The sequence below is a fragment of the Psammomys obesus genome, unplaced genomic scaffold (genome assembly GCF_907164565.1).
Source record: "Psammomys obesus unplaced genomic scaffold, mPsaObe1.curated_primary_1811, whole genome shotgun sequence".
Taxonomy (NCBI): Eukaryota; Metazoa; Chordata; class Mammalia; order Rodentia; family Muridae; genus Psammomys; species Psammomys obesus.
Genome location: NW_026596085.1, coordinates 1,648,177 through 1,718,233, shown reverse-complemented (window position 1 = coordinate 1,718,233; position 70,057 = coordinate 1,648,177). Strand labels below are relative to the sequence as shown.

Here is a 70,057-nt window from a genome sequence, read left to right as displayed (position 1 = left end):
ACGCCAGCCGGGCTCGGAGCTCCAAAGAGAGCGGCAGCCCGGCTCTGCACCCCGGAACGCGTGTCCGAGGCTCTGTCTCCTCAGGGTGCCCCTGGCCTCTCTTTCGGGTGGGGCTGGGAAGCTGTCTCTCCTCGGCTCTGCCTCCTCCTCAGAGGCTCTGTGTGTCTGCGATCCACGGCCTTGTCATTCAGCACTGGCTGGCAGTGTTCCTCACGGTAGAAAGTTCTTCCCTCTGCAGACCTTCATGTCCGCCTCCTCTCGGGCCCTCGGGTCTGTGTTCTGGGGAGGATGACTTGTTCCCCGGGGCCTGGGCTCACCCCAACCCTGTCTTCACAGGTCTTCTGGGTAGGGCCCATCGTTGGGGCCATCCTGGCTGCCATCCTCTATTTCTACTTGCTCTTCCCCTCCTCCCTGAGCCTCAGTGACCGAGTGGCTGTCGTCAAAGGCACGTACGAGCCGGAGGAGGACTGGGAAGAGCATCATCATGAGGAGCGGAAAAAGACCATAGAGCTGACAGCGCACTGACCGGCTCCGGCAGGGGCCGGGCCCTCAGCGCCTCAACCACTGCAGCCGGCGAAGAGAGACAGACCTCCACAAAAACGGTCCTCTCGCCTGCGGAAGAGGCGCCGGACCCCCGTGCTGCAGTAGGAATGGGAACAGAAGCCTGTGAGAGGACACTCGGGGGTAGGCCGGAGCCTCTTTGGGATTAGGCGGAATGTCTGCCGCAGGCCAGACTTCAGAGACTGTGGACGCCGGCTCAGGCTGCCCGGGGCCACGTCAGAGGGAGGCGGCCTATCTCACCCAGCTAACCTCTCAAGTGCCAAAGCCAGCCCCCAGGTGGGCAGGGGACATTCCCCAGAGCTCCTCAGCAGAGAGATGGTTCAGTGGATGCCATCTTAGCTATTTCTGGCGAAGGGTGGGGGTGGGGGCGCTGCTGGTATTTGCACTGGGTGTTTCCCAATAAACCACCCAACTTCATATTCTGCCTTCATCTCCCTCCAGAAGCCTCTTGGGACAGTGGCCTATCAGGGACCCCCTTTGTAATGCCCACCCTCACACATGTGCACAAGAGGGTACTAAAAAGGCCACGAGGCAAGTCCTCTGAAAAGAAAGGGAAACTGAGGCTAGAGGAGGCTGAGAGGACCAGAGAGCTGCAGTGGGGTGAGGGGGAGACCAAATGCAGAAACAGAAGGGGACCAGGAGAGGGCTGAGGGCCAAGAAGAAGGTCTAGATCCAAGTCACGTGTCCCCCATCCCCTCAGCGAGGTCAAGCCCCTGCCACTTGAGGGCCTGCGTGTGCCAGCAGGGTGGGGAGTGGACCAGCCCCAGCCCCTTTAGATTCCAAAGGGATGACGGCCAGGTTCAGTCCTGAGAGTCCTCGCCTGGAGCTGGCTCCCTGGGTCTCCCAGGCTGTGTTGGGAGCCTGTGCTGAGAGGGTACCGCGCCGTTCATCTGCTCACCCAGCTCCGCCTTCCCAGGCCTTCTCTCCTCTGCCCTTGTGATGCCCCCTGGTCACACGCATCACTCCTGTCCTGTCCTTGTTTTGCTTGTCCAGTCGCCCACGACACTCAGGAAACTTCTGAGCCTCCACTGCTAACCTGTAAAATGGGTCACACCCTTTCTCCTCACGGGGGAATGAGGAACCGGATGAGCTGAGGGGGAGAGTGCTGGTACCCACTGCTTCTCCATGAGGAACAGGGTAAAGACACGAGCAGCTCAGGACCCAGCCCAGAGGCATGGTTAAGGAGTCCAGAGTGGAAACTGGCCACCGGCATCCAATTTATTTTATTTCATTTTTATTATTATGATTTTTTTACTTTTCTGGTTTTCCGACACAAGGGTTCTCTGTGTAGCCCCAGCTGTGCTGCAACGTGCTCTGTAGATTGGGCTGGCCTCGAAACTCAGGTCTGCCTGCTTCTGCCTCCCAAGTGCTGAGAGACTAAAGGCTGCACCACCATCGCCCGGCCCCACGTGCCCCATGTGCCCCACGTCCCCCACGTCCGAGTCTTGCTGCAACTGCAGTGATGAATCCTTCAGTTGGGATGTATTTAGCCGCCATACAGGCTGCCCTGAGGAGAGAATGTGATCACCACTGAGGGTTAGAGGCCAGGAAGGACAGCACCTCTGAGAGGTGAGCAAGGAGCTCTGCTCTGTAGCTGCTGCCAGGCTCTCCCTCGCTCCTCAGCTTTGCCTCAGAAGAGCGTCAGGCAACAAGAACAGGAAGAAGCTACAGACCCAGACCGGGGCCAGGCCACCCAGGCCCCCTCCCGAACAGCGGGGGTCGGAGGGCAGTGAGGACTGCTGGACCCACGCCTACCTGCCCACCCACAGGCTTCCACTCAACACCAAGCAGAGAGACGGGAGGAGGACACCTGTCCCGCTGGTGCCAGCTCTGGCCAGCAGGGGGCAGACTTGCCCAGCAAATCATAGTCGCCACTTGTCAGGCACTGCGCTCTGGCCAGGCGGGATCAAGAGCACAAAAGGTGTCTCAGGCTTAGGTCCCTGAGGCCACGGGGAGCAGCCTCTCAGTAGCCCACACACCTCACTGGCCAGGAGGAGATTCACGAGAGAACAGCCTCACTCCTTCCAGATTTACACCCCTCTCTCTAACGGACCCCAAGGGGTGTGTGACAGGATGCACAGGGGCCCTGCGAGGGGCACAGCTTCAGCACAGGTGGAACATGAGCCACAGGGATTTACATACAGGTCGGCAGCTTCCTGCAGGCGACATCTTCCCTGGCATCTGGTGAGGACGCCACAAGAGCTTTGGACTGGTTGCTGTGGTTGGGCTGTTTGGCCAGCAGGGGGCACTGTGGACCTGCAAGTGATGGTCCGTGGCCTGACAAAGACCAAAGCCAGCACACATACATGTACGCACACTCTAATCCTGCACACCTCTGGGGCTCCCAGCCCTGGCAGTGGCTGTTAGCTGTGCTAAAAGGGGTTATATCTCCCCTGTGTGTCCCCCTCTCCCGGCGTGGACGCACTCATTCCAGAGGTGTGGAGCCGCGGCCTTGCCGCCCCCACCCCCCGCCCCCGGCCACCGCACACCTTCAAGGATCCAGGCTCCCCGTATTCTCCAGAACACCTCTGTGAAGTCACACCCAGGCACACACACACCCTGTCAGCTCCCTGACACACTCCTCTGCCAGAAGACGGAATGCGAGAAGAGCCGGGGTCCTCCATTTGAAGGCTGTCCACCCTCCGCCACCTGTTTCCTCCCTCCAGAAGCTGCCAGTCTCCATGGGGGGGAGGGGGAGACGAGGTGCTGTGATGGAGGAGACAGGGTAGAGCTGAAAGCGGACAGTGGTGGGCAGGGTGGATGGGAAGGAGGAAGGATGTGGGGGGGATCTGATCGTAAGGCCTGTCCCCCTCCCCGGTCAAGGGTGAACAAGCCCATCTTCTCGACCTGGCTGCCTGCCAGTGTTCCGTCGGAGTCAGGGGGTGGGGGGAGGTGGCACAGAAAGTGTCTCGAACCCCTTCCTTCCGGTTATGCTGTTGTGTCTTGCTGGCCTTGCCTCCCCAGGGCTGAGAAGGCTTCAGTGGAGAACCCTTCTAGAAAGAGCAGCAGGCATCCAGCTGTGGGGCCTGGGTCAAAAGACTTCTGAGCATGAGTGAGCTCAAAGCTGTCCAGGCCCAGGACGTGCTGGCTGGGGCAGGAAAAACAGGAACCGGGCAATGCCTGCCTGCCCTCAGGGCCTGAAAGACCTTGTCCCAGGCTGAGCAGGGTCCTGCCAGAGAGGCTCTGTTCTCCATGATCTTGGGGATGAAACCCTCAGCACACTCAGTGCCCTTTGGCTTCCAAAACTGGAGCAGGGCCACAGGCGGGCTTTAGTCCCAACCTGCCAGAGAGGTCAAGACCCTTCTCACTGCAGCTAATCTCCACTGCCGCCATGTCCCGGAGGCCAGTGAGTGCCATCTAACAGCCTTTCTGACTAGACACACTTCTGAGGTGTCTGCAGTCACTTCTCCCCGGCACGTGGGGACACAGCTGATTACAGGCAGGGTGCTGAGGTCCCAGAAGCCAAGAGGTTGGTGAGGAGCAATGGGCACGTAGGCACAGCCAAGGCACTCCTCTTCCCTTACCCAAAGCTCTCCGAGCAGGCACTGCTGCTGTTGGTACTCGTCCCAAGCCAGGCTAGGTTAGATACGGGGGCTGGTAAAGCCCATCCTACCAGGCCCACCCAGGAGAGGGCTCAGAAGCTCATTAAAGGACACTGGATGTTGTGAAAAGGACAGGACATGGGGGAGGGGGAGGCAGGAGGAAGCAATTCCTCCTTGCAGGTGGCCTGGCTTTCTGGGTAGGATGGGGGGATCCCCAGTTCCAGGAAGACAGAGAGAACGAGGAGCTAGTGCAGGGAGGGCTGAAGAATGGGAGAGATAGACAGGGGGCAGCTCCGTGAGAAAGACATCTGTGCCCAGCCTGATGGCCTGAGTTCAAGGCCTAGGACCTATGTGGTAGGAAAGAACGGGCTCCTGAAAGCTGTCCTCTGAATGCTGTTACATGTACATAGGCATACACACAATAAAATGAGAACGTAAAATAATAATAATTTCTAAGAATGGGAGAGAGTGGCCGGGTGGTGGCAGCACACACCTTTAATCCCAGCACTCAGGAGGTAAAGGCAAAAGTTCAAGGCCAGCCTGGTCTACAGAGTAAATTCAAGAAGAGCCAGGGCTACACAGAGAAACCCTGTCTTGAAAAAAACAAAGAAAGAAGGAGAGAACCTTCTGGGCCAGTGGACCAGCGGAAGGGTCACTTAGCAGGGCTTTGGTTCCTGATGAGGCCAGGGGGAGCATGGCACGCCTGGCCTGGCATGGTCAGCCCAGGCCAGGTCAAAGCTATGCTGTCTAGCATATAAGAGACTGGAACTGACTCCAGGCTGGCCTTTCCCAACAATCCTCATCATCCGGCTGATACTATGGAGGTAAGGAGCTGGGGGAAGTGGGAATGAGAGGCTCCGACGAGACACAGGCATCCCATGATGGCTGTGCCCACATGGTACCCTGTCCCACCAGCCTGGCAACGCAGAGCAGGCAGCGAGGTGTGGATGAGAATGAGAGGGGAGCATCGGAAAGGATGGGGACCAGAGGCGGGCATCGGCAAGAGTATGCTGTGCCCAGTGAGAAAGCAGGTTCCTTGAGGAGAGAAAGGGAAAGCCAGGACAGCTGAAAGAACAGAGTGGGGGGGGGGAGGGAAGGGATTTGACTGGGACTGAGACAAGGGAGGGTAGAGCCTGAGGGACGGGAGGGCAGCCATGTGGTCCGAAGACTGCAGCCACCAGGACAGCCACCGCTGTCCCTATTGGGTACCTAGCATAGCCCGCCTCCATGAAAGATGCTGGCTGTGGGGTGAGCAGAATGTGATTCCTTCTCCGAGGGCTCACCAGCTGGAGGGGAGACACATTAATGCCATGGTGACATGGCATGCTGACTCGCCTGTGGAAATGCCTGGCTATGGTGACGACACAGAGATTTCCGTATCCAGGACAGAAGTAGGTGACACTGGACGCTGTCCTCAGGGTTGGGTTAGGAGGTGCCCAGGCACAGAGAGCGGTGAGGACTCTCCAAGAAGAGGAAGGAGGGTCTGGAGATGGCAGAGTGCTCATCCCGGGACACCGAGGGAGGCTGGACGAAAGGGACCCCAGAGGACCTTGTCCTTCGGGCCTGCAGCTCCAAAGAGCACAGCCTAGCAGAGGCTCGGGCAGTGCATTTTTGAAATGTCATTCAGACTGCAGTGTGGAGAACTGACCAGGGCAAAGTGAGGGCACAGGCTGGCTGACGGCTGCGGGTGGCAGGAGGACGGTGCAGCCCCGATGGCCGCAGGATTCAGAACCAGCGGGGCTAGATGCCTTTCCTGGGGTAAGGAGTCAAGGCACTTCCTAGGGGCGGTGCTGGAGAAGAGAGGAGTGGGAGGAGGGTAGGCTGCGCTTGAGGCAGACTCTGAGGAGCCTGTGGACAGAGGGGGCATGGTGGGCATCCGTGGGCAGGCAGGGTGGGCGGGCATGGGTATTGTTTGGACAGCTTCACAGAGGGAACACCCCTTGAGAAAAGCCTCCTCGTGTTGCGAGGGGACAGTGGGATAAAGTCTAGGCACGGGTTTAGGACGAACATAGCCACAAAGCTAGATAAGCCATCTGATTTAATAAATCACAGGATGGGGGGGTCCCGAGAGGTAGGCAGACGGAGAGTCAGGGCTGTGAAGGCGGCGAGAGAAGGCCCAGAGGCTGGAAGTGAGGAAGAATCTCGGGAAATGCCCACCGGCGGATAGGTCAGGGCTTCTTTTCAGGGCCTCGTGCTGCAGCTGGCACAGTTTGAATGACTATTCGGCCAAGCTTCTCGTCCCCTTCCACACAGCCAGGGCCAGGTCCTCAGGAAGGCTGACACCTGAGACCCGGCAGTGACGTTTTTAGGTGGGAAAGGTGGAAAGAACTTATTTTTACACCTGGGCTGCTGGGGAACGAAATACACTCCACCTCTTGAGGCCAGGCTTTTAGGTCGCAACGCCCCGAAGCAGGCTTGGGGTTCTCAGCGATCTTGCTGTCTCTAGGCTGACGTTAGGGACCTGGCGAGTGTCCAGCTCTCAGTGGACAGTGCTTGGCTGTCCCGGGAGGCTCCAGCTCAGTGCCCAGCACTGCCCCCTGACCGGTCTGGGCCCCTCCCGTCAGGTGAGCCCAAACTGGAGCAGGCACGTGAGCACCCTCCCACCCCCAGACACCCATAATCCCATCGGCGGGCTCCCCACCAGTCTGAGCAACTTGCTTCTCGGGACAGCAGGGTGCTGGGGGCGCCCTAGCTGGGCTACCGAGCCACCACAGAAAGGGAGGACAGCAGAGAAGGTGCCAACCTGAAGGAGAGGGAGGCATGGAGGCAGTGCTGTGCAGCAGGGCCAAGCTGCTGGCCGGCAGGCTCTGGACGGCCATCAGCAAGGCTCTGTTTGCCGAGTTCCTGGCCACGGGGCTGTACGTGTTCTTTGGTGTGGGCTCCGTCCTGCCCTGGCCCGTGGCGCTCCCGTCTGTGCTGCAGATTGCCATCACCTTCAACCTGGCCACGGCCACGGCCGTGCAGATCTCCTGGAAGACCAGCGGCGCCCACGCCAACCCTGCTGTCACCCTGGCCTACCTCGTGGGCTCCTACATCTCTCTGCCCCGAGCCGTGGCCTATGTGGCCGCTCAGCTGGCGGGGGCCACCGTCGGTGCAGCTCTCCTCTACGGGGTGACTCCGGGAGGTGTCCGAGAGACCCTGGGGGTCAACGTGGTAGGTTCAAAGGGGCTCGGGCATGCGGCAGGCCACAGGGCACCTGAGAGAGTCAGGGGGTCGGGGTGGGAGGCCAGACAGGAGGAGAGGTGGCAGAGAGGGGGAAGCCGTGAGGCCACGCAGGCGCAGGGCCCCAGAGGAGTGGCCCTCAGCATTTGCCTAGGCCGGGCAGAAGTGGAAACGTGGTATAATGAACACTTGGGACAGGAAAAGGCTTTACAAAGCGTGTGTGTGTTGTGTGTGTGTGTGGGGGGGGATCAGAAGGTCCGGGCAGCTAAGGGTTGACATAGCCGAGTGGGGCCGGGTTGGGGCAGAGGCCCTATGCGCTCCGGTTTTACTTGGCGTGGCCTGCCCTGCCATTTTCCCAGTGTCCTAGGGCCTGCTTCACTCCCCTCAATCATCTTTGCTCCACCTGCCTCTACCCCCTCCCACGGGCCTCCCGAATTCTACCCTCACGCTTTGTCATTCCTTTACCTTGGTGTCAAGCCCTGAACCACAGGCCTCACTGTGTAGGGGGGTGGGGAGGGGCAGGGGCTTCCACGGGGAGCAGCCTTCTGCGTGTGACATGAGCCGGCTGCACAGACCTTCTGAGCTTCTGACCCTTCACACCCGAGGAGACGAGGCCCAGGAGCCTCGCCGTCCCGTGCTCGGAGCCCGTGGTCACTCCCGTGTAACCCTCTCCGCCAAGGTTCACAACAGCACGTCAACCGGCCAGGCGGTGGCTGTGGAGCTGGTCCTAACGCTGCAGCTCGTGCTCTGTGTCTTTGCTTCCATGGACAGTCGGCAGACCTTGGGGTCCCCAGCCGCCATGATTGGGACGTCTGTGGCACTGGGCCACCTCATTGGGGTAAGGGACAAACCAGGACACTGTACTGGTGCCATCCCTGGGGAAGCTGCAGCACCCCAAAGGTCAGGAAGTGTCTCTCCCCGGGGCCCTCATGCCCCATGACTGAGGACGCACCCTGGAATACGGGGCGAGAGGGGGGTGTCTGAGCTAGAGCTGGGTGTCCTCCCCAGACTGCTTCAAACCTCCTCATACTCCCCCCACCCCTTCCTCCCCAGATCTACTTCACCGGCTGCTCAATGAACCCAGCTCGCTCCTTTGGTCCTGCCGTCATTGTTGGCAAGTTCGCGGTCCACTGGGTGAGGACCGCCACGGGTATAGCCTAGGGTTGTGGGGATGGCCTGGGGTTATGGGGATGGCCTGGGGTTGTGGGGGACCTAGCAGACTGGATAGAGATATTAGGTTTTCTCGTCAGGAATCCAAGCGAGTTAGATAAACCAGTTCCTGCCTCCAGGCTAGTCAGGCCACCCAGGAGGGCAGATTTCCCCACTTTCAAAAAGCCAAGGTGAGCTCCCAGTGCCTGCCAGCTCTTCTCAGCTCCAACATCCTGCAGAACCCAGGCACTCAAATGGGCCAGGGCAGGAGCTGCAGCCTTGGCCCAGGCTTCAGGTTCCGGCTGTTTCCGTCTTCACTTTCTCCAGCTGGACCAATTTTCAAACTTGAATAAAGAAAAAGACAAACAGAAATAGACCACACAGAGGCAGAGACAGAAACAGCAATAGTCACAGCTAAAACAGGAGAGGTGAGAGGGGAGAGGCAGGAGTGGGTGAGCAGACTGGAGCCCCGGCTCTGCCCGCACCCTCCAGGCGCCCCTGCAAGGAAGGGGAGTTTCCTCGCCCTTCCTCACAGCACCCAGGTTCCTGCCCTGTAGGCATTTGTGAATCCCTGGGGCCAGGTTGGGGGCGGGGAACAGGCAGGGTTCTGAACCCACCCTGTGCTACTGAGAGCTCACACCTAGCCTGTCTCCTCAGATCTTCTGGGTGGGACCCCTCACAGGGGCCGTCCTGGCTTCGCTTATCTACAACTTCATCCTGTTCCCTGACACCAAGACTGTATCGCAGCGACTGGCCATCCTCGTGGGCACCACAAAGGCGGAGAAAGTGGTAGGTGTGGAGCCACAGAAGAAAGAATCCCAGACAAACTCAGAGGACACAGAAGTGTGCGTGTGACACACAGCTCCTGGCCCCTCAGGCTTCCAGGGCAGCAGGCCTTGTATGAGGCGTCCCTGGTGTGGGGGGGAGCAGGAGGCCTGGTCACGTGTTCTAACAGTGGGTACCAATCTCTATCCCTGATGGAACACTTGGCTCTTTTTTTTTTTTTTTTTTTTTTCCTTTTTCCTCTCTTGAGATCCATGGAGCAGGCTGACCTCATAGTCACAATCTCCCCGCTTTGGCCTGTGGGATAGCTGGGACATAGGCACTCCACCATGACTGGCTTCTGCATCCGTACACAGAAAGAATCCAGGCTTATGGTGTTTTCCTTTTTCTTTCTTTCAGTGTTTGAATTTTTACACACAAAGTAATGTGCTTCGTGGGTCCTTTTCATTCTTACTTTGCTTTTGTCCATCTTCTCCTTGGCTCCCCTCCCTTGCCTATGGGACATGTTTAGCTCCTCCCCTCCTCCCTGTGGGTCCTCCACTTCTGCTTCGTGTCACATGTATTCTATTGGCCTCTTCCTACTCCTCCAGCCCCCTCCCCCAGCCCCCGTCCCCACAGCACCTTCTTCTCCCTCTCGTGGTTCTGTTTCTAGATTCATGACCTGTTTCCACTTTGTAAAAGTAGGCGGACACACAGCAGGAGTCCAGTGGGCATCCTGGGCCTCTGGAGCCCCGTCTTGGGGAAAGGGGAATTGGTGCCCAAATAGCCATTGTGCTTGGACTCTGACAAGGAAACTTCAGAACCCCAAACTTTCCCAATGAGGAGAGGGAAACACTGGTCCTGGGGCAGTCTGAGCATCTCGCAGGGTTTCCCTCATCTAGGTGTGGTTGGGGCTCTATCAGACCGGGGTTCCCAAGGACAGAGATGGCTCTTCCAAAGGGGCTTCATTCTACCTCCCGAATGCTCAGGAAAGTCCCTCCCTGACAAGCTGACACAGAGGAACCTTCTAAGGGTTAGGAAGGTAGAGCTGGCCAGATGGCCCTGCCCCAGGCTAGTCACCCGAAGCCTCTACCTGCTGCGCTCAGCCTACTTCCTGGGCCGGAAGCCCCTGAAGTCTGATCTCAGCGTTCTGGGTCCCAGAGAAGCTGTTAAGTCCTGTTAGATGACGAGACCAAGGGATGGCCCAGAAAATGGAGAGTAGATGTTCGGCGCCTCTGAAAGGCACTGGGAGTTGATTTGTTTTTGCTAAATGTTGAAGGCTGCTGTACTACTCTGCCTAGGACAGAAGGTCGGTGGGGGGGGAGAAGGGGGTGTTGGGGACCCTGTCTGGATTTTGTCTTACCTGATGTAAAATGGGCACACTCCTCCCACTGGGGGTGCTGTGGTAACAATGAGTTAGAAAATGCTTTGGGAAGTTAAATGCTGGTGGAACGACTCCAATAAATGATGATGATTGTTGCGGTCATTGTAATTATTGGGTTTGAATACAATTGCTGTTGGTAATGGGAGGGGGAGGGGAAAGGGTTGAGAGGAAAGGGAGCGGAAGCAGGTTCTGCTGTCTCTCACTGGGTCAGCTTACCCAGAACCCTTCCTTCTTCTCTCTGAGCTCTACTGACCTGGGAGCTTTGTGAGGGTGGGGCTCTGGGAGGGACTCTGGAATGAGGAGATAAGCCAACTCAAGTCAGTTCTCATCTCTATGGCATCCATCACCATGGCACCCTGAGATGCAGCAGCCAAATCCATTAAAAAAAAAGAGACGAGTGATGAGTCCTTTCCACATCCTCCAGGGGGCCAGGATGAGGGAGGGGGCTGCCCAAGTCTTTCAAGAGCAGGCTGATGGACTCAACCTGTGACCGCCACAGTGGCCACGGTGGCTGTGGCCCAGCACCTGTGTCCTGCATTCTGTGGTATCACTGAGGCCGAGTGCTAGCCGAGCCTCTCCAAGCTGAGAGACTTCTTGCTTCTCGTGCCCTTTTATAAGCAGGGACAGCATTGTGCACATGCTTGTGTGTGTGTGTGTGTGTGTGTGTGTGTGTGTGTGTGTCCATCTGTGTACAAGTGTGTGAACAGAGGACATGACTGACTTGCCAAAGGTCACTGGAATCCATTGCCTAGAGCCCTAAGGTCTCGCTAGCTTCAGATAAGAACTTTCTGAAATAGAGCTCCATGGGTCTCGCCATGCTGCAGCCGGGGAAGAAGGAGGCAGGGGCTAGGGGCTCATGGCAGGAGCTTCTGCAGCAGGCTTTTAAGCTTCTTGACAAATTATGTCTGTGCCCCCAGAGCCAAGCACACCCTGGGTGCTCAATACAGGTTTGATGAATTGACTGACTGAGGCTGGGTGGCTGGGGAGGGAGAGGAGGCAGGAACTGATCAAGAAAGAGGAAAATTCAGAACTTGAGGCTCCAAATGAACCAAAATGACAGCAGCTAAGAGGCTTCTGCTTCCTTGAAGGGCTGGGAAGAGGGCGGTAGCCAGCATGCGTGCCCACCCCTCTCCCACCAAGCAGCATTGGCAATCCAAGAATTTCCCGTGTGAAGCAGGAAAGTCACTGTGCTCACAGATAAGCCCCAGGGGAACCAGGAGTGCTAAACACACAGGCCTGTTCCTTCAAAGAGGTGGATGCAGCTGGCTGGTGGCTCTAATCCCAGCACTGAGGAGGCAGAGGCAGGCAGCCCTCTGAGTTCAAGGCCAGCCTGGTGTCCAGAGTAGCCAGGGGTACACAGAGAAACCCTGTCTTGAAAATTGAAAGACCAAAAAGAAGAAGAAGAAAAGGAGGGATGTATAACCTGCTATTGGCCAGAAGCCTGGGAGTGGAAATGGATAACAGCCTCGTGATCTTTGAACTATTTTGAACTTCTCTGTGCAGCAGGCCAGACCACACCAGATCTTCCCCCAGATCCTATCACAAACTTGTTAGCCTTCAGAGCCCATCTTTATGGAGTGTGTCAGACTCCTGTGGTATGAGCCAACACCAGCTCCTGTGGAACGGAACTGCCTTCCTGCCTCCCACAGGTGGTTATGCTGCTGGCCAGGGTGGTCACAGAGATCACCAAAGTGACCAAAAAGAGCAAAGGGGTGGCTCTCGGGAGAGCTGGGAACCATTTTCATGGACAGTCCTTCAGCAGCCCTTCTGCAGAGAGGGTCTGGAGCAAGGGAGGGTCTTACCGAGAAATGAGGAACCGGAATCGGGTTATGGCTGAAGAGTCGGAATAAGTGAGCAAAGGTCACGGTCTCCTCTGCAGACTCTGCTAGGACACAGGCCATCTGGTGAGGGAAGAGCTGGCCTTCGGCGCTCCAGATCTCAGCCGCTCCAGCTGGAGAAGTAGGCCTCACCGCCACAGTCCCTAGGGCTGGCTGGGGACAAAAGGTCTGGGAAGGACAGAGGCCCACTAGGCAGGCCTTCAGTGTGCAGCCCATGTCTCTCATTTGTCAGGGGAAGTTTTTAATTAATGGTGTGTAATCTGATCTGGCCCTTCTTCCCGCTGAGTACCGCTTTCAATCAGCAGAGCCATCTGCAGTGGCAATTCATAATTCTCTCGCAGGGGAGGGGCACGGGGGATGGGTGCCTTGGTGATTAATACAATTAGCCTTTTATGTTCATGATTGTCTTAGCAGGAGCAGATGATGTGAGCCCAGAGCCCAAGCAGTTACTTCCGATTGGCTGGCAGGAAGCCCCTTCCCCCCCACTCCCCGTTGGTCTTTAACCCACCGCTTCAGGTATAAGGAGGACAGGCCTCACCTGGGACCATGCTTTGCAAGGTGGGAAAGCACAGAGATGGGCCAGGCTCCAGTCCCCTTGTCTGAGGGAAGAGACTCGCTTTCCAGAAAAGTCACTTTGGCTTAAGAGATTCTTGTGTCGAAGCTGAAGCAAAGAAGGCTGAGCGCTTGCCTCGTGTGAAAGTCCAGGGTTTGACGTCCCGCACCACATAAATGTGACTTGGTGGCATATGTCTGTAACCTTAGCACCCAGGAGACAGGGACTGGAGGGCCAGAGGTTGGTTTGAGACAGGGTCTTACTCCGTAACCTGATCTGGCCTCGAACTTGAGACAAGTCCTGTCTCAGCTTCCCAGGGGATTGTCAGCACTTGAGCTTTTGGGTCACACACTCATTTCCTCAGCAGGGAAGAGGCAACTGGGAGAGCTACAGGAGCTCTGTTCTTCCACAGGTGACACAGATCTCACAGCCCCTGTCACCACCGTGGCAGATGCCATTTCACCACGTGAGCACGGCTGCTTCCGGTGTGGTTCCAGGGAAAGCCAGGGCTGTTGCTAAGGAAGACACTGCCTCCTTTCCACACCCTGGGTTTAGCCAAGCTCTCTCTCTCTCTCTCTCTCTCTCTCTCTCTCTCTCTCTCTCTGTGTGTGTGTGTGTGTGTGTGTGTGTGTGTGTGTGTGTGTGTGTGTGTGTTCCTGGAAGTGAAATAGGCTCCAAAGGTGAAAAGTCACCCACAAGAGGAGAAATAAAGCAATAGTGGCCTTCTCCGAGCACTGGAGAGATGGTGGCTGGGAGAGCTGGCGTGGGCGAGCTTCGAGAATGAAGAAGGCTGGGCGAAACAGTGACAAGGAGGGCTCGGAGGATGTGAACTTCACGTGAAAGCAGACAAAGGACTCGGATGTGGTGCGGCACAGCTGTAGTCCTAATACTCCAGGGACTGAGGCAGGAGGATATTCATGAGCTCCAGGCCAACCTGAGCAATTGTAGTCGTGTCTCAACTACATCAAGCCTCACACTCGTTAAAAAAAATAAAAGAGAGAGCCTCTGGGTGCCGCTGAGCTGGACTTGCTATTGGTGGCGACCTGGAGGACTGAGAGGTAAAGTGGAAAGCGCCGAACATGCAGCGGGAGGAGGGCTGGCTGCGCCATGGATGCCGCCAGCGCAGCGCCCACATACGCCTGCCATATGGAACCCCAGCCCTGCGTGTGCACCGGCAAGACCCAGACCCCAGACACCGAGAGCTCTTAGAGCCGACCTCTCGCCTCCCCGGGGAGGAGCGGCCTGTGACACAGCTCTGAGCCCACAGGAGCCCCACCTGACCCCAGAGCCTGGCCCTCTGCACCCCACAGGACGCCGTACACTCCCTTGCAGTCCGAGCTTTTCCCGTCTGCAGCGGGCCTGAGCCAGTTTCCAGGATAGCCCAACCTCTGGATCTGCATCACCTAGGGTTGAAGCCAGCTTGGGGGCCTCAGGAGAAAGTCAAGCCGCTCAGTCCTGGGCTCCTGCCCCTCCCCCCCATGACTCCCACTCCTTAAAACGGCCTCAGTCTTCTGGGTTTCTAACTTTGTAAGGTGTGACATTTGCAGAAGACTTGAAGAGTAGTTCTGAGAGGATCCCACTTCTAGTCCGTGTTCTCACAGGACCCTCTCCCAGGAGCCCAGGCCACGGCTGTTGGTGTCAGAGAACCGGCCCAGGTGAGTCGGCCGAGCGTGGCCAAGCATGTGTTCTAGTCGATGGAACACAGGCAAACGGTGGCAAGGAAGGCCCGACTCTCCCCGTGATGGCTGTGGGAGGACCACATACATCAGGACAGCATGAGACCAGCCGTGAAAAGGCACACAAGCAGCCCCTGAGGTCTAGTTCCTTCCATTGCCCCATTGTATGACCTCACTCTATTTTCAGGGGGAGTTACAGGAAGAGACGGCACAGAATTGAATAGTTAATGAATGAAGCATCAGTAGTGAGAGAGGACAGAGGCAGAGAGAGACAGAGAGCACCAATATCAGATCAGAGGTTTAGGGTATAGCATAGACCAGTAACCCTGCCATCTGTAACAGGCTCCAATGATGACAAGTTGATCAAGATACTTGCTAATGACCTTGAACTCCTGATGGAAGACTCCCCCGGGTTCGGGGAGATGAGAACCTACAAGGCTACTCCCATGGGCTGTTCTGCAGGCCTCGGACCAGTCACAGGGAAGAGGCCCAGAGAAAAAGAGCTTCATAGATTCTTTTTTAAACCTACAGCTTAGGGCTGCTGCGGTGGTGTCAGAGACAAAGGCAGCTAGGAAGTTAAGAGCTAATCAAGATGAAGCTTTCCAGCCACAAACGTGGCTGCTCTGGGCAGCCATGGCAGGGGGTCGGCAGAGCCGAGATCCGCAATCACTTCTCTCACTTCTCAGGGAGAGCTACATGAGGCAGAGTCACGTTCAGCAAAACTGAGGAGGCCAGGCACTGCTAGTGGGGGGGACGGGTTACAGGAGTCTGATGGCATTAATTAATAGGCTGGAGGTAGTGGACAGAAAAAAAGAGAGGGAGAAACGGAAAATGGTATTTCAGAGCTCTGATTAGGGCAGATGACGAAGTAAGGAGTCTTAGAGGAGAAGGCAGGAGTCAGGGAGTAACTCCCTGTAACTCCCGCCCTAACCCTGTGAACATAAACAGTGCCCTGACAGGCCAGAGTCCTGCCCAGGAACCTATGATGTCTGAGTCTAGAGCTGGGCTGAATGTTCTCCCCTGGGAACAGCTTCCAGGCCCCTCACCAGCTGGATTTTTCCCTGAATTCCAGCCCTTCATCATGACTGCTGAGCTTGTCAGCTTCCGGCTCACCCTCCCCTGCTCCCACACACTCTACCCTGATTCTGCCCTGGCACTGAACACCTCTCTTCAAAACTATCTGAGCACCTGTCACAGAAAGGCCTTTAAAAAGAAAATTATATTTTTAATCTACCAGTTTCAGGTCAAGTTTCCCTGGCTTTAGGGTCATGTGTCCCACGCTAGAGGATTCGCTGTTTTCCCCCATCAGTTTCCCAAGTCATAACTTCCCCTCTCCCTCTCTTTGGTCTCATTTTCCGGTGGCATGTAATTATGTAGCCCAGCCAGCTCTCAAACTTGGTTGGGTTATTTTGTTTGTTTGTTTAGTTTGGTTTTGTTTTTCTTTTGTTTTTTGGAGACAGGGTTTCTCTGTGTAGCCTTGGCTGTCCTGGGCTCTCTTTGTAGACAGAGATCCACCTGCCTCTGCCTCCCCGAGTGCTGGGATTACAGGCTTGTGCCACCGAGCCTGGCGTTCTCAAACTTGTAATAATCCTGCTGTGGCTGGAGTGGTTAAGATCACTGGCTGCTCTTCCAGAGGTTCTGAGTTCAATTCCCAGAAATGGTGGCTCACAACCATCTATAATGATATCTGGTGCCCTCTTCTGGCCTGCAGGTGTTCATGCAGACATAGTGCTCACACACATAAAATAAATACTCCTCCTGCCCCGGCCTCCGAAGTGATGTTACTACCGGTTGAGTCATCATGATCTGTCAGTGTAAGGAAGACCTTCCTTGGATATTGTGATCGTGGTGAGTAAACTGGACAAGGATCCTAAGAGATAGTCTCGATGCCTGCTCTGAGAGAATCCCTTACACCCATGACTGCTCTGTGACAATGTACCCCACTGCCATCACTCACGACCCTCTGACAGCATCTCTCCCTTCTTGGTTCTTCACTCCACTCCGGGGGTGACGGCAGAATAGACTTTGACCCAGCATTACCAGCTGCCTGTGCTTCTTTGTGCTAGGAGATTGCATAGATTCTCAGTGTCTCTGCTTTCCCTGGAGCAGCTATGCTCAGACGAGGGGTGCCCTGGGGCTTTGCTTGTTAGTTGGAACTAGGGACTGAGCCCCTGGGTTCAATCCCCACACCTCCATCCTTAGAGTGTGCTATCTCACTGTGTCTTAGCTGCTTTCCTATTGCTGTGAAGAGACACCAAGACCGAAACAACCTACAAAAGAAAGCATTTGCTGTGTGGGTTCAGTTCCAGGGACTTAGAGTCCATTATCACCAGGGAGGGAAGCAGGGCAGCAGGGGGGCAGGCACCGCGCTAGAGTGGAAGCTAACAACTGGGAGGCAGAGGTCGTTAGAGCTTGGCTGGGATTGTGCGGGCTTCTCAAGTCTTGGAGTCCAACCCCAGTGCCACGCCCCTCCAACAAGGCCACACCTTCTAATCCTTCCCAGATAGTTTCACCAGCTGGGGACCGAGCATTCAAACATACAACCTGACGTGGGCCATTCTCATTTGAACCACTACATACTGTAACTCTTTTAATGTGTCTTTTATCATGGAAGGTGGTGAGTTACCAACTAACAGAATAGCTTATACTTCCAATCAAAATAACATGGAATATAGGAATAGATGCCATTATTTTATGAGCCAACAAGAAAAAACAAGGGACAGCTGGGTGTGGTAGTGCACACCTGTACTCCCAGCACTCAGAGAAGCAGAGGCAGGTGAATCTCTGTGAGTTCGAGGTCAGCCTGGTCTACAAAGCAAGTCCAGGACAGCCAAGGCTACACAGAGAAACCCTGTCTCAGAAAAACAAAAACAAAGAAAAAAGAGAAAGAGAAAGAAAAAAAGCAAAGGGTACATTGTAAAAGCCATTGATTATAAAATACCCTGAATCTCCCAAGTATTAGCCAGGCATTTTTAAAGTACATCTCATAACCAATGAAATGATCAGATTTCTCTTCCAAACCTTGGCTCTTTAAATAAGGATTTAATAAGAATGAAAGGGTGCAGGCAGTGGTGCACTCTTTTAATCCCAGCACTCGGGAGGCAGAGGCAGGTGGGTCTCTGTGAGGCCAGCCTGGTCTACAGAGTGAGTTCCAGGGCAGCCAAGGCTACACAGAGAAGCCCTGTCTCAGGGAGGGGAGGGGGAGAATGAAAGGCCAAAGTGGAAAGCATACTGGGATGCCTTGTCTTCCTCTCAGTAGGATGGCTACCACTGCCCTCTTGTCCTCCTGCACTGCCCATCTGTTGCTGTACAAGCTTTTAGGTTGTCCAGACTCTCCTTTGGAATCCTTCTCACAGAGGCAAGATAAAACACAAGCCACGCCATACTGGGACCACAGTTCTTCATGGCAGAGTATTTGCAGCTTACTGTCTGAAAACTTTTCTTCAGTGAGCACAAAGCCAGGACACCCAAAGAGGAAAGGGGCACACAAGTAAACAGGCAAAGAGAGGGAGTGGTGCCTTCCACTCCCTCTTGGAGTTCCAGCAGACAGCCACACCACTGCCACAGCGGTGGACAGAACAGAAAGTCTGGAGTGGGGATGGCCTAGGGAAAAGGCAGAGGACAGCAAAAAAAAAAAAAAAAGGATCTCTCTACGGCCTGAAGCCCAAGCCGTGCAGTAAATGAGCTGAGCCATGGCAGCAAAGAGGCCAAGGGAAGCCTCCCCACGCCTTCCCCATCCTCCATTCAGCTGGTGGCGCATGGCAGCAGGGCTGGAGAGCCACTCAGGGCTGGGTTGGAGCAAGCTCAACAAGAACCAGCCAGCCCCCGCCCTCCTGCCACCTCGTCTTGCCTTGTAGGCGGCTGTGCAGGATGAGAGCTTGCTCTCTAGGTCTGGGGCGAAGTTTGAGGACAGCAGAGGGGGTTTTGAGGGAGGTGGAGGAGCATTCCCCCCATTTTACACGGGGGGAGGGGGTGTAGAGCAGTCTCCAGGTCCTTCCCATAGTGCTCGTCGTTGGTGAGCTGCTGGATGTCCTTTCACAAGGCAGCCAGTGTGCTCTCACCACAGCTGCTCCTTGTCTAAAACGTGAAGACAGCGGCGGACCCTTCCACGCTCAGCTTCTTGCCAAGAGCCCAATTTGCCACATGCCTGTTCAAATCAAACACCAGTCATATGGTTTGGGTGTGTGCCTGGGGCCCGGGTCTTCTTGCACACCTGACAGAGTATGTTCGCTTCATTGAAGCCACCCTGTCCATGTCACACTTCTTTCACATCTCCATAGAGTCAGCGCTGGAACACAGGGGAGCTCCCTGGAGCCAGCATACTGCCCGAAGCTTAGCAGGGGCTCTGGCTGCCATGATTTGCACCAGCCTCCACCGTCTCAAATTGTCTCATCTAAGTTCTTGTCACACATCTGCGTGACCGCCCTCATCTTCTCTCAGTTTTCATTCTTCGGCATCGTGCCAGGGCCTCTTCCTGCCTCCTCCACGCTCGGAGATGCCTTTCCAGTCTTTACTGTCCACGTATCCCTTCATGCCTGCACCGGAGACCCCTGGGTTTTCCCAGGAACTGGGTTGTGGTGCAGGTAAGGGGGCTGCAGCTGCTGTGGGATCTCGGACTGTGAGGTCTAGCGCAGGGCAAGCTCAGCTCTGGTACTGCCAGCACCAAGATTCTGAGATGATAATAACCCAGCACTCTGCCACCATAATCCAGCCACTTCCACCCCATCAAGTAATCTTTCCTGGAGCCTCTGAGCAGCATCATGAGAAGACCCAGAGATTAGCCATCTCCTCTAACCCAGCTAAGAAGACTCCCTTCAGCTGCCGGCCTCGGGAGGTTCCCCGTTAAAGCAAAGCAGCTGGAAAGAGCTTAGCCCTTTAATGCCAGCAGCTGTATCTTCAGTGCGGCTGCTGCTCTGCTAAGGGGCTGGATGCTCTCCAGAAGCATCAGGCGTTTAGCCCTGGTCGGCACGCATTAGCCCAGGAGGGTAGAGCAGCCAGCTCCCTGGGAGGAAAGGCTTCTCTTTCCAAAGGGGGAAAAAAAACACCCAGCTCCTTGCATCTCTGGACCGGACAGAGCGTGTCACCTCACAGGCAGAGAGCATCCTAGGAACAACTCACCTAAGCACAAAGCCGCCTGTTTTGACAACAGAAAGACTTTGGACCATTAACCACAGACTCCTCATGCTGGAGGCTCATTCCCCCCCTCTAAGGTCTAAGGAATTCTTCTGCTCCCAGGCATGGGTATGTGTGGACACAACAGACCGACTACTTTGTGGAGAGCAGCGAGCCCCAGGGTTGATGGGGGAAAGCTGAACAGCCCTCACGAAGCCCTGGCACAGCCCAGGCAGCTCAAGAGATCACTCAAAGACTTCTTACTCAAAGCCAGATGGTAAACATGAGTGAGAGCTAATGCCACTCAGAGGGAGAGCCAAAGAGCTAATCCGCTGACACGTTCCTCAAAGCTGGCTGATAGCTTGGCTCACACTTGTCTGTCTTTGGCTTTGAGCTTCATGCCCCAGAGGCCACGCATGGGCGGTCTGAGAACAGACCACCACCAGGAACAACCTCACTCGCTCACACCTGTTTATTCTCCTCCTTCCAGAGGAGACAGCCCAGGTTCACCAAGTTCAAGTCCTCCATTCTGTCGTGCAATACCCCAACCAGTGGGGACTCTGCCCCTAGTCCTCTGCCCCTGCTCTTTCTGGGCCATCTCTTGAGAACGCTGGACTAAACTGACATACAGTTATCAGTGGGGTCTTACAAAGCTGGGCACAATGGTATCCCTTTGGTTCAGGAGTGAGAGCTAGCCAATAAGCTCCTATAATGAGCAAGAAAAACTCTGAAATGGAGATGGTCACTGGCCACTTACTACAGTTTTGGTTTTGTCTGCTTAATGTATATGGGTGTTTTGTCTCCAGAGTGTCTGTGCACGTGTCCCTGTTGTCCTTGGAGAGCAGGTGGATCCCCCGGAACTGGAGTTACAGACAGTTGTAAACCATTGTGTAGGTCCTCAGAATCGAACCCATGTCCTCTGGGAAAGCAGCTAGTTCTGTTAACCACTGAGCCGCCTCTCCAGCCCTTTACAGCTTTGTTTGCAGTTCTGAAGACGGAGACCCCTGGGGCCTCTCACCTGCCATGGAAGCACTCTCCCACCCAGTTATGTCCCCAGCCCTGTTTCTTAATTTTAAAATTTGAGACATGGTCTCACTAGGTTACCCAGGCTGGCCCACAACTCACTATCTCAGGCAGGCCTTGGAATGGCCCAAGTTCCCGAGATGCTAGGATTCTAAGCTTGTGCTGCCAGGCCCAACCAGCTTTGCTCATTTACTATCTGAGCATTTGTGGATACACATAGTACTAAGTCTAAGCAAAGGCAACTTAAACTCTTAGGTATTAAGTACCATAAAAAGGACTGCATTAATAATAAGTCTCTAAGAGCATCGGCCATTGCCAAGGCTAAGGCTGGAATTCCCAGGTAAACTCTGGTTTGTAGGCATTTGAGTCACATCGTCTCACTGAATTCACTAAGTGGGGCATACCACCACCTTTCTGCTCCTACAGGGTACGAACAGGTCAATGAGGTAAACCACTATTTGAGAGATGGCTCAGCAGTTAGGCACACTGGCTGCTATTGTAGAGGCCAGGGTTCCGTGCTCAACACCCACCCGGTTTCTAACCACCACTGTGATCCAGTTGCAGGGGATTTGACGCCTCTTACTGCATGTGCCTGAGGTCATGCATGCAATACACTCGTGCAAGACACAGAACATAAATAAATCTGAGGGATGCATTGTTAAGTCCTGGAGACTTTATGGAGAACCCATTCTTAACTTCAGGGATGAGCAGGAATAACTGGGAAGTGCCTGCCAGAAGCCATTTGTGTCTGAACAAGCACACAGGTGATGGGCAAGTGGGTGGCATATAGCAGTGTCTGATGAAAAGGGGAAGAAACCTACGGATCTGGTTCGGTTGGTAGAGTGGCTGCCTTGCCTGCATACGCGGGAAACCCTGGGTTTGACCCAGGTGTGATGGCACACAGCTGTAATCCTAGCATTCTGGAGGTGGAAGCACAACAGTCGGAAGTTCAAGGTCATCCTCAGATACATGGCAGGTTTTGAGATCAGCGCGGGCTACAGGAGACCCTGTCTCGAAAACAAAACTAAACAAAACCTAAACAAACCAAATCCCCACTTCTAATGGTGAGTCCCACGGACTTTTCTCCAATCCGATATGACCACAGAGGACAAAGCTTGCACACACAAGGTTATTCCTAGTGACACTGGCGGCTTTCCACCTGACCTCATGAATAGAAACCATCAACAAATAAGCCTCTGAGAACCAACGTCTAATGAATTAACATAATCCAGGGAGCTCCTGGCCTGGGGCCTTCTCTTGTTTACAAAATACACCAGCTACAGGAAGCATATTTTAAGAGATTACCAAGTTCTTAGGCTAAGTGGTCATTCTCCAACCCTGTGTACACTAAAAGCACAATGCTAATAGGCCCAGCTCTACAGGTTTTCTCTGTGCTAATCCTGAGTCATCGCTGAGGCCATATTAAAGTGCACTGGTGAAAAACCGACTGTGTAAGTTGAACCGACTTGAACCCTGAACCCCATGGTCACACTTACTTCTCAAAGCTGGACTTCCACAACAGCTTTTTCCCATTCACGTTAGAAGCCCTAGGGGGCAAAAATAGGTAGAAGAGCCTATCTCCAAATTGTACATTGTAACTGTAGAATAGCATTACGAGGCTACGCACACACGCAAGGGCACAATAGCCCACAACAGGCACATCGTATGTGTAAAATAATGTATAGGGCTACCCACAGATGCGTGGGTGGGCACAACAGCTCACATTGGGCACATTGTATATGTGGAAATATGTATGCAGCCGTACACACGAATATAACAGCTGCTCCCATTTGTGGCTTCACTTCTTGCAGTTTCAATTCCCCAGTCAACCATGGCCCAAAAATACCGATTGGAAAATCCCACAAATCAACTGCTGTACCAGTCTCAATAAGCATGATGCCTTCTTCACATCAGTTCTGCTGTCCTCCCTGAGATATGAATTGCTGCTCTTCCCACTCCGTATACATTATATACACTCTCTATAGCTACACAGGGGCACGCTACCAACTAATGATCAGACTGACTGCCGTGGTAGCAAGTGCTTGTGCTCATAACTCTGAGGTGACTGAATAATGACCTCAGGCACAAGAGTACAATTTGAATACACCAAAGAGAAGCCCTATGGTGCTTCCTTTAATTGCACAGAGCATGGTGGCGCATGCCTTTAGTCTCAGCACTTGAGAGGTAGAGGCAAGATCTCTGTGAGTTCTAGGCCAACTAGGGATATATAGAAAGACCCTGCCAAAAGAGAGAGAGACAGACAGACAGAAGAAAAACAGCAGGTCAGTATGCCCTTGCCTGGCCTTTGGGACTGCCTGATAATTTAGGCATGAAGAAATGAAGAACCTCTTCCTTGTATTGGCACATTTTCAATTCACAGCCCAAAATTACTTTCTTCTCTAGTAAATCAGCTGCACACCCTAATGGTAATAAATCTCAACACTTCCTATTTCTATAAGTGGCAAAGTCACCCTTTCTTTTCTTTTTTTCTTTTTAGGCAGTCTCATTCTGCAGCCCTGGCTGGCCTGGAAATCAGAGAGCCACCTGCCTCTACACCCTGACTACAGAAATTAAAGATGTGTGCCACAACACCCAACACAAACTCAGCTTGTTTTTTGAGACACGGTCTCTCTTTCTTGCTGTTTTATCATTCACAATGTAGAAGAGATCCATCTGTCTCTCTGCCTTCCAAGTGCTGGGATTAAAGGCCTTCACCACCACCAAGCCCAGCTACAAACTCATCTCAAGAAAAAACGGTCAACACCCAGCAACTAACAAAAGTTCTTGCTGTTGAAGCAAGGCAGGTAATGCTTGCCTAGTTAAGTAAATACCACTAGGGAGTTGTGCATAAATTGAGATTTAAGGTTTAAAGATTCCCTTTATTAGCCTTGGAATGGTGGCTCATGTGTTTAATTCCAGAACCTGGAGTGCTAAACCAACAGGCCAGCCATAAAGGCAGCCTAGACTACATAGCAAGTTCTAGGGATATACTGAGACACTGCCTCAAAAATAAATAATTTTTTTTCTGCATCAAAGTTAAACAGCATCAAAAGTCAAGTAATTTTAGGCCAGCCTGGGCCAAGTGAGAGACACATGATCTAAAGCAAGGTGGATGAAGAGGCAGCATGAGAACGGGTTACAAGCAAGAGATATAGGCCCAGCCACTTCAAAGCACTGGATCCCTTAATTAAAAAGGCCCCAGAGCTGATGCATGTCAAGGGCTGCCCAAGCTGAAAGCTGGTACATTCCCTTTTCTAACATCAGAGTCATTTCCATGGCTAAGGTCTCTTGGCTTAGCTCAAAACCTGAGCAACCAGCTGCCAGCAACTGACACACAAGACAGTTTCCTTCTTCATTAACAGGCCATCAGTTCCTGCATAGGGGAGTCGTGCCTTCACTAACGTTACACAACCCATTTACTTCCTCTCCATTAGTGACTTCAAGTGTACCTTGGAGAGATGCTACAGAGCAGGAAATGTGGAGTTGGGCTAATCTGATGCTTGCAAAAGACTGAAGAAAAGAGGTATCATCTAGGATAAAGTTAGAAAAAGGCCTAGCAGGCTTGTGTGAGGAGGGAGGTTGGGAGATGGGACCCGTCTTCTGTCAATTTGCTGAGGCAGATGGGCCCTGCTGTGAGAGCTGCCCCCTCCTGGGAAAAAAGCCAGTAGGTTGCCTCCTCTCTCCACTGCTACATATTAAGCCTGCAACTGTTTGCGTTCAATCTCAGCTACATTCTGCTCACCAGCGTCAGCGCTGCCAGCGCAGGTGCCCTCGGTTAATCACCCAGCTCACTCCAGAGCCACTTCCAGCAGGGAAGAATGTTCCAGGCAGCCAGCCAGCTGCAATTTTTTTCTCTAAATCTGCCCATTCTGATCCCTAAAGACTGGTTTAAAGTTTATTTTTCGCCTAAAATGCTTTCTTCAAACAAGAAGATAACAAATCTAGGACTTCAGTTTAGAAAAGCAGATTGAATGAGGAAGGAGAAACAAAGTCTGTAGGTAGACGTCAGGACCAGGTGGGAAGTGGAGGTGAACAACAGGCTGAAAACACTTTCAGGAAAGACATTTTCTGAAAGTGCTGAAGGACAAAAAAACCAACAACACATTCATTTTGAAAAAGTCGTTTATTTTTTTCCACATAATATTCAAAATAAGTGTCTCACAGATAAGAATTAGTAGGAGTCAGAAAACAGCCTATGGAAGGAAGCCATTTTGGACACTGGAAAATGCTAATCAAAAAAGCCAACATTCACATATATGTGTCTGTTTCACGGGAAAAGTTCACCATCCAAAGTGCAAGACCAAGCGTTTTACCATATGAGAATGCTGACAGTCTCCTAAAATGTTAGCTGACTATTTAAACGGGCTCCACTGGACAAGAGTCCCTAATAGAATCTGGACAGATCAATCTGGCTTTGACCCCAGTCAACTACAGAGTCCCGCACAGACTGACAGAGACAATGCACGGTGTGGCCCACAGACTGCATAGCCCAGAGGACAGTGAAGCATCCCGAGATCAGCGCCTCACTCTATGCGGCTGTTGAGGGCTCCATGCCACGCCAGTCCCTAAAGGAGGAAGGGGAACCTTCATCCTCTGTCCTGAAACCTCCTGTCCTGAGATAACTCAGTTTTACCAAAGAGATAAGATTTCTGTTATTGTCTAAGTGACACCAAAAGAAAGTCATTTCATGAGCAGGATTTGGCTTTAAGCCAAAGGGATACTCCCCCAAAAAAAGTCATAACCGATTCCTACTACCCCTTCCACCCTATCTAAAAGCTCCTGACAGCTAATACAAGGTGCTGGTACAGGTGAGAGGGAGTATGTAATAAGGAAACTTTCAGACACATTAAACTTTATTTAAAGCCTAGAAAATGCTAAAAAAAAGTAATTACAAATAGCAAATAGGCATGCTTCCTGCATTCTGCAAAAGCTGGACACTACACAGAAATGGCTTTACTTGAGGTACGGAGCAGGGAAAAATTTGCCTTGTTGACCTAGGTTGGTGGCAGACTTGCTCTTGTTCCCAAATCTAAAAAAACAAAAACACAAAAAACATACACACAGATAATGAATGAGAAAAGTGCTCTGCAGGGCTGGCGAAGGCAGTGTCAAAGAAAGGCATTACTCTATACACCTGGTGCCTGGGATCATCCCTGGAACCCTAGAAAGGTGGAAGGAACGAGCCAACAAGGCTGTCCTCCACATGGGTGCCGCAGGAACACACATACTATGCACATGCACACCAATACACATTTTTAAAAAAAGTACTCTATAAAAAATATTGAATAAACAATCACATTGTTATTTGATATAAAGAACTAAATACAGGATACATCTAGGAAGCTATTTTGTAAGGTGCTGCTGATCACCCAATAAGATGGGTCACAGCAAAGCCCTTCATTTTGACAGGAAGTTTCCTTTAACATCTAGTTACTTCTATTTCAATGATTCTTTTCATTTCTTTAGATAAGGCCCTGGCTAGCCGTGGACTCCTGGTAATTCTCCTGCCTCAGTCTCCCAAAGGCTAGGACTGTTGGGACTGCAGGCATATACATCACATGTCTAGCTTCAATAAACTATTGCCGTAAAGCCTGGAGACCTGAGTTCAATTCCTAGGAGAGCTGACGTACCGGGCATGCTCCTACCTCAGCCTGCTGCTGTGACTCACGCATGAGTACACAGGTACACACATACACACGCACGAATGCACACGCACACCTTTCGGCATACCTGGGAGTGCTCTTGGAGAGGTTGTATAATCTCTGTGACAGGGAACTTGATAAAGGAGTCTTGACAAGTTGGAATTCAGGAGTGGTCATGGGCCCCAGTAAGCTCACTTCAAATGAAATTCAGACATATTTTTAAGAGAATGGGAAGAAGAAAGCACCTTTGAAGATGGGCAGTTTTATACGGACTGCCTTCTGAAGGCCAGACATCTAGCAGTTCAGAGCTCGTTTTGCCCCTGTTTTGTAACTTGCTCCTGAATCATTTGAACTATCCAGGCAACTACACCATGAATAGCTGGCACTCACTTCCAGATTCAGACCATTCTTAAGCTCCAAGCCTCACACCAGAACATTTGTCTTTTACATATATTAGAAGAAATAGCCAGGCATGGTGGTGCACACCTCTAATCCCAACACTTGGGGAGGCAGAGGCAGGAGCATCTCTGAGTTCAAGACCAGCCTGGTCTACAAAGTGAGTCTAGAACAGCCAAGATTACACAGAGAAAAAAAAAAAAAAAAAAAAAGCACAACCAAAAACCAAAAAGACCAAACCCAAACAAAAAAATCCCCACTTTTTTTTTTTAATACTTTGTTATGTATACATTGTTCTATCTTCATGTACACCTGCAGGCCAGAAGAGGGCACCAGATCTCATTATAGATGGTTGTGAGCCACCATGTGGTTGCTGGGAATTGAACTCAGGACCTCTGGAAGGGCAGCCAGTGCTCTTAATCTCTGAGCCATTTCTCCAGCAAACCCCCCCCAACACTTTTCTTAAAAAGAAACTTAATGTTTATGTGGTGGGAATGAAACAATTACTCATAAAATTGCTAGCGGCAACATAAATGGCAAATGTCACATAAGAACCCAATGGAAAGCCAGTGAGAGGACTAGTGGGCAAAGGCACTTGCCACCAAACCTTATGACCTGGATCCGATCCTTGGGACCCACATGGTAGGAGGGGAGAACCAATTCCCTCAGGTTGTCCTCCGGCCCCCACAAATGCACAAGGACATATACACCCACACACATATAATAAAATTAATAACAACTTTTTGAAAAAGAAACCAAATCAGTAAAACATGCCAACAAACCTAAAAAAGAGAATTAACCCTTACAGTATTCATGGTGCTGGGTGTAGCACTCTGAATGATGTGAAAAACTGTTGGAATTTTCGAGGTAAATATGAGGGTTGCGGGGGGCTGATTAGAGGAGCTGAGAAAATGGTCTCATGGACCCAGACTGGCCCTGAGCTCAGCTCGCAGGTGAGGACAGCCTTGAGCTCTCCCTCCTGCTTTCACTTCCCAAGTGACTACAGATGCTCTTCACCACACCCAACCCACTGTATATCAAACAGCTGGAACAAAATGGGCAATGGGAAATGGGCACCCGGCCAAGGCCCTGCAGAAGCAAGTGTGCGGCAGAACTGACCTTTAACGTCTGGTGTCCGTGGTGTCGAGTTTCCATTGCCTCGCTGGATGTCCACGTTCTCCTGGTCCACCATCATGAACTGGTTCCAGTATTCCAGGGGCAGAGAGAGCAGGCGCTCCACCACCTAAGGCACCAACGTCAGGGCTCAGTGCGTGGAGCCCTTTGTGCTGCCGTGTCTCTGAGACAGTCTCTCTCTGGGTCCAGACCAGGCTGTGGCGATGCTCCTGGCACAGCCTGCCAATGCATGTGCTCAGTACGCAAGGCTTATTTCTGTTACTATGCCATGCCTGTGCATGCAAAGGCCGTACTTCACGTGTGCGAGCCCGAGCACATGCATCCCTACCTTAAGCTGGCGCTTGATGTCCTGGAACACTGTCACTGGATCTGGATTAGGCACAGTGTGGGCGACTATTGTAGGGCCAAAGACTTTAGCTAGATTGGCAATATCCATCTTAGTGTTCGGACTCTGAGCCACTCTAAACAAAAGAGTACGTAAAATTAAAAAACTCACTATTCCTCTTCAATATACACCAACATGTACATTCTGTAAGAAAACAACCTCCTAACACCTCCCAACACCCAGTGCACACTACCTTCTCCTTGCAAAGTCCCCTAGCTCCCAGGACAACTTTCTGCCGCACTAACCTCTGCAAGTGGATCATGAGGAAGGCTAAGGTGTCTCTGTTGGCCTGGGGCAGTTCACTGACAGCCTGGTACATGGCGGCTGTGCTGTTGTCTTCATCTGTTATCTCTGTAATGAAAAGAAAGCACTAAGAGGCCCAGACTCGTCCCCTTGACAGCAGCTTCTAAGTTATCGACCACAAGGGCCCATCTCTACAGTGAGCTTCTGAAACCTCTGATGAGGTTCATGACAGCATCAGACTCTAGTTTCATTAACAAGCAGGACACTGGCTAACAGTTCAATGAGGAGTCAGAACTTCCTAAAAATCACCCTGCAGTTAGAGAAAGCAGTGGCAACCCATCTGCTGGGAAGACAACTATCAGCAGTGATAATCATCAACAAGGAACTCACTCATACTGCTATGTATCAGGTGCTATTTTAAGTGTGAGGATAAACCAAACAAAAAAGGGCCTTGTCTATGAAATAAACACTCTTTTGGAAAAGCTGGTCAGGAAAAACAAAAACAAAACACATGTCATAAAGAAACGAAGAAAAACATATGACACATGAAATGAAGAAAAAAGAGGCCCGTGGAGTGCTAGAAAGTCACAGGACCTGCTGCTTCACACAAGACGGTCAGGAATGTGGTGTTGTTGTTGTTTTTGAAACTGGGTCCCAGGAAGCCTAGTCCAGCCTCAGATTCACTATGTAGCCAAAGCTGCTCTCAAAAGTCCAATCACCCCGCCTCTACCTCCCAAGCACTGGGACTACCATGTCATACACCTGGCTTTGGAAAGCTGTTTCCAAGGACAATATATCTGAAGAGAAGAAAGAGAGGAAGGGGAATAAAAGGGCAAACTACAAAGAAACTAGAGGGAAACAGTTGGGGCTCAGAGTACAACAAATACGAAGGACTTGACGTAGGCGTATGCGAAGAAATCCCAGTCTCTGGACTGGAGAAATGTTCCAGAGTTAAGAGCATGGCTGCCCTTGCAGAGGACCTGGGTTCAGTTTCTAGCACCCACACGCCGGCTCACAGCAATCTGTGACTCCAGTTCCAGGGGCCCTGACACCCTCTTCAGGCCTCTGCAGACCCTGCGTGCCTATGTGCACAGAAAGGCACAACACCTATATTCATAAAGTAAAAAGAAACCCAAGACTCCAGAGTTAGAAGAGCAAGGAAAGGGATAAAGCAAAATGGTGTTGGAGAGAAGAACCAGGAGCCAAGTCACACGGGGTCTTTTCAACCATGTTAAAGACTGGAGTTCAGTCTAAAAATGATGGGCAAGCCAGATGGTGGTGGTGCATGACTTTAAGCCCAGCACTTGGAAGGCAGAGGCAGGCAGATCTCTGAGTTTGAGACCAGCCTGGTCTACAGAGTGAGTGCCAGGACAGCCAGGGCTACATAGAGAAACCCTGTCTGGAAAAACAAAACAAACAGACAAAATGAAATAGTAAAATAAAATAAAAATGATGGGTGGAAGACATAAGAGACATCAAGTAACTTAGACTGTGACAGGACCACACCAGCACCTGTATAAAGAGCATCTTGTAAGAGGCACAGGCAGAAACAGGACAATCTGCCAGCAGACTCTTAGCATATTCCAGGGACAGTTAGGTACCACGACTCGTGACAAATGCCAAATTTAAGGTGTATTTACAAGGCTCTGACAAGATTTGTGGCGGAAAAGAAAGGAATCAAAGCTGGTTCTGATTTCAAAGGGGCAACCTAAAACTTGACCAAGAACAAAAAGCAATAGCAAACCCTGCTAAGTCCCATCTAGTTTAATTCTTGCCTAATTTTATGTGTATGTGTGCTTTGCCAACATGTATAGGAGCCAGAAGGGGCGTCAGATCCCTTGGGTCTGGAGTTAGATAGTATGACCCAACCATGTGGATGCCAAGAATCAAAATCAGAACCTCTTGAAGAGCAGCCAGTGTTTAACCATTTAGCCATCTCTCAGCCATCTCTCAGTGTTTAACCATTTAGCCATTTCTCAGATGAGAAAGAAGTATATACTCAGAGATCCACCTGCCTTTGCCTCCCAAGTGCTGGAATTAAAGTCATGCCCCATTGCCACCACCCAGCTTATTCATCATTTCAGACTGAACTCCAGTCTAAAATGGTTGTATTAATAGCTGACGTTTGCTTTATCTAGTCAACTGTCTGAGTACCCACTACATTTCAGGCACTGTAGTGGGGAATGGAAAAGTAGTAAAATGTGTGAACAAAGTCCAGTTCTGGAATCACAGTCAAGTTCCAAAATCAAGTTCTGCCCTTACCTGCTGCCTCCATGAAGGCTTTACTTAGCCAAAAGGTCAGAAGGGGTTCCTTGAGGTTTCGAAGGAAGTCTTTCAGGAGGCTGCAGATGGCATGGATATCGTCCACTTTGCTGAGGAGAGGTACAGTTTTCACTTTGAGGAATTTCTCCTTCAGCTCTCTGACTGTTCGGTCGCAGCCTGAGATCCTGTATAAGCCTGCCTGTTATAAAGACAACACTTGCTTAGCAACTCCCAGGCTACCGACAGACAGAACAAACACACCCTGTCCAGAGTCTCCTCACCTCAGTCAGGCCTCGCTGCTCAATCTCATTCACACAGCTGACAACAATAGCGGGAATCATTGGAGAAGTCTGAGACACAAAATCTGCCAACATTCCCTGGAAAAAAGGAGCTTCATTATTTATACCACTGAGGCCAAGAGAGGAAGGCCACATGCACAGAGTTGCCATTGAACACTAGTGGATTATATCACTATTTGAATTCTATTCTCAAGTACACTTTAGAACAGCCTCGGGGGATGAGAGACGGCTCAGCAATTAAGAACATGTACTACCTTCTAGAGTACTTGGGTGGCTCACAGCCATCTGTAACTCCAGCTCCAGGGGAATCTGGCATCTCTGGCCTCCAGAGGTTACCTGAACTCATGTGCACACAACACCCCACTCCCTTATAGTTTCAAGAGTAATAAAATTTAAGAAAAATCTTGGAGGAACAAGGTGCAGCTCCCTCAGTAGGGTGCATGCCTAGCATGCATGAGGCCCTGGTTTTGACCCCGTGGTGACAGATGCCTGTTAACCAAGCACTCTGGAGATAGAAGCGAGAGGACCAGAGTTTGGAGGTCATCCTAAGCTACATGAGCCTCAAAACAAAAACAAACAGTGTTGGCTGCTTTTCCTACTTTCATGCTGTGATTGCTTTATATATACTATATTTTTTCATGGGCAAGTAATAATGCCACCAGCTATGACTACTTCCTTTTCTTTTACCCAAAGACAAGAGAAAGCAGTATTGAGGAGATTACAGCTGTGAGCTGGGTGTGGTGGCACAGCCACAGTCTCTAATCTTGCAGAGGGCGGCAGATCTTTTGAGTCTGAGGCCAGCCTGGTCTACATAGTGAATTCCAGGACAGCCAGGGATATGTAGAAAGACCCTGCCTTGAAAACAGCCAGCCATAGTGGCACATGTCTGTGATCCAGCTGAGCCTGGTCTACAAAGCGAGTCCAGGACAGCCAAGCCCACACACAGAAACCCTGTCTCAAAAAAAAAAAAAATCACAACAGGCAGTGATGGCACACACCTTTCATTACAGAGCTCAGGAGTAGAGGCAGTCAGATCTTTGTGAGTTCCAGGCCAGCCTGGCTTACAAAGCAAGTTCCAGGATAGCTAAAAGCTACATACAGGATGTGTAAAAAATTCAGTGTATATGTTCTTCAATACTATAATATGCTATAGCTTAAAATATATAATATAAAGAAATTCATGTGCTGGTTGTTTTGTAAGCTAAGTGTTAAAACTCTGCAAGGATACTACTTTCAAAAAAATTGTGATCATGTTCGGCCAAGTAAACAGAGAACAGAGAACAAGGCTCTTTCAGTTTGTAGACTTAACCTAAATAAGCTGATAATTTTTAGAAAATAAAATAAACAGGTATAGTGGCACAGGCTTTTGGTCCCAGAATTTGAGAGGCAGAGACAGGCAGATCTCTGTGCATTCAAGGGCAGCACATGTGTCTTGAGTCCAGGACAGCCAATGCTACACAGAGAAATCGTCTCTAAAAACAAAACAAAAATAAGTAACAAATGGTGTTTTGCTCCCATGAATCTTACCTCTCCAATCTTAACAGGAGTTCCCACCAGAGGAGAAATGCAGGGAAGGGGACATCGCTCCCGACATTCTGGGTGAGAGACCAAACGACAGTCTCTACATTTCAGAGACAGCTTGCCAAACTTGATTCGCTTTCCACAGGGAACACAAGATTCAGGCTTAATAACCTAAAGAGAATACAGGGCAGAAGCAACAGAATGATATGAATCACCAAGTTATTGTCAATCACATGCATTAAGCACACAGTATGTACGAAACAGCGTTTCAGGGCCACTACATATTTTAATGAAATTCCCACAAATTTTGTAAAATAGGTTTTGTTTTCTTCATTTTAAGAATAGCAGTAGCCAGGCATGGAACATACCTATAACATTCAGTAGGCAAAGGCAGGTGGAGCCCTGTGAGTTTGAGGCCAGCCTGGTCTACAAAGTGAGTCACGGCTACCCAGAGAAATCCTGTCTCAAAAAACCAAATAACAACAAAAAACAAACAAACAAACAACAACAGAAACCAGTGGTCTGTTGGGTATGGTAGCACATTCTTTAATTCAAGTACCTAGGAGCCAAAGGTAGGCAGATCTCTGTGAGCTCAAAACCAAACCAGGACTACAAAATTAAACTCCTGACTCAAAAAAGGGAGTGGTCACCAGCTGCCAGCAGCTCCTCTCTTAGGGGTGGATCCCTGTGGGCCCCTCCTCCACCCATGCAGCAGGAGGTGGAAGAGCATTGTTCTCTGGAGGCGTGGCTGCTGAGGAGTTGCTCCCGCTCACACCCATGCACACATTAGCAGCACTAATCAGACTCAGCTAATCTTTATGAGGGCACGGGACATCACATCGCAAGGGTAGCCCAAGAGTTGGGGAAGGTAGTACCGGTGGTGACTAGGATCAAAACACATATGCATGTCTAAAATTCTCCAAGAATAAGCAAAGAATGCCACACCTTTAAAGGCAGCTAATCACAAGTTTGACATGATATAGAGAAACTGAAAATGTCATCTATTATTCATTGTGTATAAAAAACAGTAGCCACATAGGCAAAAGTCTGGAAGATCTTCAGAAAATTATGCATAGTTACCATATAACCCAGTAAGTCCATTTGCAGGTATGCAAATCCAACAGGAACTAAAATGTATCCACATAGAACCTGTTGACATATGTAGCTTTCTTCCTAGCAGCTGAAAATGAAACCCTAAAAGTCTGTCCACTGATGAGTGGATGTGTGGTATACGCTTTCCATACAGTGAAATATTATTCACTGTAGAAAGAAACAGAGAGAGAGAGAGAGAGGAAGAAAGAAAGAGAGAAAGAAAGAGAAACAAATAAACAAACAAACACACTGGCTGTACACAGAATGGACGAGTAAATGGAAGCAGCCAGACAAAGGCACACAGGCTATGTGACCTCATGTGTATGAAATGTCTTAAAATAGACAAACCCATACAAAGTGCTATCTATGGTGGGAGCCTATGGCTATTGGATGTTGGTATGGCACAGAATTGTGGGGGAAATTCCATTAGGTATAGGATTTCATTTTGGGGAGGTGAAAATGTTCTAAAAATGACAGTGGTGACAGATAGCCAATTATATAATTATACTGAATGTCAATGAATTGTGTATTTAAATGGGTGAATGAAGCCAGGCAATGGTAGCTTACACCTGTAATTCCAGCATGTAAGAGACCAGTGAAGCTGGAGCCACACCTCAGAGACTAAGAGCACTCACTGTTATTCAATTCCCAGCATCCACACTAGGCAGCTCACAGTTGCCTATAACTGCAGCTCCAAATGATCTGACACCCTACATTAAGATTGCCAACATCATCAAACTAATTTTATGGGAAAAGTGTACTGCCTGGACTAGAATGTGAGTCACATGGGCTATCTTTTGAGCAAATCTGATGAAAAACATCCTTAAAAATCTGTGTATTAAGCTAGAGAGATGGCTCAGAGGTTAAAAGCACTTGCTGCTCTTTCAAAGGTGCTGAGTTCGATTACTAGCTACCACATGGTGGCTCACAACCATCTGTAATGAGATCTGTACTCTCTTCTGGTGTGTAGGCATATGTGCAGGCAGAACACTATACATAATAAATATTAAAAAAAAAAAAACAACTGTGTATTGGGGGCCAACAAGATGGCCCCATGGGTAAGGCACCTGCCACCAAGCCTAATGGGCTGAGTTCGACCCCTAGGACTCCTCTGATGAAAGAAGAATGATGGCATATGCATGGCCCCCACTGCATTCAGAAAATAATTTCTTTTTAATAAAAAATCATTTTTTATTAAAAAAATGATTTATATTTGATTGTACGTAAAATAAGCTCAATAAAGCCAGGTGTGGTTGTGTACTCCTTTAATCCCAGCACTCGGGAGGCAGAGGCAGGCGGATCTCTGAGCTTGAGGCCAGCCTGGTCTACAGAGTGAGTCTCAGGACATCCAGAACTACACAGAGAAACCCTGTCTTGAAAAACAAAACAAAAAGCTAAACAAAAAGAAACCCAGCCCCCTGGTTCCCCTAAATAAATCCCAGCACAAGGGAGGCCAGAGCAAGAGGGACAACAGAGCTAGAGGCCAACCCAGCCAATGAGAACAAATCTGTCTCCAAAAACAAACTAATTGCCTCAAAGGACATGAAGCCACCAGATTTACCGTCTTTGAGACGAAGTCGTGTAGGCGCGTGCCTCCATTATTTTCAGGTGTCCCTGAATTGTTGGTCTCAGTTCTTGGCTCCAGCGGCTTGCTATTTAAAGCTGAGTCACTGTTCACAGGTTGTAAAGGACCTAGAAAACAATCAAATTTAAACTTCTGTCCTGAAAACTTTCATCCTTATGAATTTTAATCCCATTTTTATTTTTTTATTCTCTTACTTTTCTCTTTTTACCTTCACTTTTAATATAACTGGTAGCAGTGAACACACAAACACACACACACAGTTTCCAAGAGAAGCTACAGCCCTCCACTGGCGGCACACTCTGACTAGCCCCCTGGGGGAAAAGGGCAGCACAGACACCTCCCAGGGCAGCAGCAGGCAGATACTAAGAACCTCCTACCCCCGCTCATGCTGTCCCAAGAGGCTTCTCAGAACCAACTCTCAGTTTCAACCAGTGTTTTATTTCTTTATATTTGGTTTTGGTAGCCAAGGCTAGCCTCAAACATGATTGGTCTTTCTGTCTCGGGACTTGGGTGGTTCACTTTCAGGCATCAAACACCAAACCTGGCTTTTCTTCCTTCCTTAAAAAATTTTTTTTTGAGATTTTTATTATGTGTATGAATGTTCAACTGAATGGATCTGCGCACCACAGATGTAGTGTAGTGCCCAAAGAGGCCAGAAGGAGGTGTCAGATTCCCTAGGTCTAGAGTTACAGAGGGTTGAACCATCCTTTGGGTGTGGGGAACCAAACCTGTGTCCTCTTCAGGAGAGGCTGGTGCTGAGCCATCCCCCCAGCTTCCCTTCGTTCTTTGGTCTCCACATGTATGTAAGGACTGGCCTTGAGCTCAATATGAAGAAGGTGAGGCTGCCCTCCAATTACCAAAGGAAGGTTGGTTTTGTTTGTTTTTTGTTTTTAAGATTTATTTATTCAAAAATATGAGCATTTTATTCGCATGTATGTCTGCATGACAGAAGAAAGCATCAAAACCCATTATAGGTGACTGTCAGCCATCATGTGGTGGCTGAGAATGGAACTCAGAACCTCTGGAAGAGCAGACAATGCTCTTAACTGCTGAGCCATCTCTCCAGCCCCTGCCCTCCAATTACAATCTCCTGGCTCAATTATAGCTGTGCGCCTGTGGAGATAATGGAGAGACTTAGCCATAAATCCACCAGACCTGACTTCCCTCGGCTCCTGGTCCAGGATGGCAATGTCTCAATAGTCGACACAGCTTCAATGGGTCCGCCATCACCGGGAACAGTCACTGTAGTTTTTGCAACTATCGATTCATTTGCCTGAAACAAAAACCATAATGAAAGAAAGATAAACAGGCTCTTTGTTTCTATTTAGGTATTTCCCACTAGGCAAAAATTCCCAAATCCTGGGTAAGTCTTATATTCCAGCCCTAAGCCTTTAAATCAAAATCTCATATACTAAAGGGTTAAAGATATCAGCAAAATACAATCAAACCTATAGCTAACAATTCTGATTTTTGTGTGTTTGCTTGTTTTGTGAAAGGTTCTTGTTATGTAGTTCTGGCTGCCCTGGGACTATGATAAACCAGGCTGGCCTCAGAATCACTGAGATTCACCTGCCTCTGCCTCCAGAGTGCTGGGATGAAAAGTGTGTGCCATTAGACCCAGCTCAGCTGACAGCCCTACTCAAAGCCCACTCGTATGGACAATAAAGGACCTCACTACATAGTGAAGCTCTCCAGCTTCTCTCACAACAGCCCCGTGTAACACTGCCTGCCACCTCACTAGCCCCAGTTCTCTGGCCCTGAGTCCTCTTACCTGGTCTACCGTAGAGCCAATGGAGCAGGTTTTCTTTACAGGCCCAGGAGGGCCATCGATGAACTGTCGGCTATTGGAGCGCTGGAGAGGGGGTGAGAGCAACTTTAGCATCAAGTACAACTGAAGCCCAGAAAACACAATAATCCTATCAGCCAACTACATGCAAGTTCTAAGAACCAGGCTACAATAAATAACAATGTGCTTTTTCTCACGGCCTGTTTGTTAAACAAACACAAAGATGCTTTCAGAGCTATAGAAAAAGAGACAAGCTTTGGAGACAGCATCTGAAGAAGTGGAGCTGTAATCCTATCTAAGGACAAGAAGTCTTTGGAAACACATCAAATACCCTAAGCACGTCAGCACAGAGCTCCATATCCCATTATACACACACTGCATCTGAGGCATGTATTAGCACACAAAACTCCTGCATAAAAATTCACATGACAACTCAAAAACTCAAATACACCCTTTCCCACTGTGTGAGGATGCCCCAGACCCACACAGTAAAGCAGCGTCCCACTGGAAGAGGCACTACTTCAAGCAGCACCTCCGTGGCCCTACAGGGCTGTTGAGATGGCTCAGTGAGTAAAGGCGCTCACTATGCAAGCCTGATGACCTGAGTTCACCCTAGGATTCGCAGGGGCTTGGAGAGAACCAGCTCACCTGCACAGAGACATGCATGTGCCCGCACTCACACAGCCACATTCACAAATGGTAAGACACAAATTTCTAAAGTTAAGTATTGTCCCAGCAGCATTAACTCATTTGCCTTTTGTGCTTGCTTTGAAACAGGATCTCTTGATGTGCTCTTGGCTCTCCTGGACTTGCTCTGTGGACTAGGTGAGCTCCAACTCACAGAGCCACCTCTGCCTCCCAAGCGCCTGGACTAGAGTGTGCCACCACAGCTGACCTATATTTTGTGGTTTTTATGTTTAACAATGTAGGAGATGTGTCAGTTTTTTATCCAAATTTCCCCAAAAAAAGAACTCTTACTAGAGGGGTTTTGGTTTCTTTCACTATTTATTTTTATTTCATGTGTGTGAGTGTTAGCCTGCATGCATGAGTGTACACCACATGCATGACTAAAGCCCGCGGAGGCAAGAAAGGCACGGGGTCCTCTAGAACCAGAGGGAGGCATTTCTGAGTCACCCCATGGGAACTCCATTCAGGCCCTCTACAAAAGCAGCAAGTGCTCTAACAACAGGCCCTTTTTCTTTTTTCTTTTCTTTTTTTTTTTTTTTAAAGGATATCACAATGTAGTTCAACTTGGTCTCAAACTTCCTAAGTAGCCCAGGCTAGCCTCAAATCATTATCTTCCTGACTCAACATGTTAGGACCACAGTGTGGGACAGGATGCCAGGCAAGAGAACTCTCACTTTAAAAATGTAAAGCATCTGAGCCTGAAGGCACAGGCATATAACCCAGCCACTCTCAAGGCTGAGGCAGGAGGATCACAGTCAAAGCTTACCTACACAGCAAGTTAAGGACATCCTGGCACTGAGTGACAAGATATACAGTGGGACAGCACTAGCCTAGAATGTGTGGGACTACGGGTCAAGCCCCCGGGGGAGGGGCAGCAAGAGCATACATACCCTCTTTTCTCGTTTCTTCATTTTGAAATTCTTCACCGAAGAAGAATCCCAGTCCTGTTGGCAATTAGACCATGTTAATCTCTTTCTTTGGCTAGGTCACTTATAAATCCTGCACTAATAACTTTTCAGCAAACAAGCCAGACTGCCTAACCTAAAGCCTCAGGAGAAGGAAATTACAAAGGTCTTTGGAGTTTGCTCCAAAGCTGCAGTTAAGTTAACATGCTTCCTTCAAATATTGAAGCAACAGTAACAGAATCAGGAACCAATGCCACAGAGACAGTAAAAGGTTAGAGAATCAACTCCTGTCGTGACCATTACAGGAGCCTGGTTCTTTATTGCTGATTATTTTTCTAATTAGTTTTAGAACTTAGAGAATATAAGACACTGTACTGACCATCACGTTGGATGTGACCGCCATTATCTAATTGGATATTCCATACCACGGTGCCACTTAAAAAGTCAGTTTTAAACCATCAAGAATATCCTTGCTTTTTGGTCTTAAAAGCGAGTTTACCCTTAAATTCTATGCTTTCTACTACAGTCTGGTTTCACTTCTGTTATTGCAGGCACTGGCATTCATTTTAGGATCTTATCTACCTTTGATTCCCTACTCCTGGTTTCCCCTAGAAACAGTCAGTACAGCAAACAGCAGCTCCACATGAACTGAACCACCCCAGCTGATGGTCAAGTAATTTAGCTACAGGTTGATCAGATCCAGTTATAACAGCTAACACAGTTGAGGTTTTCCTCAAAACTCACCTGATGTGTTTGATTCTATATTCCAGACATGCTCTATATCATTCTTCATTTCAAAAGGTGGCTACCCAATATTTATATCCTTAAAATGGATATTTGCTTCTCTGGTTGAATGAGCAAAAACACTCCTAGGCCTATAGTAAACACTTGCTATTTGCTTTGCATCAAAAAAGCCAAACTCACCAGGCAGTAGTGGCACATGCCTTTACCTTTAATCCCAGTGCTCAGGAGGCAGAGGCAGGTGGATCTCTTGAGTTTGAGGCCAGCCTGGTCTACAGAACAAGTTCCAGGACAGCCAAGGCTACACGGAAAAACCCTGGGTGGGGAGGGGAGGGAGAAGAGGGAGGAGGAAAAGACCAAACACTAACAATTTCCTGTGTTCTGTTTTGCTTGCTGGATTTCAGCCTCCCACAGAAATGACACATTACCAGTACACTACCAGTCTCCTGAACATTAAAGACTAAAATATCAGCAGATATATGAAACATTGTCATTTATATAGAAATTCCACCAGTTCTGCACAACTATTACTTAGTCAAAGAATAATATGCTGCCCAGAAATTTAAATCATACCCTCTGGCTGAAGTTAAGGGGTTTAGTTTCCTTCTAATAGAGGTGAAGGATGGCTAAGCCTTCCTCAAGAACCAGACTAATTTGGAAATAAGGTACAAATCTATTCACCTCAGCAGCAGCAAATAAACCTTCCCTGCATCTACATAGTCAGCTTCAGAACAGAACCCTATCTCAAAAATTAAAAGCAAAACACCTTGCCTAGTCAGTCTTGCTAACTTCTATCCAAGCTAAGGCTTTAACAAGTTATGAGATAATCATCTCCTACAGATTCCTCCAAGAGACTCAACCTCACAGCAATCCCCAAATTTCATATTCTTAATTCCAGAAACTAAATATTTAAGTGATTGGTCTTACAGCTCTTATGGATTTATATTTTAAGTTGCTCACTCAGAATCTGTAATAGATCAACTAGTGAAACAGTCATAAAGGATGGCCAAGGACAGGCCAGAGATGCTCCTACAGGAGCAGGTTAACAAAAGTAGAGATCAAATGTTTATTACCAATGATTCATCAGTCTTGTCAAAGCTGATATCTGATAAAATGGAACCAGATTCATCAATCGTTGACAGTCTGGATTAAAAACAATAACACAGCATTAGACACAGACAACATAAAACATAAAAACGGCACCCCGAGTAGTCCCACAGGTCGGTAACAGACAAGTCAGCCTAGCTGCAGAGAGCTGTTTTCTATGGTCTCCACAGAGCAACGGGACCGCAGGAACAGCACGGCAAGTAGCACAGCCAGGGCCATGCAGTCCTTTCTTGCTGAGGATGTACTACATGCGGGCTGAGGTTCAATTTGGTTCCAACAATGTCCGTTGCTGCTTACAAGTGAGTATTACCCAGCGCTGCACTTGTGATTTGTTTCTGTTGTTGTTTTTTTGTTTTGTCTGAGACAAGGCCTGTAGCCAAGACTGCCCATGAACTTCCTATGGAACTGCAGATGACCTTCAACTTCTGACTCTCCTGGCCCTACTTTGCAAATGCTGGGATTACAGATGTGTATCTGAAGGCCCAGTTTACAAGGTGCTGGGAACTGAACCATACTAGACTCTGCTCTCTGACCTACATCCCCAGACCCAATGCTGGCTTTTTAAGACAGTAAGCCTAAACTGGATGTAGTAACAATTTTGAAGTATAGGCAGAGGATCAGGAGTTCAAGGCCACCCTGAGATATGTAAGACCCCATTTCAAAAAGTAGAAGGGTTGGGAGGCTGAGTGGTGGCTCAATGATTAAGAGTGCATACTACTCTTCCAGAGGAATGGAGTTCATTCAGTTCCCAGCACCTAAATCAGGCAGCTCTAATCTTCCATAGCTCCCACAGCAGGGAATCCACTACCCTCTTCTGGTTTTCCTGGGCACCCTGTACAAGCATATGGCTCATCCTCTTACACACATACTCATAATATTTTTTTAATCTTTAAAAAAATATAGAAATCAAGCTGGGTGTGGAAAAAAGTATGTCTTCTTATAGATTCCACATAAGCTGGGCAGAGTGGCAGCACAGCTTTAACCCCAGCATTTAGGAGGAAGAGAACTGTGGATCTCTATGAATTTAAGGCCAGCCTGGTTTACACAATAAATTCAGGGCAGCCTGGGCTATACCCTAAGACCCTAGCTCATCAAACCAAACAAAGTAAGATTCCCCATGGACCAACCAGCCAACAAAACAAATAATTCTAAGAGTGTAAGCCTTTTCCTACTTATTGTACTAAGAGTATTACATCCAAAGCCTGGCTGAGACTACTTTAGTGGCACTATGGAACCAAGGTGATTGTCTGGTCCGAGCTCTCTGCAGCCACAAGAGCTCTCTGGAGAGTACACACTGTGCGTGTTCCTGGGCTTGCTACCTCCGCTTGGTTTCTTAGCAATGTACAGGAGCAGTTATCGATGTGCAATTTAACACCAACATCAAAATTGTACCCACAGTGAAACAACATCCTAAGGAAAGCTTAGAAAATAATGAAAGCAAATGGGGGAGGGGTCGCTCATCAGCTCTCCCTCCCAACGCCCTCCGCTAGGGCTCTGTCTGCTTTGTTCAGCACACACCCCGGAAGCAGTGTATTTCCGAGGTCAGATAGCGGGGTTTTGGCAGCTGGGCCGCCTGTGATCAGATAACAGCAGATGCAGTCTCCCACCTATTGTTGCCAGCGTTGCCACTGGATGCTTGGCCGCGGTTGAGAAAAGCCAGAGCTGACTTTTGTTCCTCGCTCAGCTGAATACTGCCAGATGTGTCACACATGAGTATATCTCGAATCAGCTGAATCTGTTGTTCCTACAGACCGAAGCACAGTAAAACACCACACTAGCCAGGAAAGAAAACTTCAGCTCAAATTTATGGGACAGGCAGAAGACATTAAAATACAACATTATGCAAATGGGACTTCAGGAAGGCATAACAACAGAATATTAATTCACATCAAGCCGAGACTGTGGCTGGTTTCTGATGAGTAAAATCAACTCCAAATAGTGGGGTCTCTGCTCTAACACTTCTAGATCAAACTGGTAATCCAAGGAAACTGATACAGAATGAGAGTTCTAAAATAGATTTCACATAGCAAAAATGTTTCAAGTGTCATTTTTATCAGAACAATTATTGGCTTCTTTTCTGGACCGAAGCAGTCACATGTTTTTCTAAATGATTGAACAAAATGCATTAAGAGATACAAGGCTGTAATGCAGACGGTGTGGGCTTACTGAGGCATCTACCACTGAGCTAAGATGGATTAATCCTCTGCAGTAAAGCTCGCTACTGCACCATGACCCATCCTGACACATCAAAATAACAGTGCTGTGTGCCAGTCACATGCTTGACTCTCTGACTACATCTAGCCCTTTGCCCCGAGCTAGAGAGCGGTGATGAAGAATCAGAGTTGCCCCGCCTGCATCAAAGACAGAGGGTCAATCCCACCAACTCATCAGAGGACAGTACCCTTGGCATTTATAATAACAATATAGGCTAGGCATAGGTGGCATATACCACTAAGTCCAGTATTCTGGAAGCAGAGGCAGGAGGATCACCCGTAAGTTTGAGACCATCAGCGATTATATAGTAGAATCTTGTGACTGACACACACATACACACCTCTGCAGAATAGCAAATAAATTATGTTTGACAAGTATTCTAGAAGTTTGTTATTAATCTCCCTTATTTTAATTCTAAAAAAAAAAAGAAAGAAAGAGAATAAGTGCTGGAGTCCAGGACCTTGTACATTCCAGGCAAGCATTTTACCAACTGTACTACATCCTTAGCTGCTTTGTTTGAATTCTTTAAATTCTTATTTGAAATCTGTCTAGTGAGAAACAGTTTCAAGTCTAAAGGAGAAAATAAAATTTAATTTAAAGCTAAAAAATAGAGGCCACAGGCTTCAATCTTATCTCAATCACAGGCAAAATGTCAAAGAATTCCTTATGCAGAAAGAAAAACATTATCAATGCCTCCCTACCCCATCACCAATCTAAGGTGCAAATACACACCAGCTTCGCACACTCAGCCTCAGCCCGCTGTCTCCGTTTGATCTCCACGTCCACTTGATTTCGTGCGTGTTTCAGCTTAACGTCCAGAGCTCTCTGCCCAGTCTCTGCTTTCAACAACAGATCTTTGAATTTTTCCAGCTCCTGGTTGGTTCTTTGATACTTTTTCCGGAAATCCTCGAAGTCCTTCGCAAGGTGCATGAATTCAACTAAAGACAGGTAACAACTTCAATAATCCAAGTAGCAAAAGTACAGCTGTTCAAATAACAGGTTCTACAATTAGCTTCACCCCAAATATCAAGTCTTGCTGATCAAACATAGCTGAAAATGACCAGGAACAAACCCTGTTTTGTCACTCTGAACAAAAGCTTAGCAGGAAGCAATTCCTGATTTAATAGGCGTAGCCAGGTCATCTACTATGGAGAATGTAGTCCCACTCACTAGTCACCTGGCTCCAGATGTCACCAACACCTAAAGCTCCTGAACAGAAAGCAATCAAAGAGGGACACCTTTGGGGCAGCTGTTACGCACCAGGACAGCCACATGAAACAAAAACAGCCTCCTTTATAGTCACACAAGGCTGAACCAAGTTAAACAGCAAATTCAGGTATAACTGCTGCAATATGTCCTAGTTGGTGTAGATTAATATCATAGATATCTAAGGCCTGTAATTCCATTCAGTGATAATTATTCAAATATTGATTAGAAAGTAAAGAGCCAGTTGCTTTTGCTGTTTAAAAATGCCCTGAAGGATAAGTAAACACTCCAGTGTAAAAGCAGAAATGATCACACTAGCTCTTGGAATGGGGAATCTGTTGAAATGTCTACAAACACAACAGAACTCCTCCTAAGCAGCATGAAGCAGCTCAAAGGAAGTCAGCCCTGGCGGCACGCATCTTATCCCCTGCTTTGGTGAAGACTTCCCTGCAGTGCATGACTGTCTACAGTTCCCAAGTTAACCTCAACCTATCTCTAAGCATCTCTCTCTATCAACATCACATAGGATGAAACTAAGCCACATTCGTGTAAAGCTAGATTTATGTGAATTAAGGTACTGAGGGTATTTTTGCTATACAAATTTACCATGTATAGAAATACACAACATACAAGCAATTTTCATGTGACTAAACCTTCAACTTAGTATACCAATTCAATCAAAAAAAACTGAGCCACGCACGTGGTGCTGCATGCCTTTAATCAGAGCACTTGGGAGGCAGAGATAGTTGGATCTTTGTGAGTTTAAGGCCAGCTTAGTCTCCAGAATAAGTTTCAGGACAGCCAGGGCTACCTAAAGAAACCCTATCTCAAAGAGAGAGAAAGAGAGAGTGAGAGAGACTGAGTCATAAGGGGACTTATATTAGCAGCAGACCAATTTTAGCAAAACAGAATAGTATGAAAGTTATCTTAGGCAAAGTAAATATCAAGTATCAAAAATTAGAGTTGGAGAGAGGGCTCAAGGGTTAGGAGCACTGGCTGTTCTTCCTGTAGACCCAGTTCAATTCCCAGCATCTATTCAGCAGCTTACAACCGTCTGTAACTCCAGTAACAGGGGCTCCAATACCCTCACAGAGACATAAGATGCAGGCAAAACACCAATGCACATAAAATTTTAATTTTTTTTTTTTAAGAAAAAAATCAAAAATTAAACCAAGATGTGGTGGTGCACACCTTTAGTCCCAGCACTTGGGGACTAAAGGTAGAGGCAGAAAGATCTCTGTAATTTTGAGGCCAGCCTGGTCTACATAGTGAGTTCCAGGGCCAACAGAACTTGGAGGGCTGCAGCAGGAAGAACAAAGCTTTAAGCTAGCCTGGGCTACTTAGTGAGCTAGAGGCCAGCCTGTCTGGAAGCATCAAGAACAGGGGTGCGTGAGGTGGCTTTATGCTTGTAGTCAGGAGGCTGAGGCAAGAGGATTTCCGTGACTCCAACTGAGACCAATCCTCTTAAAAAAAGAAAATAAAAAACCAACATGCTTGGAAATCCAGATTTTCCCCAGTCCCTGAAATAAGTGTGCGTGCTCGCACACACACACTCATGCACAGGATTTTTTAAAAGTAACTATAGAATAAATTTTAATAGCCTTTTGAAGTGAGTGCTCAGTAAGCTTTGGCCATGAGTAGCCATCACTTCCTTTCTAGGCAACCTAAAAAAACACCAACTTCCACACTCCAATACACTTTCGCATTATAACACACCAAAGCGGAGTGTGGTGGTTTCCTTTTTATTTCATCTCCTCCGTGCTCCCTCCCCATCCTCCACGGACCAGCTCAGAATGACTTACTGCTTTCATTTCCTTCACTGATAATCTCCAACCGGCGCACAAGCTGCTCAAACAGAGTCCACAAATTCACCATTGTAGAATCCATCTTTCTGCCAAGAAATCAAATATACATTAGGGAAGCTGCCTTTTCCCCCTTGCAAAAGATTCAATACCAATCTAGTAAACCCATCGGTGACCAACGCCTGCACTCTCCTACTCCAAACCACCATTACAAGAATCTCAAGCCAACAATTTTGTGTGATCTTAATTTATATTAAAAGGTTATTTTTTGTTTTGTTTCTTTTTTTTTGCTTTTCTTGCTCAATCTTTGGTTGATTTAAGAGATCTGCCTGCATGGGGATTAAAGGCGTGTACCATCACACCAGGCTGACTGTTTATTTTTTGAGACAAGATCTTTACTACATTGCTTCAGGTGGCCTTAAACTTCCTGCCTTGGCCTTCCAAATGCTGGGATTACAAGAATGTGCCAGACCAAAGTTGCAATAAGATTCACTTATGAAGCCAGGCTGTGGTGGCTCACACCTTTAATCCCAGTAGTTGGAAAGCAGAGGCAGGTCATTCTCTCTGAGTTCCAGGCCAGCCTGGTCTACAAAGTAAGTCCAGACAAGGCTACACAGAGAAACCCTGTATCAAAAAACAAACAAAAGATTCACTTTTGAACTAGAAAACCAGTGGAAAGCACTGATGACATGCCCCTCCCTGTCTACACCAATCCCACTCCTTACAACAGGGTTAGTGCTAACTCCTTTCAGTAAGAATGAACATGTCAGAGGATTAGAAACAACAGCACAAATGTGGTTCTTCAAATCTAATAACATTGTTTTTGCTACTTTAATCTTTCTGACTTTAAAAACCTATAACGTAACTTAAAATATGTATTTTTAATTTTACTTTTGGCTAACATCCTGTCACAACTGTCTCTTAAAAGGCAGGGCATGGTCAGCACATTTCCCACCAATGGCACAGGTGACACCACAGTGGTGAAGTGGGGAAACTGCCAGCTCAGCAGCACAAGAATTATTCTGTAGTGCGGGGTTCTCCTGGACTGCACGCAGGACTGTGTCTAATAAATTTATACCAAGTATAGGCGGTGGATCACGTCCTCCCACTCTGGCAGCAGAGACAATGCACCACCTTCACAGGACAAGGGCAAAGGGAAAACCATTTGCTAGTGTGCTCTGTATAGGGAATTTCAGACTCTGTGTTTCCCCCCAAAGACCACCTAATATTGCATTAAAAACTCAGGCCTTCCAGGCAGCTCTGTTTCACACAGACTTCAACCAAGAATGGGTTAGGAAAATAAGGTTTTTACTGAGAAGTCAAGAAAGACATTTACTAGATGTGACAAAAAATATTAAGATAAGATGGTCAGATTTCACTTAAAAATAAAATATTCTTAGAAACACAATAGAGGATGCTCATGCTCTTCTCACCCCTGATGCTCTGTCTAGGCCGTTATTTTACGTCTCTAAACAACAGCTTCAGAACTCTATTTTGAATTTTTTAGTGATTTTGTAAATGTTTTTAAGATTGTACCACAAGCTATGACACTAAAAAAATAGAAAAAGGAAAAGAACAAACAAGCCAAACCCCACAAAGAACAAAGGAATTATGAGCATAAAACTATTCTCTATTAAACACTACAGAAATGTTCATTTGTACTCATGCAGCAACTGCTGTCATAACAAATAAAATAAAATAAAGTAAAGTAAAATAAAATAAATTCTATCAGTCTCCAGATTGTCTGCAGCACAACCTGAATAAGGGCTGGAAACCATGCTCTGCAAACGCCAGTGTGTCTGGTTGCAAGCAACTGGCCATGGCAAGCTGCTAAGCAACCAAACTAGCTGACTTATCACAAACATCTTCCTCCACAGTAGAACAAAGTAGACTGCCATCAAGGCCAACAGGAAGATATGTGGAGAGGTGCGTGGACTTAACAAAACCCAGAAAGGTGCTGCAGAACAGAACAGGTTCAATTCAAACGATGACTTCCTTTGGCTCCAGTAAAAATGGAGGCTACTAGTCAGCAGCTTTAACATGGGATACTGATCTACCTCAACGTCATAAGTAAAGCCTGTTTCTTCTACCTCAACATCAGAAGTGTATCCAGCAATTCAGAACAAAAAAACTTCTGCTACAGGACTCAGACAAGCAGTTTCTGCGGCAACTCTGGTGAAGAAGGGGGAGGGTTTTTTCTTGATTTTGAGACCTGTCCTGGAACCCAGGATCTACATGCTTGCCTCTAGAATTAAAGGTGTACGACACTACAGCAGGCAAAAACAGTATTTTCAAGCAAGTGTGGCACTTTGTGCTGCCAGCAGGAGGGCCACAAGCGGTCAGGGAGCTACGTGGCAAGGCCTTGTCTCAAGATACAGCCTTTAAAAATGTAGTATATACTGACACTAAGACCAACCTGACTCCCTCTATGATTTGTCTGTACCACTCCAAAGTGAATTTCCTTGCAGCATGACTAGGATGCTAAGGGACTAGCGTGCCCTTGAAAAAGGACCTGAAGGAACTAGGTGGTCCTATTGCTCTTCTGCCACATGAGGTCACAAAAAGGCATCATTATGGAAACAAAAGAAATCCTTCCCAAGCAATCTTAAATCTTGGACTTTCTAAACTCTAAGAAATAGTGCCTATGGGGAGGTGAAGAGGCTGAGAGAGAGCGCACCATTATCCATGATGTACTTGCTGCGCAAGCATGAGGACCAGGTCTGCCCCAGCACCCAGAGCTCAGATAAGAACCCTCCACACAAGTTTAAGAATCCAGGTCAACCCCACAGACTGACAGGATGACTACCAGAAGTTACCCTCTGACCAACACATGCATGCCACGTCAGCCGTCACGTGCACACTGCCTACAACATACACACTGTAAAAAGAGAAATAAATTCTAAGCTAAGCAGATGATGTGCACTTATCATCTTAGCACGGGGAAGCAATCAAAGGATCCTTAGCGATCCCCTCAGGTCTCAATGAGACTTGTCTCAAAAACATGACATGGTGATGCATGCCTTTCGCTCCACTGTTTAATCCCAGCACTAGGGAGGCAGAGGCAGTCAGGCCTCTGTGAGTTAAGGCCAGCCTGGGATACAGAGTAAGACTGTCTCAAAAAAAGCAAAAAGCCCAAGGCACACAGCTCCCCAGGAACACCACTGGAGGCTGGCCTGGTCCCAGTTTAAGGTATTTTGTTACAGTAGCAGGAATAAGAACAGAATCCTCCCCCTTTCTCAAGCTTCTTAGTTCATCATTAGTCTGGTTTGTTTGTGTACTCCAAAGAGTAAGGGTTAGAAGTTGGTTTGCTGTGGCTTTGTTGTGCTATTTTCTTTTGAGGAAAGAGCTGTTCTGAAACAGTTAAAGCCATGACACTCCTACATCAGCCTCCCAACTGCTAAGATTAAAAGGTATGAACCCCTCTGCCCAGCTGAAGAAAACCACCTCTTAAAAACAAACCTGATTCCAAAAGCACAGACTGTGCACGAGCCCCTGTACCACAGCAGCCGCTGTACAGAGTCACACTAGGTTATTTTAAATCCTAATGCTCTGTTGTATGCAGAGAGGCATCTTTTCTGTCAGTGTTTCATGGTTTTACCAGCAGACCAGGTCTCCTTCCCAGTGCCAAGCATTATCTAAATTAAACCCCCAAATTCTCTGAATTTATCAAACTACTCTGCTCTAGCCACTGCCCTGTGCACCAGTTTTTCTCTCTACCCCTAGTCTGGCTAACTAAAGTGCTTGGACACTCTAAATGCTAAACTTGTCTATTATTCTTCCCTTCCCCTTCATATACATCAACTATCCTATTGACTCCCAGTTTTTTGCTATTGTTTTTTTTGAGACAGAGTCTCACTATGTAGCCTATGCTAGCCTGGAACTTGCTGTGACTGCCTCTGCCTCCTTAGGGCCGAGACTAGAGGTGTGCACCACGAGGCCTGGCTCTGATTCCCAATTTTTATCTCCCTATTTTCTTTATCCTTTTAGCCATTCAGTTCCAAATTTCAGAAATATCTTTGATTTCCCTTCTCTGCAAGAATAACCAACAACTGTGGACTTTTCTCATATATGTATTAGAGTCTCCTCATCCCATGCAGTTGTCACTGCTCAATCCAACTGACTTTCTACCTTACCTGTCTTTCCTGCCTCCACTGTCCCCAACCCATCCCCTGCTACTCTTTTTTTTTTTTTTTAATCCCTGCTACTCTTATCTGTTGCTATTCAGACCAGTCAAATGCCCTTCACTCTAATTTAATTTTACTAAATTTGAGGGCAGGAATCTTGCATCTGATACTATGGTGTTAAATACAAACTCAGTATTTAACACGATGTCTAGACACAAATAGATGCACAAACAATACTTCTGTCATGCCACCTTGATATCATTATGTAATATAGAGGACAGCCTACAAGACCTAGACCTTATGCATGCAGATGGGTTTACCTTTTAAGTAACTGCTAAGACTGACTATAGATGGTCACAGAATTTTCACAGAAAATTCAAAATATAGATGAAATTATACAATACATAATCTGAACCTTATAAAAAATACAGCTTAATAAACATGAAGTTGGTCTTTGTGGGTTTTTTGGGGTCTGAAAGCTGTTAATTAGATTCTGGAAGAGTGATTCTCAACTCTAGTAATTTTCCCTAAGTAGTCTAGACTGTCTTCACATGAGGCACCATGAAATTCAGAAGCCTGGGCCATTTTTTAAATAGTGCTACATATTATTTAATATATGCCTTTGCTGTGAATTGAGTACTAAACCTGACATTTCACATTTTTCTTCATGTGAATCTAATTAACTAAGCTGCCATTTTACAACTTAAAGAATCAGAAACCTGAGATGACTAAATGCTGAGCATACAATGAAATGCATGTGTCTATTTTCTTTCCACCCTAACACACTAAAATGTCATAAAAATATCCACTCTATATGCTGCAGATTTTCTCAGACACCTGCAAACCATAAGAGCCACACAAAGCAGAGCCATGTGTGTCTGTGTGTGAACACAGATGTCAGCTAGAATCCAGACCTCCCCCCCCCCAAAAGAGACTGCAAACTTCTGACCTGTCAAACAAGCTGTTCTTGATGAGGCTCTTGCTTCTGAGGAAAGCTCATTTTCCCCCTCTCATATAGGTTTACATAGGAGAATCAAAACATAATACCTGTAAAATATACTCCTCTTTATATGCTGGGGGTTTGTATATTTTTACAGAGTATATTTGTATATTCTACAGAAGTGACTCTCAGGAATTATTTACAGGTGACAAAAATACCTCTGCTCAACACTAATTCTCACTATCTCAGCCAAATTGAACCCCGAGAGCGAGAACATCCTTTTCAGTGTCAATTGGGAATGGCTTTAATTTTCCTGCTGGGCCACATTTTCATTCTGTCTATTTCCTCCCTCTTTATTATTTAGCTTCATGGCTAGGCGAAGCACTAATGTAATAGGAACAGCCGTGTTGCACAGTGCTGCTCTCGGCTGTAAAGCAGCTGTCACTTCCCACAGCAGAGGCAGCCCCTGTGTGGCACAAGGAAATCAGTTTATAGAGCGTTTTAAACAGAAAGGTGGCCAGAACCTCCACTGTTATTGATGGGGAGGCCCAGAGGTGGAGAAGTCACTGTGTTACATTCCCAATCTGTGAGTATCCCTAAGGGAGCAATTTGGAGACACCAGGAAAAAGAGCCTCAGCTTGCTATGATTGCTTTGAGCCACCAATTTAATTTCAATCACCCAGCAAAAAGACAGACAGTCCTTCAGAACAACAGACTATTACAGATCTTACTGCAGGGTATCCTGGGAAAAGCATCTATACTCGTCCTACAAACAACATTATTAAGAAAACTATATATCAGGTTTTTAAGATGCATCAAGAGTGTTATATAGCGTAAGACAAAGCAATAACAGATTGCTTGATTTTTTTTTTTCCAGCAAAGTGTTTTAATGAAAAACATTACTATATGCATTGCTGTTCTAGAGATTCCTAAGAAATTAACAATGTAGGTTTCCTGCTGCTAAGGAAAAACTCTCCAAAGACAAGCTCAACACTAGGATGCTTTCACTCAAAAGCACTCAAGAACAACTCATGTCCTTAAATGTCCAGCTTCCACTCAGTATCAGAGGCCCCATCCAAGTGGCAGAACTCCAACATGAGACCAAATGTTCCCAAGAGCAAACCAACTGCAGAAAGAGTGACCAGGATGCCCTCAGCTCAACGTGAGTGAAGACCAAAGCAAGGGGAGAGAAAACTGGACTATGACGTTTTAAGCTCAGCACACTGGCGTTGTTTCCTGCTAGGCCTTCCGGAGCTTCTTTAATGGTACTGAAGCCTTTTCCTAATGATTCCAATCAACTCAGGCAGACATGAAATGTCACACTGTCTCACAATGTGAATATATGTTGGGGGAGGAGGGTAACAACACCAGCCTTTAACTGGTGAAAGAAAAACCTCATCACTCTAAGCCACACCCTTTGCCCATCATACTACACCAGAGCTCTGCTGCAGGGCACACCCATTCATTATTTATTTGTTTGTTTGTTTGTTTATCATTGTTTCCATTAAGCAAGAACTAAAGAGGTGATGGGCTACTACTGGTCTAACCATTCACTTTGGATTTAGGATTTTGGATTTAGTTTTTCAGTTATCCTCTGCCTGCAGTCTCTGGCATGATCTGTCATGCCATCCCGTCCAGGATCTCTCTTGCCCGCCCCAGGAATCTTCACTTATTTCTCAGTTTCTACTAACCACCCTTTTTAAATTGCAGCCTTTTCTGAAACACCTGGTTTCTTTTGCTCCAGATCACTTGTCTCTGCCTAATATATTTCCTTAGTTTACTGTCTGGAAAGCAGATTCTGTCTGTCCTATTGGTTGCAGAGCCACTGTTGTCTAGAACACCACCCAGTGCCTGGTAGGTGACCTGACAGTAACTGAATGGGTAAGCCTCCGCATAAACCAGTATTCCTCAGGTCTGCAAGGACAGTCCTTGGAACAGGTTTTAAATTAATATATCATGGTATAAAAGCCTTATGTTTTTGATAAATACTGCCAAAATATTTTCTTAAACAACTGTAGTAACTGAACATGGTGGCATGTGCCTCTGTAAGCTCAGCTACTCTGGCTCCTGAGGCAGGGCAATCCTCATCTGGCTAGCCAACAAGACTTTGCCAACAAGACTTTCCCAGGGGACTAAAAAGCCAATGTTAGGAATTCTACTTAAAGAAGCCTGTAGTTGTGGTGGCCTGTAGCTTAGCTGATACCATGCTTGCCTCGTACGACTGAGAAGCCCCTGGCTTCTGTCCTCAACACAGCAAATCCTGAGAACGGTGGACCACACTTTCGATCTCCAAATTATCCTGTAAAGCCTGTGCTCCAGCACTCTGGAGAGAGGAGAATCAGAAGTCCAAGGTTAGCCTTGGCTACAAGAGGCCGAGCTGGGCCACATTAAGACACTGTCACACACACTCACGGTGTGCAGTTTAGGAGCGATAGAACTTGAAAAGCTCATCGGTGACTCCAGTAATCCTCCAGTTCACTACTGGGAGTATCACAGTGTGTCTCTCCCTCTCTTTCTTTTTTCAGGCACAAAAACAAAAGCTCTCATCCCAAGGGAAATGAGTGTTCCTTCTTGAGCCAAATATAAGTGACCCCGGCCCTGGAACATGAATCCAGGTTACCCAAATACCATGTTCTGATATAATCAGTCTCATTAAGTTTTATAGTTAAGAACAAAAGAAAGTCACAAGTCAAGGAACTCTTAAAAACGCTCTGGTGGGCACTTCACGCAGGTTTCTGACGTTCCCAGATAACAGGGTTAGCATTTCTGGTGGTGGAATATGCTATTATATATTAATATATCCCAATGGGTTTCACGTGCTAGCCACAGGACGGTAGGTCAGTGACAGAGTTAGGCGATAAATTATTATTAAAAGGAGGACTACAAATCACACGAGGTGGGCTCCGAATCTGCAACATTCCAACTCTCCACACTGAGGGCCGTTCTAATTAGCCTTGTGGGAGAGACAGCCTAGAAGGGGGAGGCCGCCCAGGTTCCTCAGACACCTGACTTCTCCCTCAGTGAGGCCGGTTCCTCACAGAAGCGTAGGAGGGGGCTCTCTCCCAGCCGCTCCCACGCTCGGCGCCGAAGTTGGCGAAGACCACCGTGGGGGCGCCACACCCGCCCGCGCCCGGCCACGCCTCAAAGGACGCCCCTGACTTTGGACGGAACGCCACGCCGAGAGCAGCCCCCTCCCGCCGCCGCTCGCGGCCTTCCCGCCGGCTTACCGAGGCTCCCGGCCCCGCGCACACGCAGCCGGGTTCGGCCCGCGGCGCTCACTCCGCAGCCGACGCGCCCCAGGACGGCTGCTGTCCACCAGCTGCGCGCTTCACTAACGGCAGTGAGCAACCGCGCCGCCAGATCCGGTTCAAAATCGCGCACCAGCCAATCACAGAGGACCTCGCCCTGGCTACCGCGCACGCGCCTGGGCCAGGGGGCGGGCGCAAATGCAAAGTGAACATGCGCATTACGATCGGGAGACGCCGAAAGGCGGCCATTTTGACTAAGGTCACAGTTTGGGTGGGGGCATTGTGGGGCGTACTGGGTGTTTTGTGGTCCGTGTAGGACCCCCTCCTCCGCCTCCGGCTCCCTTTCCTGCAATTATTCTAATGACCTGTTGACTAATTGCGTATTATTATTGCCTCCCTGTTTCCCCAGGCAGCCAAATAGGGCTCTTGGAAATTAATAACTGAATAGTTTCGGGTCTCACTGTAGAATAGGAAGAATTCCAAAAGGAGACAGAGCAGCGATCATTATAACCATATTTACGGAGCTATAATTATCCCTTCATTCATTCACGCATTCATTCAGACTTTTATTTGATGCACAGTAAGTATGCCAACTTCATAGCAAGCGCTGTGCTAGGAACCAGAAAAAATATAGATCATGTGGTCTCTGCTTTCCAGTAGCTATGAATGGGGGAGACAGCGCAAGGAAACAAACAGAAATACAAAATGAAGTGTTATAATTCCGCTTAATAAATGTCACTTAAAATTTGGCATTGTGCTGGTACAGAGGCTTTGAAACTTTTAAAGATCCGGACCCAATATTAGAAATGTGCTCTACACTGCACAGTATCAGTGAACTATTCATCCTTAATCTATTGGTGGACTCTCAATTTTTCTATTCTTTGTTTGTTATTTCTCTCTGTGTTGGAGCCACTTTCTTCCTGAATTTACTAATCAATGAGGAGTGGCTACCAGCACCTTGACAAAACCCTGGCTAGCTAGAGCATAGTGGAAACAGTGTGCTAGGCACTGTGCTAGCACAAGTCTTTATTCCTAGAACTTCGGAGGCAGAGGCAGGTGGTTCTCTGTAAGTTCAAGGCCAGCCTGGTCTACATAGTGGGCTCCAGGCTAGCCCACCTCTCACTACTGAAATCAGCCTGGTCTGCTTCAGTAATCCAACTACCAAGGAAACTGTACCCTTTTTGAACTCTTTAAAACTGTGGTATTTTAAAAGGCACTTCTGTGTGGGTGTGGTGGCACACACCCATAATTCCAGCACTTGGGAAGTAGAGGCTGAGAGATCAAGACCAGCCTCTGCTATTTATTGAACTCCAGACCAGCCTAAAACAAACAAAAGAGCTGATCTAACCATGCCTCTTCCCTGCTGAAAACTGTTAATCACTTCACCTCTCCTCCCTAAAAAAGCCATTTATCCAATGAGGGTTTATCTCATTGGATCATTCAGAGGAATGTCTCAGACATCTTTGTGAGACTCATGTCCCAGTACAAAGTGAGTACTCAGTAAATGCCCCTTGCCTTGCTCGCCTGGCCACCAGCTTCCGCAGGACAGCAGTAGCGCTCCGTTGATTAACGGCTACAGTTTCCAGCGTAAGCAGCCCCAGTAAAGTCATTCAAGTGCGGGTGAGTTCAGCTCAACCAGAGGGTGGCAGCATGCCACCCCACCACGCAAACAACTTATTCCAAATGGTGCAGGGGGCCCCGGGAGAGAGGGCCCGGGACGGACAGCCTGTCCTCCTACACCTCCACCCGAACCAAGCGCCACCCCGCTCAACTCCTTCTGCCTGCTGCACCAGCCTGGTGAGAAGAAAAAAAAAAAACAAAAACGCAGAGGGAGGGTGCAGGTACGGAGTCAGGGTACTGCGGGTACAATCCTTTCGCTCCCAAACTGAGTTTTCTGCAGAGGACCGTGCTGGGCTGCAAAGGGAAAAGGAAAGGCTCCGGTTACAGGAAGCCTAGAGTTCGATCCCAGCTCTGCCACTTACTGGAGGCGCTGGCTTTTAACCTGCTTCTTCCATCTCTCCGGCCTCTGGAGACGCAGCGGTCTCGAGTGCCGGAACGCGGGTGTTTTAAGTGTGAAAGGGCTGCCGTGTGCGGGAACGTGCCGTGGTGGGGCGAGTCATTCCTGGCGGAGCAGGGACCCTTGCCGGGCAGCCCCATCCCGCCCTGCCCGAACCCCTCCAGGCCTCGAGCCAGAGATCCGGACATTGGTCTTTTCACTTCGCCCACCCCACCAGTTCCTTCAAGTTTGCTCTGCGCCGGGACTCTTTCCAGAGATGCAAACTGAGCCTCCACTCGATGGTCTCAGCAACCCCTCCTACCCCCAACACACACAATCCAGTAGTGAGCACTCCTGCCCCGGAAAGGCAGTGCGCCCTGCTCAGGAAGGGGCGACAATGCGGCAGAGGCCTGGCCTCTGACAGCGCCAGGCTGTTCCGGGCCTGGACTCTGAATTCAGATGCCTGAGACTGATGTCCAAAGCACGGGCAGACCCCAACCCAGAGGATGGAAAGTGAAACAGGTCAAATGAAAATGGGGGTGCAGGCAGCGTGACTGGAGCACAAGGCCCCGGAAGTCTAGGGACAAGACTGGAAATGATTTTCACAGAGCCTTGTGAGACACCTTAATACCAGGCCAAACTAGCTAAATGTACTTGGTGGGGGCTCTGTTCCTTCACTTCCCTGACACTTGAACGTGTGTGATGGTAGCAATCAATTGTAAAGGCTGTTTGTTGGGGGCATTCAATCAAGCTGTTTACAAAGCTCAACCCAGGGCTAGGCACGCACTGTACTCTAAGAACATCTGCTGGCTTTTGTATTTGGTTTTGTTTGCTTGTTTGTTTTGACAGTTTTACGTAGCCCAGGTTGACCTTGAACTCACCAGGAAGCCAAGAATTATTTGGGACATCCCACCTTAAGCCTTACTGGGCGTGGACCCAGGATCTTTTGGCAAAGAAGTGCTCTACAGAATGAGCCACAGCCCAGACCAGCGGCTATTTATTACTTTGTATCTCCTTGTCTTCCTCTGTCTGATCAGACTTCGGAAAGGCTGAATTTCTCAAATTCCACCTCAGCTATCCTCTGGTGGGATGCGGAAAAGCATCGAGCATGAAGCAACTGAGAAGCACGGCCTGGTAGCCTTTAGTCCCAGCACTCAGGCAGCAGAAGCAGCTGCGTCTCTGAGTTCAAGGCCAGCCTAGTCTATATATCTCCTGAATTCCAGGACAGCCAGAGCTACATAATAGACAGAGCTTGTGGTTCGGGAGGGAGAGAACGGAGAGAAGAGATACAGAAAGCATTCCATTCCAACCTAAAGATCCACAAAAAGAGACGGATTGTACACTTTCCCGGGAAAGACAGACATGCATGCACACACAAACTCAGAATTAATTTTAGCAGAACAAATGAAAAACCTAGAGCTCCAGTCCCCAGTCACCCCACCTCCAGCTTCTCCTGCTAGAGCGTGTGACTGGCTTGGTGTGCCTCTCTGTGTTCAGGCTGCTGCCTCACCCCATCTGTGAACACACCTTGCTCATTTTTGCCTGTCTCAAACATCGCCAGAGCACCACTCACCTGCCTCTGAGCTACAGACTCTCAGAATCACTCTGTGTAACTGCCTACCCTTAGTTTTTTGTTTTGTTTTGTTGGTCGGCTGAGGTTTTTTTGGTTTGGTTTGGTTTGGTTTGTTTTTTTGAGACAGGGTCTTACTATGTAGCCTTGGCAGTCTTAGAACTCACAAGCCCTTGGCAGTCCTGGAACTCACAAAGTAGACTAGGCTGGCCTTGAACTTAAAAAGATCCACCTGCGGCCAGGCATGGTGGCACACGCCTTTGGTCCCAGCACTTGGGAGGCAGAGAGAGGCAGGAGGATCTTTGCGAATTCAAGACCAGCCTGGTTTACAGAGCGAGTCTAGGACAACCAGGGCTGTTACACAGAGAAACTCTATCTCGAAAAACCAAACAAACAAAAAACCCCAAAACAAACAGACAAAAAGATCCACCTGCCTCTGCCTCCCAAGTGCTAGGATTAAAGGTGTGCACCACCACGCCCAGTCCAGTTCCCTCTTAAACCTCTTTGCCCCATCCTCCACACATCTTACCCTTATAGAATGTCCCACTGTGTTTTGCAAACTAAGGGCTCTTTAGAAAAAAAAAGGGGGGGGATAACCAAAGGAATAGCAGTATGCGTATTTGGCCAGGCTTCTCCAGGCAGCAGAGGACAGTGTGACAGGCAGGCAGGCAGGCATCCCTTAAACACGCATGCACTGGTTCACCAGCACCAGTGGGCACACACAAACACAGATGTGTTACCCTGCAGCCTTACGCTTGCTTCCTCACTACCCAGCCTGCATCCACGCAGGGAGAGCCCGGGGCCCCACACGCCTAGGAACTTTCAGCAGTCTGGAGAGAAGGCCCTGTCAAGCCAGGCATCGCTGCCGCTGCCCCACTGACAGCCTATCCCTTCCCACCCCTCCCACCTCTTCCCTGCTCCTCCTCTCTACCTCCCTCCCACCTCCGTGAAGCCTTCAAGGCTGGGAGGGAGGTCAGAATGGAGCCCATCCTGGCAAAATGAGAAAAGATTAGAGCAATACATTTGCTGTCAATGGCAATAAGGCTGCCTGAGCAGGGGAGGGGGAAGATTTGATTTCGGGCTCTCCAGGGGTCTTGATAGGAGAAGGCTGGCAGCCTGCAGCCTCAGGCCTGGGCCTGACAGCATGAAGGGCTACTCCCAGCTCCAGCCAACAGGGGACCCTGGTGTCCTGATTCTCCCATCTCCTTATCGACCCTGTACCCTGTTCTCTGCAGTTATCCGCAGGGTTCCCCCGCCCTTTTCTCGCCTGCCCCTCCTTTCTCCCTCTCCTCCGACAAACTTGTTTTCCCAAAGCAGTTTTTCTACCTAGTACAGGGTGATGAAGCAGAAACACACTGCTCTGGGGGCTGGAGAGGAGGCTGAGACCCCAACCTCCAGTTGCCTCTCAGCGGGAGACAGTCACTGAGCCTCTTTAAAGAGTGTTTAAGAAAAAAATAAAAAGGTGACATTTGTCATCCAGAGACCTGGGGTCAGCCAAGCACGGGCTCCTTCAGTGTTGATGTGATGCCTTCATTTGTCCATCTGTAAAACAGCACTGAAGAGAATAAAAAAACTGTGTGAACTCACATGCAAGTGTGTGTAGAAGGCCGTGCGTGTGAAGGAGGTGACTCTGTGAGGTTTCATACACGTTCCGTGCTGAAGACAGGCCCAGACACCACAGCGCCTCCAGGGAGCCATGCCAGTCCTAGGATCCCTGTAGTGACATGGTCTGTAGAGGAAAGGATACTGGAGCTTGGCCTTCTCTCTGTCACACAGTCCTCCGCCGAGGGGGACAGCCGCCAACTCGTTATCGACTCTCACAGACCCTGAGAGACTTTCCAGAGGGATCTGGTCACAGTGCGTCCCAGCTCACCCAGCCCTCATGTCCACAGGGGACTACTACTTTCTGGAGTTACCCTGACTTCATACAGAATGGACAACCTCCTCCCAGCCTCCAGTACAGAGGAGGTGCTGGGGCTGTGGGAAAAGGATCAAGATTTCTTTTCTTTTTTTCTGTCTTCTTCAATTTTTTTTTTTGTTGTTGTTTGTTTGTTTTGTTTTTCCAAGACAGCGTTTCTCTGTGTAGCCCTGGCTGTCCTGGACTTGCTTTGTAGACCAGGCTGGCCTCAAACTCACAGAGATCCACCTGCCTCTGCCACCTGAGTGCTGGAATGACAGGCCCCAGCACTGCGCTGGACTGATCAGGATTTTTTTATCAGGCTTGAGCCAGGTTCCATTCATTGCTTCTCATACAATATCTGGACAGACTGAGAAGGCATAAAATGGACGCTGAGGATAACAGTATGTGGGTCCATTGTTGCCAGCTGAAAGAACCCAAGGCAGGTAGGTTAGCCTGATCCCATTGCCCTATGCTGCCTTCTCTCAGTGTCTGGGCTTTCATACAGGCCTGCATGTACACACACACACACACACACACACACACACACACACACACACACTGCCACGGCTGAGAACTGGAAAGCTGAACCAGTTTTTGCCTCCCACATTCCCATGCTGGAGACTGAACCCAAGACCTCTGCGTACTAGTGCAAGTGCCCCCCCCACCCACTGGGCCACACCCAAAGCCCTCTTCCCCATAAACAGACCGGCTCTCACAGCACAGGGGGCTTTGGAAAGCCCAGAGCCTTCATAAGACGTTTATTAAGCACTGCGTCTGCGTCTTCGTGGCCTGCTTCCTGCTCCAGCCCCATTCCTCACGGCTTCCTTGAATGGCCTGCCCTCTCTCTGGTTGGAACTTCTCATTCCAGTTTTCACCTGTTTCAGCCTCCCACTTCCCTTCTCCTATGGTGCTCTCACTGATGTTTCAAGGACTGAGTAGACGCCTTCAGGAAGCCTTTATGGAGTTCCTCCTGCATGAGGCCTTTCCTATCACCCTGTCCTGGCTAGTTTATGTCAACCTAACAAGCTGAAGTCATCTGAGAGAGGGAACCTCAATGAAGAAAATGCCTCTGTAAGATCTGGCTGTAGGGAGCCTGTAGGGCATTTTCTTAATTAGTGATTGATGGGGGAGGGCCCAGCCCATCCTGGGTGGTTCCATCTGAGGCTATCAGTTCTCTAGGATACATATAAGCCTGGTCCTGGGTGTCATAAGAAAGCAGGCAGAGCAAGAAATGAGGGGCAAACCAGGAAGCAGCACCTCTCATGGCCTCTGCGCCATGTCTCATGGCCTCATGGCCTCTGTCTTAGTCCTACCTCGACTAAGACACACGCTGATCTGGAGGCAGTGAGTGTAGAGTGCCTTGATTTACCGCTCAATTTTTAGGAATGTGTCCTGATTCCCCAACTGATCGTAAAATACATCTCCTACCTCTTTGCCGTCCTGGGGCATAAGGAGGGCCTGGCTCCAGTCAGATAATAGAAAGGCTTTTGCAGCCTGTAGTGACAAATTTTGTGATGTTAAATGATATGGATTTGAAGGTGACGATGGTGGCTGTGGTGACAGTGACCATTCCACTTAAAACTTAGTCGTTCAAGACAATGCGCATTGATTAACTCAGTTTCTGTGGGCCAGGTATTTGACTAGCTTAAGGGAACTTCTCTGCCTCCTGTCTCTCATCAATCAGCTATGAAGGTGACAGCAGGGGCTGTAGTCTCGCCTGTTGCTTTCAGGGGGTGGTTGTCAGTGGGTACCAAATTCATGAGGCTAAGTTCCTCTTAGCCTTTGGGAACGTGGCAGTTGGCCTGAGGCTGCCCTCCACGTAAGCCCCTCCAGGGTCTTTGCCATTGTGATCAGACAGTTCTCCTCAATGCAAGTGAGAGAGTACTCAAAATGGAAGCCTCAGCCTCAGTGTGTTTAGAGGCTGACCTGTCCATCTATTCATCTGTTTGAGACAGGCTGTAGCCTGGGCTAGCTTCAGATTCTCTATGTAGCTGGAGCTGGCCTTGACCCTTCTGCCTCCATTTTTCATGGTGCTATTACAAGCATGCACCACCGTGCTCCGTGTGGTTTAATCTGAACGTCACACTGCTGGATTGTGGTAAGTGGAGATGTTATTGGGAGCACTGCAGTGGCTCGGTGGGCAAACAGTTTGGCAGGCCTGGCAACTTAAGTCCAATCCCTAGAACCTGTGATAGAATGGGAGTGCCAACCTAAGAGCCCTGGGACCACGCACGCACGCACGCACGCACCCACCCACCCACGCACGCAAGTAAGTACGTGGAGGAAGCATTTTTTCCACTGTAATATGGACACTGGTACTTTCACTTCCGGATAACCTACCATCCCAATACAATCAGTACCATTCCCTTCGGGTCATGGTCCTCACAACTACCATTGCTTCCTCCGAGCTGGATCTGCACAGGCTCTACTACACTCTAGCCCATGCCACGTTCCTTTCCGTTCCATTCCCCAAGAGTCCATCTAATCCATTACTTCTTCTGCCAATCACCCCCCTACTCTAGGCTGCTCCTCTCCTTTAGGCAATTAATGAGCTAAGTAATGGCCAAATGGAGAGCTCTTACCACCGGCAGACAGAGGGAGGAGGGTGACGTGGCCAGAGGCCCAGGACAGACAGGGGAGTGCTGCACTCCTTCATCCTCCCTTTCTCAGTCCTCCCACATGCTTTAAGCCACAGCTTCCCTGAGTCCAAGGGCGCCCCAGGCTGGGCCTCCATCTCCAGCCTCAATCTCTTCCCACTTCTAGCTCCTACACTACCCCGTTCCTCACCTTTGCGGAAGCCTCACCATTAAATCCGTCCTTCGCTACCACCCCAATCCCACCCCATAATTTTTAAGCCTGACAAACAAAATAAGCCCTCATCACGTAGGAGAGAGGTGACCAAGTCCTTGTGCGGTAGGATCTCCACACAGAGTGACAGGTTAAAGAATTCAGGCTGGGGCTCGGGATCCTGATTCTAGTCTTGTCGCTCTAAACATGTGACTTCCGCTCTCCACCCTCCCTGCATGTGTCTGCCTCCTTCTGAGGTTGAGTCGAGGCTGAACCTAGGATGTTGCACATGCAAGCAAGTGCTCCCTCACCGAGCTATGGTTCCAGTACTTGGTACTTTGAAACAGGGTATTGCTATACAGCCCAGGCTCGGTTTGAATTCCCTTCATATCCTAGGCTAACCTTGAACATGAGAGCCTCCCGCTTCTACATCACAAATCCTGGTATCAGAAGCGTGCGGCACCACACCCGGGTGAGTTCCTGTTGGTCCTAAACTTCTGCAATTCCACTCCTCAGAATCTCAGAAAAGGCTGGAGATTGAGCAGAGAGGCGGTAGCTGTGCCAGGAGCCTGAGGACCATATGGCACAGACAGTTTCTCTTCATCAAGAACAGTGGAACTGGCCACAGAGGGATCCTCAGTCCCATGCATCCGAGGAACCCAGATCCATCCTCACTCTGCTGGCTCGCATCTTTTCAGGTCCCAAGTTCACAGCTTTAGTCATCAGCTCCTCAGGGGCCTCCACATCCTGCCCACCCACCATATCTCTTTGCCTACCTCTTTACATCCCTTTCTCTTGATGTACCCACACTGCCTCATGCTTCTCTCCTGGCCTCACTGCTTCTTGTACCCACCTGCTTGGTCTGTCTTTATCCTTTCAACTAACCTTCCTCTGGGCTGCTTGTCCTTTGGCCTCCGCACCTGCCTTCTTCCTCTACATCTGTGTGAACCTTGAGTGGCTTTGTTCTTAGCCATAGTGATGTAATAACAAAAAGGAAAAAAAAATAGGATTTAGCAGTGCTTGTAAGGTACAAAAGGCTTCCCATGTGTTTTGTTGATTCAGTGAGGCAAACATTATCTTCCAGTTAGCAGAAGTCAGCTTCGCCTTCATGGACTTTCTAAAACCGTCTGAAAAACTGCCCTCTCCATTTTTATTTCCATTGCCACTGCCCTAATTTAAGCCCTTAATACCTCATCTTAGAAACTTGCTTCAGCGCCCTGGCTGACAATGCAGCAGGTCTTAGCGGTTGATGAGAAGGAAGGCTCCGAGGCCCAGTTAACCGATTGACCGAGGGCTTTCAGCTTAGCCAGACCAGGCCCCTCCAGAACAGCGCTATCCAGTGGGCTGCGCTGTAAAGATAAGACCTCAGGACCAGAATCATTTGGGGGGAAAAGATTAGGGTCATACACAAAAATATCAGAGCCTGTGATTGGCCTGACTGGAAAGAGAACAGTTTTGCATGAACTAGGAAAAGGATGAATAATGAACCCCAGAAAATTGTCCTTAGAGGCGCCCCACCAAACTCTCTCCCATCTACCTAGTCTCATCCAGCAGTCAGCCTGTGGGAGAAGGCATAGCTTCACTCTCTAGTCTGAGTTAGGAAAATCCTATGTCTGGGAAGGAAAAAACAAAGCAAAACAATAAGAACAAAGAAAGTAGTGCTAGAAATATCACACAAAGAAATTGAAATGCACCATATTGATTTTGTAATGGATGTTTTGTCTACGTTTAATGATGTTTAAGGTTTTCAAGAAAAAAATTGAGGGATTTTTGAAGAGCTTGATTTCATTTGCAATCAATATTTAAATATTTGGAGAGATAAAAATTTGCTAATTGCAAAGGTTTTTTGATTTATTGATTGTGTAAGTAGTATGAGACTTTTTAGAGGAATGCTAATAATTGAATAAAGATTAGTAAATTGAACATCAAAATACAAATACACACACACACATATCTTTTTTCCATGCCGGAAAGTGCATGGAGTCATTAAATAATTTATGGCCCCAATCTCTGCAACTTCCATTGATTTCCATCCTATCACCAATACCTTTGTGGTTTCTCATCTTTACTGTGAGATAACACCACTTCTCAGCCTTTTGACTAAGGTCAAGTGTAGAATTCGATGGCCTTCTTGTCTAGGGGTTTAATGAGATAATCGCCTGCATAGCTTTTAGTAAATGCCCAGCACACAAATGTTCAGTAAAGTTGACCATCTTTGTCTTCCCAGAGGTACCATTTGACCTTGGCACTTCCTGCTCACAACCCATTAATTGCCACCCTGCAACCCCAAGGCAGATCTGAGCTTCTCCACTTGACCCCAGCCCTTGACCCTCACCATTCCCCATCACCTACTAAAGAGATGAAATTACCATGTCTTCACCCTGACTTTCCCCCATCATTTTTTTTTTCTCATACTAAAATGCCTTGCTTGGTGCTCACACCATTATTACCAATTCAGGCTAATAACAAAACCATGTCTCAAACCCTACGTTCTAAAATACTCTCCTAATTCTCAAGAACTCTCCTTCCTCTGGAGTTTTTCCGGGCATCACTCCCCTTTTTTCTCAGGGAATCAGATACCCAGGTGTTCAGTTCTGTGAATCCAGGACTCAGGTCTGACTGAGGAACGCACAGGGCTGCCTGCCCAGGGCCTTGCATGTAATAGATGCTCAGCTAACACGTGGTGGGTTCCCCTAGTTCTGGGTAGTCATGTCCCCTAGGCTGATGTCGCAGACTCTCACTGTCCTATGCAGACCATGGAAGGCCCCCCAAAATGAAGGGAGCCAGCAGTGGACACGTGCCAGGGCCCATGGGGCAGATGGCAAGAGCTGGCAGAACCAGATTCTGGGAGCATGTGGCGCTGTGTCTGCTCAGATCAGATTCCCCAGACATCCGTCATTCAACGTTTCTTCAGGATCTTTTTCGAGGCGATGTTTGTGGTAGGCAAGGCAAACATCAGGATGGTCTCAGCTTCTAAAGAGGCGTATGCCCATGTGCCCCCCGAGCTCCATGTGTCACATACGTGTGCCACAGGGGCAGGGAGTTCCAGCTCACCACAAGGCAGCCTCCTGCGCGCAGCAGGGCTGAGAGGGCCACCCTACACCCTGTTTCCAAACAGCACCCCTTTCCGCGTCAGCGCTGCTGCCTCTGCCGTCTGTTTGCCCCTCGCCTCCTCCTCCCTCTGTTGGGGCTGCCGCCGAGGATGAAATTTGGCTTGCAACACCCTCTTCCTCCGGTTCCTGCAGGCCTGGGAGAGGATTAAGCCGCTGGAGTCTGAAATCGGAAAGATCCCCGCTTCTGCTCCCCGGCACCTCCCCTCGCCCTCTCCCCCTCCCCGCCCATGCAAAACCAGAAAATTAATCTCCCCTTCTGCCTGTGATATGGAGGGCTGCATTACAAGCTGGGCGTCGAGATAAAGCGGAGAGCCGAGGGACTGCAGCCCAGCACAGGGGCCCCCGGGTGGGGCCGGCCGGGGAGATAAGGGCCTCCCAGCCCCATGAATTATTCACCGCCTCTGCCTCCTCCGGCTCGCTGGCCGCCCTGGGCGCTAAGATTGCGCCTTCCGTGGGCGCCGGCTAGGGTGGGAGGGGGCCCATTGGGAAGGGCAGTGCGCTGGAGAAGTCCTGCTAGGTGGCGGAGGGTTGTGCTTTGCTAGGAACAGCTCCGAGACCCCAGTGCCCCAAGGACGAACTGATGGACAGAAAGGCGAGAGCGCGCGCCTGCGCGTGTTCTCTCTCTCTCTCTCTCTCTCTCTCTCTCTCTCACACACACACACACACACACACACACACACACACACACACACACACAGTCACGCACCTGCACACCCTTCCTAACCCAGCCAGGACTCCCTGAGGATGGTCTTCGTTTATGCAATTCCTTAAATGCTCCCCCCCCCCCCCCCCCCCCCCCCCCCCCGCTTTACCAGGTTCATGCCAGGTCTCTGCATCCCACAGTCAGAAATAAGAGTCCCTCCCCTCCAGTGTGCCCTGGATACCGAGCCCCCACGGCAGGCCAGCAAGTGAAAGACTTGCCCAGGCCCACCTCACACGGTGCTTCCTCCTATGGAAAGCAAGGCAACCCCTGCTGGCTCTGGGGCATCCCACTTAAAGTGGCAGGAGAAGACAGAGGACAAAGCACAGCACCCACAGCACCCACAGTAGTGAAGGCAAGGCAGACATACGGGGGAGACCTGGCATATTCATGCTGCATAGGGAATAACCAGGGAAGTTTCGGGGGGGGGGGGTAAGAAAAGCCCCTGGCACCGAGGACCTTCTGTCACCCTCCGGCCTTCACTACTCCAAGACCCAGACTTGCCAGGCAGGGAAAGGACAGAAAGATGAAGCTGTGGCTTAGTGTCCCCATCTTTTCTTACCTCCTCACCTACCCCTTCCCTCTGCGCCCATCTACCCTTTCAATCTCTACCTTGCCCCCTCCTCTTTAATGATCTTTCCCTTGTAAAGCTGTGACTTCAGAAAATAACACTTTGCCACATAAATCAGAATGTGAGGTAGGAAAGTGGTGGCCATCTGCCAGCCCCTCACTCCACGCCCCGAGTGGGGTGAAGAAGGGGAAAAAGAAAGGTTCAAGCTTAGCTGTGGCCGCACAGGCAGGGGCAACAGTGGGGAACCACCTCCACCTCCTGCCCCACGGCCCCCCGCCCTGTGTGCCATCCTGCCCCTTGCACGGGTACAAATGAGAGACCTTGAGCAGCCCAGAGAGCCCGGGTCAGACATGAAGGCCAGAGGAGGACCCCAGGACCCCAGGGGCAAACACGGGCACCTGGCAGGCCACCACGAAGCAGCTGACGTGGCAGATACGGGGACACTCAAAAGATCCTAATTCAAGTAGGACAGGAACCGGGAAGCTGGGAGAGGAGAGGAGCCCGGGAGGAGAAAGAGCAAGCCTTGACGCACACACAGGGCAGCGACTTGGATGAGAAGGAGGAGAGGAACAGGAGAGCTGAATGGATCAGATGAGAGCAGAACGTGGGCCAGAAAGGGTGAAAGTGGCAGAGATGCATAGGAAGGGGGTGAAAGGAGCCTTTGGACCAGAAGACCGAGCCAGCAGGGGGAGAAGTGAGGGTCATGGGTGGGGGGCACAGAAGGGTGAAGGAGAGCCATGATGGGTCCCTAGCCCCTTCCCTACTTCCTTCTAATTAACTTCTTAATCGTCTCTGCATTTGCTGAGCTGGCAAAGACAGTGGATGTAGACAGATTGGCGTGTGTGTGATTTCACGCATGGGGGAGCGAGAAGAGCTGCCGAGAAGTCCCAGGGGGGCTTGCCCCCCCGCCCTCCCCCCTTCCCCACCCATCTCCGACAGGCTGGAGGGTGCGTCTATACATGCAGCAGATGGGTCCATATGCAAGGGAATTGTCCGTGGGGAATTTGCCCCATCAGCCTTTGAGGCATGATAGCGGGGCTTGGCACTATGGTGGAGCACCTGCTGTTAGCCGGCCACGCACTGTTTCATCGGCCTAGGCGTTGGTTGAGTTTTATAGTTTATGGAGAAAAGTGGGACTCAGATAGACTACATTTCTTGTCCAGGACCACACAGACCCATGTAGGACTGGAACTCAGGTCAGCAAGACGCTGAAACCCTGGGTGGGTTCTAGGCTGCCACTCCTCTCTAGTGGAGGGAGGGACCCATTTGCCTCTCCTGCCCCAGGGGCAAAGGGGTCTGAGGTCTAGGAAGGGTTTGGAGTGGATATCATTAAGTGTGAAGTAAGATCTGCCAAGGCCTGGGTGAGAGGGGGGGGGGGGCCCAGAGAGGGGGGGTGGGGGGGGGGTGGGCAGGGGGGGGGGAGGAGGGCAGCAGGGTGATAATCACAGCCCCCTGGATCCCTCAGGCATCATCTAGCCAAGGCCTTCTAACCACAAAGCCCTGTCAGCATAAACACTGTTCCGCAGCCTCCCTGCCCCCTTTCACCACCTACCTTTGTTCTAGAGTCACTTGTCAACAAACTTTGCCTTGAGGTTTTGAGAGCAAGGACTGTGCCATTGCTCATATTGTCCCCAGGTCTGACACAGAAAAGGCTTAAAGTAGATGTTTGTTGCAATGGATCAGGTCGGGGGGAGGGGCCGTGTGCACAGTTAGACTTAGGCAAGATGGAAGAGCTAGGCTCCTGAGGCTGGGGATTGTGAGAATTGTGGAAAGCCTTGGTTCAGAGCTACTGATTCTGAGGAGTGAAGTTGCTCAAGATGGAGTCTTGGAAAGCTCGGGTGGGGCCGAAGAATGGCTCAGTGGCTAAGAGCGCTTGCTGCTCTGCCAGAGGACTCAGGCTCAGTTCCCAGCATCCACTTGTTGGCTCACAACTGTTCACAACTCTAGTTCCTGGGGATCTGATGCCCTCTTCTGGCTTCCACAGGCACCAGGCACTCATGTGGTACACAAACACACACAAACATAGTTTGACCATCTAGCCCAGGTACTGTGGCACGTGGCACATGCCTTTAGTCCCAGCACTCAGGAAGCAGAGACAAGCAAATCTCTTTGAGTTTGAGGCCAGCCTAGTCTACACAGTGAGTTCTAGACCAGCCAGGGCTCCACAGTGAGACCTTACCTCAAAACAAAACAAACTGAGAATCTGAGCTCCAACCAAGCGTATGATTTAATGTACCTAAGATGGAACCATTTGAAAGACTTCCCCAAGACCCTGAATTAAGAACTATCATCTCAAAGTCTGTCCTGTTTGTGGCTGTACTGCTGGCTTTTGTTTCCAGGTCCACAATCAGAAAGCCAGTAATATTTGTTATTGAGAATTTAATTACGCAGACCTACGTACTAAACGTTTTCCATGCAGTGGTTCACATGGTCCTTGAAAACCAAGGTGAAATAAATTCAGTCTTCATCATACAGACGAGGAAACTGAAGTTCAGCAAGGTTGAGGGTCCTGCCAGTGGTACAGAGCGCTGGGGACCAGGTCTTGGGGCCCAGATGCCTGATTCATGCTTTTTCTCTTCCCCCAGACTCCTCCTGAGGCTGCTCATTGGTCTTAATCAGCCCTCGCCTGCCTCCAGCTCTCCTCATCACCTTCCCTCCACCCCCGCTGCTCCCTGCTCCCCCGGTAACATCCCAGGTGATTGAAGCAATTTGCAGCCATTAGGGGAGGCTCCGCGTGTCACTCAGCAAGTGGAGGAATTACAGATGTTCCAAGATGGTCCTCCCCTCCCCCGAGGACATTTGGGAGGCTGAAATCAGAGCTAGAATCATCGCTCCTTTAGACCCAGCCTGCGACCCTCCTAGGGTAATTGCGACTCCCGAGAGCGGCCTCCCCATGTCCCTGGGAGTGGAGTTTAAGTGTCTGGGAGAGTGCTGTCACCCAGTGGCTGCCGAGGGCCATGGCAGCCCACCGGCTCCGCCTGCGCTGCTGGACAGCTCCCCAGTCTGAACGCGAGATTCTATCTTTATTCTGGCAGCTTGGTGCCCTGGATCCTGCTGAATGGATTTCCATCTCTCCCCAGCCCTAAGGTCCCACTCTCTGTAGGGGATCCCCAGGTTCCTGCATCGGTTTCCAGGGTACCCCTTACTCCCAAGCCCCCACAAGTTCTCATCAGCCTTCTGGCAGGTTCAGCCCTCTAACTCAAACCCAGAATCCTGTCCTGAGATCTGCTTCCCCCTCCTTCTCTCAGAGCCTCACCAGCCTGTAAGTGGAGCAAAGGAGCGCTGCCGACAGAATTTTGGTTTGCACCACACACGCTCACCCCACCGGCACCTGACACC

General features: G+C 49.2%; 3 protein-coding genes across 4 annotated transcripts in view; 2 read left to right on the top strand and 1 right to left on the bottom strand.

Annotated features, from left to right (window-relative positions):
* The window catches only part of Aqp5 (aquaporin 5), a 3,264-nt gene extending 2,304 nt beyond the window's left edge, over positions 1-960 (top strand). Inside the window, exon 4 of the mRNA XM_055627120.1 lies at positions 337-960. Within this exon, the coding sequence (XP_055483095.1) occupies positions 337-525 (189 nt within the window). The 3' untranslated portion in view covers positions 526-960. The remainder of the gene's footprint in view (positions 1-336) is intronic.
* A 5,432-nt stretch (positions 961-6,392) lies between these two features.
* Aqp6 (aquaporin 6) lies at positions 6,393-8,430 on the top strand. The gene is made up of 3 exons (XM_055627054.1): positions 6,393-7,256; positions 7,945-8,103; positions 8,319-8,430. Exons 1-3 carry the CDS (start codon positions 6,864-6,866, stop codon positions 8,424-8,426), a joined length of 660 nt encoding a protein of 219 aa, XP_055483029.1. The 5' UTR covers positions 6,393-6,863; the 3' UTR covers positions 8,427-8,430.
* A 16,455-nt stretch (positions 8,431-24,885) lies between these two features.
* Racgap1 (Rac GTPase activating protein 1) lies at positions 24,886-54,149 on the bottom strand. Of its 2 annotated transcripts, none has more exons than XM_055627023.1 (17): positions 54,061-54,149; positions 45,770-45,858; positions 43,494-43,699; positions 42,155-42,291; positions 40,514-40,583; positions 38,685-38,738; positions 37,093-37,173; positions 36,477-36,594; positions 35,298-35,428; positions 32,651-32,815; positions 31,106-31,201; positions 30,825-31,023; positions 28,565-28,670; positions 28,263-28,395; positions 27,920-28,043; positions 26,493-26,598; positions 24,886-25,791 (listed from the first exon to the last, which is right to left on the bottom strand). In XM_055627023.1, exons 2-17 carry the CDS (start codon positions 45,852-45,854, stop codon positions 25,716-25,718), a joined length of 1,887 nt encoding a protein of 628 aa, XP_055482998.1. In that variant the 5' UTR covers positions 45,855-45,858; positions 54,061-54,149; the 3' UTR covers positions 24,886-25,715. The 2 variants fall into 2 exon arrangements, with proteins under 2 accessions (XP_055482998.1, XP_055482999.1); XM_055627024.1 differs by having other exon boundaries at positions 45,770-45,854.
* Between the last annotated feature and the right edge of the window lie 15,908 nt (positions 54,150-70,057).

What these genes read in the sequence shown, in the direction of transcription:
- Aqp6 (XM_055627054.1), top strand. Translation starts at nt 6,864, where the DNA reads ATGGAGGCAGTGCTGTGCAGCAGGGCCAAGCTGCTGGCCGGCAGGCTC. An exon ending in AGACCCTGGGGGTCAACGTG is followed by an intron (nt 7,257 to 7,944) that starts GTAGGTTCAAAG and finishes CTCTCCGCCAAG; the next exon opens with GTTCACAACAGCACGTCAAC. An exon ending in CACTGGGCCACCTCATTGGG is followed by an intron (nt 8,104 to 8,318) that starts GTAAGGGACAAA and finishes CTTCCTCCCCAG; the next exon opens with ATCTACTTCACCGGCTGCTC.
- Racgap1 (XM_055627023.1), bottom strand. Translation starts at nt 45,854, where the DNA reads ATGGATTCTACAATGGTGAATTTGTGGACTCTGTTTGAGCAGCTTGTG. An exon ending in AGCCTTCATGGAGGCAGCAG is followed by an intron (nt 28,671 to 30,824) that starts GTAAGGGCAGAA and finishes TTTTCATTACAG; the next exon opens with AGATAACAGATGAAGACAAC. An exon ending in ACGGACACCAGACGTTAAAG is followed by an intron (nt 26,599 to 27,919) that starts GTCAGTTCTGCC and finishes TTTCATTTGAAG; the next exon opens with TGAGCTTACTGGGGCCCATG.